General features: G+C 33.6%; 5 protein-coding genes and 1 pseudogene across 9 annotated transcripts in view; 2 read left to right on the plus strand and 4 right to left on the minus strand.

Moving 5' to 3' along the window:
• Positions 1 to 4,805, plus strand: part of LOC133305097 (novel plant SNARE 13-like) — an 11,544-nt gene extending 6,739 nt beyond the window's left edge. For both annotated transcript variants that reach the window (XM_061505226.1, XM_061505227.1), the window contains exons 6-10: positions 3,481 to 3,560; positions 3,639 to 3,695; positions 3,784 to 3,876; positions 3,965 to 4,039; positions 4,340 to 4,805. In XM_061505226.1, coding sequence (XP_061361210.1) covers positions 3,481 to 3,560; positions 3,639 to 3,695; positions 3,784 to 3,876; positions 3,965 to 4,039; positions 4,340 to 4,444 — 410 coding nt within the window. In that variant the 3' untranslated portion in view covers positions 4,445 to 4,805. The remainder of the gene's footprint in view (positions 1 to 3,480; positions 3,561 to 3,638; positions 3,696 to 3,783; positions 3,877 to 3,964; positions 4,040 to 4,339) is intronic.
• Positions 4,806 to 8,381: 3,576 nt separating this feature from the next.
• Positions 8,382 to 16,354, minus strand: LOC133305093 (uncharacterized; annotated as a pseudogene).
• Positions 16,355 to 36,055: 19,701 nt separating this feature from the next.
• On the minus strand, positions 36,056 to 38,481 carry LOC133305102 (uncharacterized). Of its 2 annotated transcripts, none has more exons than XM_061505236.1 (6): positions 38,359 to 38,481; positions 37,826 to 37,993; positions 37,392 to 37,460; positions 37,223 to 37,298; positions 37,086 to 37,150; positions 36,056 to 36,375 (listed from the first exon to the last, which is right to left on the minus strand). In XM_061505236.1, the coding sequence occupies exons 2-6, from the start codon at positions 37,979 to 37,981 to the stop codon at positions 36,295 to 36,297; spliced, it is 447 nt and encodes a 148-aa protein (XP_061361220.1). In that variant the 5' UTR covers positions 37,982 to 37,993; positions 38,359 to 38,481; the 3' UTR covers positions 36,056 to 36,294. The 2 variants fall into 2 exon arrangements, with proteins under 2 accessions (XP_061361220.1, XP_061361219.1); XM_061505235.1 differs by having other exon boundaries at positions 37,826 to 38,002.
• A 1,583-nt stretch (positions 38,482 to 40,064) lies between these two features.
• Positions 40,065 to 45,723, minus strand: LOC133305098 (probable sugar phosphate/phosphate translocator At1g48230). Of its 3 annotated transcripts, none has more exons than XM_061505230.1 (10): positions 45,653 to 45,723; positions 45,020 to 45,277; positions 44,793 to 44,900; positions 43,263 to 43,294; positions 43,125 to 43,175; positions 42,135 to 42,196; positions 41,798 to 42,059; positions 41,071 to 41,336; positions 40,904 to 40,998; positions 40,065 to 40,543 (listed from the first exon to the last, which is right to left on the minus strand). In XM_061505230.1, exons 2-10 carry the CDS (start codon positions 45,101 to 45,103, stop codon positions 40,355 to 40,357), a joined length of 1,149 nt encoding a protein of 382 aa, XP_061361214.1. In that variant the 5' UTR covers positions 45,104 to 45,277; positions 45,653 to 45,723; the 3' UTR covers positions 40,065 to 40,354. The 3 variants fall into 3 exon arrangements, with proteins under 3 accessions (XP_061361214.1, XP_061361213.1, XP_061361212.1); XM_061505229.1 differs by having other exon boundaries at positions 45,452 to 45,705; XM_061505228.1 differs by having other exon boundaries at positions 45,401 to 45,705.
• A 19,436-nt stretch (positions 45,724 to 65,159) lies between these two features.
• On the plus strand, positions 65,160 to 69,741 carry LOC133305104 (probable receptor-like protein kinase At5g18500). The gene is made up of 8 exons (XM_061505238.1): positions 65,160 to 65,186; positions 65,897 to 66,547; positions 66,698 to 66,802; positions 67,100 to 67,222; positions 67,333 to 67,503; positions 68,176 to 68,305; positions 68,548 to 68,760; positions 69,378 to 69,741. The coding sequence occupies exons 2-8, from the start codon at positions 65,901 to 65,903 to the stop codon at positions 69,513 to 69,515; spliced, it is 1,527 nt and encodes a 508-aa protein (XP_061361222.1). The 5' UTR covers positions 65,160 to 65,186; positions 65,897 to 65,900; the 3' UTR covers positions 69,516 to 69,741.
• Positions 69,742 to 71,200: 1,459 nt separating this feature from the next.
• Positions 71,201 to 71,791, minus strand: LOC133305103 (uncharacterized). Its single transcript, XM_061505237.1, has one exon. The coding sequence runs from the start codon at positions 71,784 to 71,786 to the stop codon at positions 71,304 to 71,306; it is 483 nt and encodes a 160-aa protein (XP_061361221.1). The 5' UTR covers positions 71,787 to 71,791; the 3' UTR covers positions 71,201 to 71,303.
• Between the last annotated feature and the right edge of the window lie 298 nt (positions 71,792 to 72,089).

Below are 72,089 nucleotides of genomic sequence, written 5' to 3' on the forward strand. Positions count from 1 at the left end.
AGGGTTGTGACTTCAACAAACAAAATGACAACTACCCATGATGAGAATGAGATTACATCATCAACATCAACATCAACAACACCTTTATCCCAAATTAATTGGGGTCGGTGGTAGATGAACCCACATGAAAGATACAAAACGGTTGAAAAAAAGTAAAAAAAATAAAAAATAATAAATAAATAAATAAATAAATAAATAAAAATACACAAATAAAATAATAAAATAAAATAAATAAATAAATAAATAAATAAAAATACACAAATAAAATAATAAAATAAAATAAAATGAAATAAAAATATATGTATATATAAATAAATAAAAGTAAAAAAGAAAGGGACAAGAAGAAGTGGGGGAAATGAAGGGGAAAAGGACTAAAAAAGGACCATCTGGAACATAGGAATAACAGCGAGTTTAACCCTCCACCATACTTATAGCTTTTCTCCATTCCTTTCTAAGACATACTGTCCGCCAATCTATATCCCACTCCATTAAATCTTGTTTTACTACTTTCCCCCAAGTAAGCTTCGGCCTACCTCTGCCTCTTTTTGTGTTTAGCTCTTGGTAACAAACTTCTATTCTTACAGGAGCATCCATAGGTCTTCTCATCACGTGCCCAAACCACCTCAATCTATGTTCTCTCATCTTCTCGGCTACCGGTACTACTCCGACCTTTCGTCGAATATCTTCATTTCTTATCTTATCCATCCTTGTGTACCCACACATCCACCTTAACATCCTCATCTCTGCTACTCCCATCTTATGCTCATGTTGCCTATGTGCTGGCCAGCATTCCGCTCCATGATGAGAATGAGATTACAAACCACCAAAATGGAGTTAGGATGTGTTGACAAAGAGACTGATACTGGAGGCAAGACTAATGGTGGCAAAGGTGACGTGTATAGTTCCGACTAAAAGGTCGATATCAACAGCCCACTACCTAAACACTATCAATTGGAGGAGAGGAGGGAAGATCTTGAATGAGGACAATGAGGTGAGTCAAACAACGCTAGCAGCTACCAAAACGGTGGTCGAATGTGCACTCACTTTTAAAAAATGGAACAACAACTTGACAGGTGTGGTGGCCCATGTTGGCATAAGGAAGCTCCGATGGAGGAATGGCTTGGTGGGTTGGATGATCAAAGGCCGTTGAACATGGTGTGATTGGGGGGTGGAGTTGCCGCGCACACAATGGCTGAATTACATCAGCAGTAATGCGAAGGAGAAAGAAATGGGAATATGTCTATGTGAGAGATGGCTTTGACAACTATATCTGGTCTTTGATTTTAATTTGAAATCGTGTTTCAGTAAAGTGTTGCCTTGTAATTCTTGGTAGACGGCGCTATGGAGCTTGCTTATACTATTGAGAGAGAGAAAATACACTGAAATTTGTGCATCCCAACTATGCCAAGAGACTCAATATTTCTGTAACGAATATAATAAATACCGAGAAACAATTTTTCTAATTGTATATTTACAGGGATTAGTGTTTTTTATGTTGTAGGAGATAATTTTATCTCCTACTCCTACACATGCAGAAAAGTGTGTGGGGCTCATATTTTTTTTTTTCTCTTTTCTCTTCACATGGCACTTTTATGTGTGTGTAGAAGATAATTTTATTTCCTACGACATGAGAAACATTAATCTCATATTTACATGATACATTGAATCTAAACATAATAGTACCCATTTCTAATACCCCCCCCCCCCAAAGTTGTGCCATATAGTTTATATGCATTGAGCTTGTTGCAAAGATAACTTATACGAGGACCTCTTAAAGATTTGGTGAAAACAATCTCCCGAAACTGAAGCTCCTTAAGTTGTTGCTTTAGTCGAACGAGTTCGCAAGTGGTGGATGTTGTGACTTGGTATTTTGCTTCAGCACTTGATCTTGTCATTATGTTTTGTTTATTACTTTTTGAGGATATTAAGTTGCCTCCAATGAGAGCACATAATACCTACATGTCGGAGAACCGGTCTAATCGGCGTATGAACATGTGACAATCTCATTATGTCCTTTATCTTGATAAGTGAGACCTTTTGTTAGAGCTCCATTAATGTATTAAAAGATACAGATCACAGCATCTCAATGGCTTACACACAAGGAATTTAAAAACGGACTAACTGCACTCATTACAAAGAGATGTCTAGGTGAGGGATTATGAGGTAGTTTAGTTTTTGGCCCAGTTTTTTTTCTATATCTTCCTAGGTCTAATAGCAGCTTTTCTTATTGACATTATGAGTATTAATAGGCTTTTCACTCAACAAACATGTTTTCTCAAGGATGTTCATAGCATACTTCATGTATGAGATTATCATCCCCTACTTGGATTGTGCCAAAAAAACAAAACTTCCAAGGTAATAATGGTACAACTTTGCATAAGTGTCTTGGTCAACTCAGGGCACAAAGAGATGATGTCAAAGCAAGCGGAATGAAGCAGGCTGTGACTTGACCAATGGTTGGATGCGCGCTCGTGTGCCAAAAAAGGGAATGGTGGCCTGACAGGCTGGGGCAGTATGTGGCAGCTTTGTAGGCAGTGCTTCTTGGTTTGCTGGGTGAGCTGAAGCTGCCAGGACGATAATGGGGTCAACTAGTGGAGTTGACACAAACAATGGCAGACTTACACCAATAGTGGTGCAGAGAAGAGAGTAAAGACTGCCAAAAATGTGAACACGGCAAGTTGGTGGCGAGGTGGGGTCCAAAGCACGAATGGCAGCGTAAAGGGTCCACTAGGTATGCATGGTTTTAGAGTTGCCTCTCTTTTAGGCTTTAGATACCATGTTGAGATAGGGAAAAGAGAAGCTTGTGCTAAAAACCGTATGTCTCGATTACAACATGGACTCTATTTATAACGAATATTATAAATACAAAGATACAATTTTCCTAATTACTATTTACATGATACACAGAACCTAGACTCTTACACTAAAACTAGACATAATAAAAGATGTTTCTAACAAATACAATTATCCTTCTGTTTTAAAATTAATTTGTTTGTTATTTATACTTGACAATTATAATAGTCTCACACTGGCCTCAAATTTTATACTGGTCAGCTTAACATGATATGTTACGAAAGCTTGATTATAAGAAAATAGGTATAAAGGTTATATACCTGATTCATCAGAAGTTCAACATCGCATGATATGTCATGAACTCTTGTTTATAGGCAAATAGATACATATACTGATTCAATGGAAGTTGTATCAATATCAATGAGACGATGGAACACTTCTCCATATGAGTTGGAATTTTTTTTTCTTTTTTTTTGTGTTGTGTGTTTTCTGTTACAACCAGTCTTCACCGACTCATCCAGCATCTATTTTGCATGCTAATTTTTTGAGTGTCTTACATCAGGCGTCATCTTTGTTGGTGCATGATAGTTGATAGTTGGGGTTGGGACTTCCTCGGGAGGTTTTATGCTTTTGTGTAGTTAATGACAGATTTATCTCACCAAAATGCTCATTCGGAATGTCCTATAGAAATGTCAAATCAAGAACTTATCAATGCTGGGACCAAGACAATGGATGAAACTGATCAGGCTATTGAAAGATCTAAGCAGGTGACTCACTTCTGAATTGAAATGGGTTGTACATCAATGTCCCTGTACCTTTGATCTTAACTTTTGATTGATACGTAGGTTGTACATCAAACAGTTGAAGTAGGCACCCAAACTGCTGCCACCTTGAAGGGCCAAGTAAGTTTATTTGCACCAAGTATACTTTAAAAAAGGAAGAGTCTATCTGTTCACACACTTGACATTTGTCTATTATCAAATGGTGCAGACTGAACAGATGGGCCGTATTGTTAATGAGCTTGATTCAATTCAGTTTTCAATTAAGAAAGCCTCCCAGCTTGTGAAGGAGATTGGTAGACAGGTTTCTTCATTTTTCATTGTGTCTACGCACTTTTTACTTTCCTTCAAGCCTCTGTCGTGAAACTGAAGTGTCTTTACCCCGTTATCAGGTAGCTACTGATAAGTGCATCATGCTTCTTCTGTTGCTTATCGTCTGCGGTGTAATTGCCATTATTGTCGTGAAGGTATTATCTTCATTCCATCATTTAATCCGATGAACTTATGGTGGATATCTTTCCCTCTCAAGTAGTAATCTAACATTTCTGCTCCAAAGAACAATTTTTACATGAAACATTTTGAGTAGTTTATCTTTATTTTTGTATTACTTTCTATAACACCGAAGAAAATGGTGGGGGAGGTGCATAATGATCTGTACAAGTAAATTGCCTATTGAAATGCTCATATTTAATTACTTTGCCAACTGATTATGTAGTGCACAATGCTGACGCTATGAGCCTGTTTTAACTGGAACTGATATTTTGCAGATTGTGAATCCCAACAACAAAAATATTAGGGATATTCCAGGATTGGCGCCTCCAGCTCCAACCAGGAGGCTTCTGTATTTAAGGAGTGGAGAACATTTTGATTAATTCTAGAAGAATTTTTCCCGTCCAAATCTTACCAACCTGATTCTTGGTTTTCTTGTATGATGGGAAAGTCAGAGGAATGCTATGTGGGGGCATCTTTTGGATCTCTTCAATTAATTTTAATTAAAAATTTTCTTGCCTGAGCTGTGCATATTCTGTTTGTCGTTCCATGTATATCACACGAGCGCCTTTTACTTTGTTTTGAGTGTCATATTTCTTTATGTAACATTTCAAAAATGTTGTAGGGCTAGAAAGAAAATAATACTATACTGTGAGATCTTTGGTGTACATGTCCCATTATAAGGAGATTTATGTTGTTTTTAATTTTTCTCTTTTTTATTTGTAATCTATGCATATAATTCAATCTGTGTCTGATGGATTGGTTTTGTAAATTATATTTATTCTAAATTGCACTTGCAGCTGCTCATATTATTGTCTATTTTTCTGCACCATGAAGCCCTAGATAGGGATGATTGTCTACTTGTTGATACTTCAGGCTTTTTTCCTCTCTTTTTTCCCCTTTACATCTTTGTTTTTTTATTTTATTTTATTAAAATCAGTAATATCACGGAGTATTTATACATCTTTAACGAGTGGGATTATATCGGAAGCTTGCGGTAGTCATAAAAGATGTTAGCTTCATCACTTTCTCTCTTTCTCTCTCTTAACCAACAACGGCAATGAAAATGAAAATGGGTCAATTTGACCACTATAGGTAGTTTAAATGAAAACTGCCTAATTAATGCTTTTTGTAAAAGTAATAATTGAATGCGATCAAAGTGGCACTTTGAATATGCGAGATAAGTCTCGCACTTCATTTATACAAAACCATATATGTCTAACGCGACAGTCTAACATTGCAATCATACGGGATCCATAACACTCGCATTATCATAATACTAGACTTGTTTTGTTTTATGGTGATGCGGGACTAGTAGGGTCCCATATAATTACCATGCGGGACTAGCGGACTGCCACTAGACAAGGGGTCGTGTATTAACGAGGTATGAGACTTGTCTTGTAGGCGGAGCCACGAAAAAAAAAATCAGATAGTGCCAAAAACAAAAAACTCAAGGCGTGAGAGCTGGCCACGGAGCCAGATAGCTAAGGTGATTTGGCAATAAATCTGGATGAAACAATTTATAGCTAATGCTATTTCAAACATTTATCACCAGACACTTTCACATTAAAAGATGCTGATAAGTGATAGCTTTTCCAGCAGCTCAACTCAAGATTATGGTTATTATTTGTTAGTTTATTATGCATATTAATGTCATACACACACATGGTTTGCAAGTACATATTGTTCCTTCAAATTTAAAGAACCAAAATTTAATATGAAAATGTAAAAAGAAGAATACTCTTTGTGTTAATATACCACAATTACCAAAGCTGAGATGTTATTGATTTAAGAGCTAATGGGCTGCAATTCTATTTTTCAAGCCCATCTATTAACATTTTCCAAAGCAAAGAGGGAAGAAATAAAGGAATAGAAAAATAAGAGGAAAAGAAGTGGGCTGAACTTTGGCAATGCAAGTCAGAAGCCCAGTTGAAGGAACAAAAAGAAAAGAAAAAGAAAGAAGTAAGAAAGAAAGCTAAGACAGCGTTGCACATTTTGGAAAACCAACTTCCAAGTAGTCGAACCCTAGCTCCTCACCATTCGAACCTCCCAATCAGTCCACCAAACCCACAAATCAAACCAGCCACACATAAAGAAGAATCTCTTTTTATTTTGCGAATCTGAGGCAGTTACGGGTTGATGGTGCGAAGCGAGTGTGGAGTGGAAAGGTGCACATGCTTTGATTGATCTCATCGTGTGAGAGGAGCCACGTGGAAGATGATCCAAGGGTTTTCAGAGCTATTGCATGCAGAGGAGATGATATAAAAGGAGTAAGGGACCTTCTGCTGTAAGGGGTCTTCTTCTTCTTCTCCATTTTTCTTTTTTTTTATTTTTTTATTTTCTGGTACTGTAAATAGATGCTACTTTGTTTTGATTAGAGCTTGTCAGCACAGTACCGAGGCTATTCTGGTGAATAGGACTCGGGCTGTGTTTTACGTTTTCTGCACTTTAGTTCGTCAGTAATTTTTCATTTTCATTTTGCTGTTTTTGTAGCTCAACCCTTATGGGTATGAGCTAAACTTTTTAAGGTTGGGTCTAGGTTACCCGAACCTCAATAATGGATGTTTGTTAATTACTTTTGTTAAACTTTGATTCTCAGTTGTTTAATGTCATGCCTAGTATTTAAATATTCTGTCTTTGAGGCCTGATGGTAGATGTTGTGTTAGGAAGTAGTCATCGAGAGGTGACTAATTCTGGAAATGAATTAAGCACGTGGACTTGATTGTGAGAGCATTCAAGGGTTGTCACTTAGGGATAAGGGCAGCCACCATGTAACTTTGGACTTGTGATTCAAGAGTCCTCACTTCATTTAGCACAGGGATGTGTGAATGAAAGTTGTGGATAAAATGATTTTAAGGGATTAAAATCAACAAGAAGTGATCCGTTAATTGGGAATTAATTTTTAGTAATCTGTAATTAACATTCATTCCATTGCTGTTGGGAAAGGTAACCGAAGCTCAACCTGAATTTTCAACCTATTTTTCACCAACTCAGATTTCTTTTCATTTGATTTCTAATACTTCAATTATAGTACTGTTTACTAATTTTTTTATATAAAAATATTTTCATATCAGACACTCAAATTGCTTTCCTTCCATTTTCCACCCTTTAGTTCAAGAAATCAATTCTGAAAATACTAAAAAAACAGAGTCATTGGTCAGTAATATTTTAACTTAGTCTTGTGATTACTTCATTTTTATTTTTACTCTTTTTAGATTAGATTCAGTTTTAGCAATTGCAAATTTTAGTTAAGTTAAAAATGCCAAAGATCCTTGTGTGGGAACAATATCAGGGTCTCAAAAACGCCATATATTACTTGTTGTCACGTATACTTGCGCGCTCACTTACATAACTGTCAGCAAGGCAACAATACACACACATGGTTTGCAAGTACATGTTGTTCCTTGAAATTTAAAGAACCAGACCCTTAGCAGCTCACACACATGTTAATTAATCCCCTAACATGGATATATTAGTTCAACAGACAATACAATACTCACTATATGATTTTATTTTTCCAATCAACCAAATTGAGAAGCTATTAATCAAACATAACAATAAAAGTGAGCTAAAAAATGAAAATTACCTCCTCTGAAACACGGATACGCGATTCTTGGAGAAATTTGCGTATCGGACACCGACACGTTCGGACACGCAATCAACTTTTTGGGACACGTTGACTAATGGGACACACGAATTTGACCGAATCCGACACGCGGTCAACGATGTGGACACGTTTTGATATTTTTTTTTTGTAAAAAAGAAATAAAATTACAATTAAAAAAAATATTTAATAAAAATTAAAAACTACATAAGGACGAGTTCAAACGCTGGTTTATTGAAGCTGTTCTTCTCTTCGTCGTCGGCTGCTGGTCTTCCCTTCTTTTTATTATTAGCCTCGTCGTCGGACCTCAGTACTGGCTCCGGTGCCGGAGGATTCAAGAAAACGAAAAACGTCCTTGCTGTCACTACTGTTGCTTCGCGGGTTCATCTCTCGCCGGAATCTCAACTGCTTCGAGAATCCCGTGGAGTTGCTCTACTTACACCTCTCGTTATGGGAAGCCTCAACCAGCTCTACCACCTCCAACGTCGACGATGTTGTTTTTCCATCCTTTAATTCCGAGGGAAAACTATTTCGCTTCTCGACGAAGAGCTTTGATGCTCTCCGGCAAGTATACCGATCGCACAAGTAATATAGAAAGTAAGTAGAGTATCGTCTCCACAGGGATTGTAAACCAAGTACTACAATAACCAGTCCCCTTAAGTTGGAAAACTCGATTTGTTGTTTGGAAAAATTGCGAATTGATTTTGAGTAACAATAAGAAATAAAAGTAAAGACTTGTTTTTGAATTTTTATTTAATAGAAATAAAACAATAACAATGAGAATTGATTTTAAAAATATGAGGAAAGCATTGTAGCTAGAGCGCACTCACCTTATGATCCCCACTTCTTACTTTGGATTGATTCACAATACTTATTCATATAATTACTCGGATAAATTATTATCTAAGAATATTTATTAGTTAACCCTCAATTCCTTGCAAGGTTAACCCTTTAATCCCCAATTGGAACCTCAATTCCTTGCAATGTTCCTCATGGTATTAAGCAATGAACGCAATAATTTAAGCATACGCAATTAAATACACATGTATTCCTAGCATGCATACCAATTGTTATCCTACCCCCTTTCAAGATCAAAACCCCAATATTCCTATCTAGGATTCTAACCCTCAAACCATTCTCAACTATCAGATTGATCAGTTCTAATAAAGAAAATAGAATTACGCACAAGGTAGAGACAAAGATAATTATATAAATGAGTAAAACTAAATCAATCCATCGTAACAAGGGTTCACATAGGCTCGTGACCCTAACTACAATAAAAGATTACTAGCCAAGCATAATCATGGCTAAAAATAATCCAATATTCAAAAGCATAAAATTAAGGAGAAAGGAGAAGAAGAACTTGATCCCAAGAATCCCCTCAGAGCTCTGCCGTCGTCTCTCTTCAGAAGAATCAATCTGAATTTTAGGGTTCTGTCAAGAGAACATATTTATAAACCTCTTTTCCTTCTTCCAAAAATACCCCCACGAAAACACGGTATTATTTTCCCGCAACCCGGTGCCAGTTGGCGCCGGTTTGGCGCCACTTCGCGCTGCGCTTCTGTGCAAAATTGCAAAGTCGGAACCGAGTCTTCGTAACATGGCGCCAGTTGGCGCCATCCTTCACCTTTTGGGCGCCACTTGGCGCCAATTTTCCTTTGCTTTGGGCGCCTAGTGGCGCCATAATTTCCTCCACTTGGGCGCCTGTTAGCGCCATGATTTTGCTGATGAATGTAGCGCCAGTTGGCGCCACTTTGGTGCCACTGAGCGCCACTCAAAATTCTTCGTTGCAAAGTTCGCAATCCAACGCGGGTCTGCGCCATTCGGGCGCTAGTTAGCGCCAATTCTCTGGCATTTGTACTATGCAACATGATGCCATATGGAACTTTTCTCTGTGTGGAGTCGCGTCAACAGACTTTTTATCATTTGTAATTTTCTTGCCTTTTACCTGTAAAAACACAATTAATAGGTGGGAAATATTATTGAAAAGAAAGAATCAATATAATTAGCAAATATGTGTTTAAGTTGCTCTTTTATGACTCAATTCTTATCAATTTTAACACAGAAAATCTCACTTGCCAGAGGCACATCAAGCTTCTTCAGCGTCGGTGGAAGAGGTGAAACGGCGTCGCTATTATGAAGGAAAGCAGGGAAGAAGGGTCAAATCTGGCCATTGTGGAAGATCTCATCAGCAAAGAAAAGAACGCTTCTTCATGTTGAAGATGGAGAGAAAATAAAAGGGAAATGGAAGAGGAAAAGATGGTGGTGATATTGATGTTAGTTTGGAGTGTAAAATGTTAACACAGATTTATTGAAGCTCTAGGTTTTTGGAAGTTGAAGAGAGAGAGATAGAGAGAGAGAGGTACCGTCGGTTTTTTATTTTAGAAATCAAAGGCCCCCGGTTAAAGTCAGGAAGGTTGTTCACTAGTTGGAGATCTATAGCATTTCCTAATCAACTAATAAAGATCACTAAACGTATTATTCAAATAAAATTTTGTTGTGGGAACATGCATGAATTTTCGCTAAAACTTTAATAATTAAAAGTAATTCAATTACATAATACAAAAAAAAATATTTTAATTGAACTGTGTGTAATCATAAGTAAAATAATTTTTCTATTTTCTACACTTTACACTCTTGGGATGTTCTACTTTTTTTTAATAATTATGTTATGAAATTTGAATATTTGATTAGTATATGAGTTATTATAAGTTGTTATATGTATTAAATGTAAACTATATTATATATATTAAAAATATTATTTAATATCAAAATGTATCCCAACGTGTCAAAATTTAGCATTTTTTAGAATTAACGTGTCGGGGTGTCGTGTCGTGTCCTGTATCCGTGTCCGTGCATCATTGATTACCTCAAAACTAAGTACCGACAGCATCTTTGCAGTAATTGAGGGTATACGACTTCTATAAGTGATGTAAGCATGTGACCTATTCTCCGAAGGCAATGAACCATCTAGTAAACTTCTATGTGATTGTGAAGTAGTGAACTCCCAGCAACATGTGACACTATGAGATTTTGCATTACTGGCAGAGATTTCCAAAGAAGACTGTGGTTTCTCAGAATTTGTTTTCTCTACATCCTTCATGGAATCTTTAATTTCTAGACATTTGAATGGAATTCGATAGCCATTTTCACTGCAGCGATATTTCCATCACCCTACAAACCCCAAAAAAACACTTGAATAGGAAAAATAAAGTAACGAGGCCTATGAATAATAACTAGGCAAACGACACATGTAGATTACAAAAAGAAGGACCCAAGCAAACATGTAACCAAGAGATTGTAAGTGAAATACTAAGTGTAGACTTCTTTTGGATGAGGATGAATGAAGATTATGAACTTGAATCCCATTTCATCTATAACGCCATTCTTCAGCTCTTGACGTCACATCAATATTTATGTTTGAAAGCAAGGCTTCATCAACAAATCTGTATAAACATACAAAATCTCCCCAAATCCCTTATGTTAAACTAGTCTCAAATCAACAAATAACTCATTAGTATATAACAGAGAAACTGGAGTCAGATCTGTGTATTCATTAGCTATTCATACACCTCATCAACCTTCAATCACACTTAGAAAGCTTGATAATCTAGGTAGATGCAAAATGTAATGACTACAGTTACACCGTTCAATTTTTTTTAGTACAATGTGCATATACTTTATACTTCAAACAGAAAGGTAACCAGAAAAGCTAAAAAAAATAAACAAAATAAAAAATCACATCCTCAACTTCAAACCTCTTTTCTATGTTGCACCGACACTGACACGGGACACGGAACATGACACAACATGCCGACACGTTAATTCTAAAAAATGTCATATTTCGACACGTTGGGACACATTTTGATATTAAATAATATTTTTAATATATATAATATAATTTATATTTAATACATATAACAACCCATAATAAGTCATATAACCAATAAAATATTCAAATTTCATAACATAAATATAAACAAAAATAATTTTTCGTACCTTGTTAATTTTTCATGTCAAATTTCATAATAAAAAAAATTGATTTATAATTTTTTTTTATGTTTAGTTAATAAAATAAAATTAAGACCTTAAAAAAAAGTGTCGGATGCGTGTTGAAAAAAGTTGACTGCGTATCGGAAAAACGTGTCGGAACGTTGACCGCGTGCCAAAACGTGTCGGAGCGTGTCGTGTCCGACACGCATTATTTGAAAAAAGTCGCGTGTCCGTGCTTTGTTGCCTCTTTTTATGAATAACTCCAACTATATTTCAGAACTAAAAAAAACACATGACATCTAGAATAAGATCAAACCCAAATTTGAGCACAAAACGAAAAGGGAACCTTCTCGGAATAGAGACAGGGGACAGAGGGACCAGAAGGAGCGCAATCAAAGGTAAGGTTTGTAACAGCCTGTTGTACACCGGTATTGTTAACATTAATTATGATATTAAACACAGTTACAATCACAGCAATTCATTTATAAAAATGCGAGTAAACTTTTTCCGTTTATTACGCGATCATTTAAAACCGTAAAAAGCGTAATAAATAAAAGTTGTGACCATAACTGTAACTCTTGCGGAATACTTGTTTAAACTATTTTTATATCTTATTTTACTCAATACAATACACTAAGGGGTTCCCATAAACCCACTTAGCCAATTTTCCAATCTTATGTTTTCTACCTATCCGAACATGGTTCGGTTATTATTTTTCTGCGGACACACCTCACAAGACCAGACCTTCATCATTAGCTATCTTTTTTTTCTTACTTAATTACCTTTCCAATGAGTCATCACACGAGTCATTTCGATCTCGTTTGCTCCGGATATCGCCGTTTGAAGTTGGACAAGCAAAACTGCCATCCAACCCCAAAACAGCTCTAAACATCCTTCACTCCACGAATTACTGCAGAAAAACCAATCACTCAAATTCTCTCAAATTTTTATACCATAAACTAGACACCTCAAGACTCAATTTTACATATCATACACTTAATTTGGCCAAGAAAAGAAGCGGGAATAAAATTCCCAAAAACTGCCAGAAACAGCCCCTGCACAGGTGCGTTCTGAACAATCCATTTTCATAGGCTTCTACAAGGCTTCGTGCAACCCATAATTTCCTCATATTTTAACACAGTGTAGGGAAAATCTCAATCTTTAAAATGGCATATGGCACGTCCCTATCGGACCTCTGTGGAGGGAGATATGTTCTCCCGAAATTTGCCTAAATTCTGGCAATTCTACAGAAAATTCGCCAGAGTTTCCTTTGTTTTTCCTAAAATCTCCAAATTTGCAAATGCTCTCTAGTGCCTCAAATGTACCTAATAACCAATGGGTGGCACATACAAGGACCAACAATGCCTTGGGGCACTTACAACCCAACTCAGTTTATATTTATTACATAGTTCATACCATATGGCTCACTTTATAATTCTTTAACTTGTTTCAATCACCAAAGTCCATTTACATGCAAATTCTCAACATACAATGAATCATAAACCTAAAATAGGCCTAAAGCCCTTCCATCATAATACATCATGTATCAATTGTACAATTACAACGTTTACCTTACATATTACAACTTATAACTTCAACTTTAAATTACAACTTGAAATATGAGCTTCAATTGACATATACAACTAACTAGACTTAGGTAAAATGACATGAACAAATATGACTATGAACCACCTTCTACATACATATGGAATGTTCATGCCCTAAGTCTAGCCTAAGCCACATGGCCATCAAAATTCAAAATAGTAAAAGTGCTCCGACTAATCATCCTACGGGCTTCTTGCCCGCCGCTCCGGTGCCACTGCTACCTCCTGAAATAAAGCCCCCAAGACGGGGTGCGATATACGAATATATCTCAGTAATCCAGAAGTTCTGGAGAAAACTCCTCTCAATGGCTCACTTCGATGCATATAAATAATATAAAATAACCACTTTTCAAAATGGGATAAAACAAGGGATTTAGAGAAACTGGGGAATATAGGAATACAAAATACGACGAAGCGGGAATGGTAGCTACCAATACCACGCATCGTCCTTGGCATATAAGCCTATGGGTCTCATCCAAGGCGTGTTCCTAGAACATCAACCAAGGTACCCCTCCCATCCGCATACACCCGAGACTTCCTAGTGTGCTCCTATCCGGATCACACACCACGACCCTGGGTCAACTGGAACTCCCTCTCGAAGACCTATCCAGTGGAAGTCCGAAACGCCCGAAGGCAAAAACTGTCTACTGTCCAGAGACTCGGTACGTTCTATGTACCAACACACATACTAAATGCATGATCATGTTATTCTACATTACTTACATACATTTCCTACCATCACCCTCAACGGGCATGGTGGAACACACAAGGGGATCAAGCCCCAGTACCAAGAGGTTACCTGTAAAAAGCTCAATTCCAAGCTTGCTTGAATTTCACGTATTTAATCCAATGTCTCTAAACTTGTTCTTCAACCTATGTACCATCAAATTACAAGTTATATCAATCCATGCCACCACACAAGTCAAAGACAATTACCCAATGTTTTCATGATTTAATACATATTAACACATCTTTCAAAACCACAAGTTAATACAAGTTTCCAAACTAACCATCTATATAGCATGTACTTGAATTTACTTGCTAAATGTAATCAAACACTTATGTGAATTTACTTTCATTCCTAGATCAATTAATCCTATAGTGGCCGAATTGCACCACTTAGAAACTCCAAGAATTTGACTTGTTTTCCTATTCATATACCTTAGTTAATTCCTTGTTTGATCACTAAGTAGTCTTATACAAATTATTACATAACTTTTTCATCAAAACTCTAACATAAACATAGTCTACATCCTAGACTTAATTAAGATTTCACACTTTATGTTTGGTTCAAATACTAGCCAATCATCATTAAATGTCATAAGGATCATTGTTTTACATGACCAATGAATTAAACACTTAATTTGCACAATTAATTCTAAAGGGCCGAAATACACACACTTTTTACAGCATCAACATCTTGTACCATTTTAATCACGAAAAATTCATCTTAACTCCGATTCCCCCAAATTTTTGATATGTTATAGTAGACACTTAAGGATTTAATTTGGCACAAACCACACTCCATTTGAAGTCCTGTAGCTTCAGATATGAATTTTTTAACATAACAGCTCCTATGTTGATCCTAAAAGGTCCATAAGGTTCTTTTGAAATTCCTATACTTCATTCTTTTTACAAACCAACTCTAAATCATATTACACTTACATTTCCACATACAAACTTGATTAAACACATCCTTTAACTATTTTATCACATGATGACCAATTTGCCTAGCTTAAGGTTTAATGAATTCTCTTTCAATTTTTCTATCACTTTAACCTTCATCAATGCATAGACTAACTTTTATTTCATATAGACATATTATCAAACACTTGGTGTGCATATTTTTACACACAAAATCTGAACCATATAGGGTTCATTAAACTCATCCCTTTTGATATTTCAATTCCTTTTTGTAGTAGAAAAAGTCAATCCATCACAAAAACTCATTAACCAACTTAACATTAATAAAACCACTTAAATTCATCATCAACCAACATTAAAATATCAACATAAACAACCCCAAATCCATAAAACCTAACATAAAGTTCATGGAATTAATCAAGGAAACTCAACGCCAATCAAGTCCCAAGACCCCAACGAGTGTTTCCCCTAAGCTTTGAAACAACTACAATGTCTCCTTCAAGCTCCCTTTCAAATTTTTGCAGATCTGTCCATGGTGGTTTTCTCCTCCAACAATGCTCCCCAAGTGCAAATGATGGTTGGTTTCACTTAGAATCGACCAAGGGAACAACTTTTGTGAGATAGCATTTTTTGATTTGAGGCTTCATGCTTCCATGGAGGTGAGGAGGGCGGCCCAAAATCTGCCGATGGGGGGTTGTTTGAGCGCACAAAAGGAAGGGAAAATGAGGGGAATAGGTGATGTGGCATGTCACTTAAGTGGGAGTGCGCCCCACAAGTGCCACCTCACTTAAACTCACTTAATTTCACCACTAACCTTCAATTAATTCATGAATTATTTAAAAAACCTAAAATTTAATATTCACCAAAGTCTTTTTATTATACTTGATCAGATGAATCCGGAGTTTTCCGGTCGTTCGGAGAAATTGCAGTTTTAAGCTGTTACGCGCGTCGTAGGCACGCTTCTCCAAACTTACTAATTTCCATCAATTTTCATCAGAAATCATATTTCCTAGTCCTATATATCATTTATAACTTATATCCAAAACCTAGACTCAAAACTCAATCGGCACGTTTTACGATGCAACTGTACCGTAATATTTTTACCCGGTAAAAACACTATTCACTGAATTTTCTGAAACTTGTCTAGCCACTCAATTTTTTGTTCTGAATCCATTTCCAGGGTTATTTTCATCATTTGAGACCTTCTACTCAATTTTTACCTTCCTAGGGTTACGTGTTTGGCTAATTATCGTTTTACCCTTCCTTTGTATTTTGACCTAATCTTCAAGATTTCCACTAATCCTTCCCTTTAATTCTTGTTTAATATATTAATATATGTTTTTAGAAATGTGAGGTGTTATAAGGTTGCTTCCTGAGGGTTTTTCTTTGAAACTCAAAGAGCTCTGCGCCCAAAACCAATGTCCATTCAATTGGATTATAACGTCCATTTATAACACTTCTCATTAGACGTCATTGCACTACGTTCATGCCTCGTTAAAACCTTGCTAGAAAACCCAATGGAAAAAAACTAGTGAATGAAAAAAAGTACATGACATGTGCTACCAAACCTTTCGTAAACTGTCTCATTAAAAATCTTTGGCCAAGAAAAACCCTTTGGAAAAAAATTTGGCAAAAGGAAAAAAGTGTACAGTAATAAACCTTCTGGTTTCCATCCTTCAGGGATTTAATAAAATTTTAGGATTCTATCTTTCAAGGATTCAATAAACCTTCAGGGCTCTATCCTTCAGAGATCTTCAAATAAATATCATCGCCAAGTGATCATGTAGTCACGACGTCTATTAAATGCATTTCAAGATGCATCCTAGTTGGCATACTAATCAAGTAATGGAACGTAATATAATTCATTATGGGAGAATAAACATCATAATTGATGTAGGGTCTATCCGAAAATTCTTGTTCTTTCTTAATTGCCTCTTTGATTCGTTCCAATTTGAATGCTTCGGGAATTCTTGAATGGTTTTGGGTTCTGGATCCAGATTATCTTTTAAGACAAGAGCTACTGAGAAGGCAATCGTGTAGCTAGCGACAAATAATATTATCATATTTTCTCCCTTATCAATACAATTTATTGCAACTTTTATGTCAATTTCAACCAAATCTTCATCATTTCCCATGACATTCATATTTGGTCGTTCCGTGTTCTTGGGATTGTTACAATTAGCAATTGCACTTATTTCAGCGGGTTCTCTTTCTTTAGGATTAACCTCTTCAGAAGGCGTGATGAATGACTTATTTTAATTTTTTGCGGATTTATGTCTTTCAATCCCTACACGTCATTTATGCTTCCGGTGTTGATTAGACTTTGACATATTTAGTCCCATTGGAATCTCCACTATAGGTGGTGCATTCTTTGTAGGAATATGGAACTTAGTCACTTCTTTATGATCATTAAATATTTATGTCATTTAACTTACTAAAGTTTGCAAGTTAATGATATTTTGAACTTCGAGTTCAATTATACTTGTACGTGGACCAAAATAATTCGTTTGGTTTTTCTCATTAAAATAATTTCCTGGGATTCACTAAACTTCTGGTTTTCTCCCCCTAATATCAGGAAATGTCCTTCATTATATATTTAATCAATGAATCATGTATTAAATAAGTCGCCCATCAGGGCTCCAAGTACTTGATTATGTATTGAGTCTCTAAAACTCACATAAATGTCAAACCTTCATATGACATAAGGATAGATATAACGCAACCAAAAAATGCGCACATGGAAAACATCAGGTTCACATCCACAGACAAGTTCAAGAGGAGAGTATGCTTAAAAGAATATGAGCTAGTGAACTTTAGGTTCATAATTATTGGGCATATAACTAGATGAATAATTCATCAAATTGATTCATCTAAACAAATAATCTGCTCTTCTAAAGCTATTGCAAGTATTGTTGTAGACATGCCCACAACCATATCCATGATTATGTAATTCTATTGCATTCACTTCAAGGATGACAAAGAACTAATTTTTATCATGTCATCAAATATGACCATAATTATTATCATGTCTAAAATTATAATTTGCAATATTCACTTCAGGGAATATTGTTTAACCCATTGACCAAAATTTACGAGACTATATTTTCTCGATATAACTAGAAACAGAAAAGAAATTGAATTTCTTGAATTAAAACAAGGACAAATGATTGTTGGTGAATATCTAGCAAAATTTAAGGAACTATCAAGATATTCAAATTATGTAGAAAACAACCCTAATGATGAATGGTCAATAACTAAGTTTGAATCTGGATTAAAATCTAAACTTAAATGTATGATAATAGGACATCAAATAAAAAACTTTCCTCGTTAATAAATAGGTTTCGAGAGATTGAGGCAAGCATGGTACAAGTTGAGGAGGAAAGAGAGAAAATCAGATGGACAAATCAAAAGAAGAACAATGAAAAGAACAAAGGATAATTTCCACAAGTTCAAAATTCGGGAAATAACTTTGTTAAAATGGAAAAACGAAGAAATGAAAGTCAAGTAAATTCTCATATTTCAGTTTGTCCAAAATGCAAGAAGAATCATACTGGAGAATGCCTAGCAGGACAAAGCATTCGTTTTAAATGTGGAAAGTTAGGGTATATGATAAGGCAATATCCTCAAAACAATGTCAGAATTCATCTACCCAACTTTTGCAAAAGGAAGAGTTTTTACCTTCAGTGACCAGGAAACGACTCAAGCTTCAAGCTTAGTTCAACGTACAGGTCTAAAACAAGATTCTCTTATAACTGTACTTTATGATTTTGGAACAACCCATTCTTTTATCTCTATCTCTTCTGCTGAAAAATTAAAATTACCAATTTTTGTTTTACCTTTTCATATAGAAGTTTCGATTCCTACTGGTGAAAAGATAACCATATTATAAGTCTGTAAAAATTGATCTCTCCAAATTAAAGAGAAGTTATTTGAGATAGATTTAGTATGTCTACCTATGATCAACATAGATGTAGTTCTTAGAATGTATTGGTTGTCTTCCAATTGTGTAGTCATTGATTGTTGTAATAAAAAGATAATTTTTTACGAAAGAACCAGAGTTTCCTAATGAATCCTTGTTGTTGTCCACCTCCCAACTTAGGAAAATTATGTTTGAAGGAGAACAACGATATGTTCTCTTTAATCTTTCAGATTCAAAGGTTAAACCTGATATAAATAGTGTTTTAGTGGTCTTTGAATACGCAGAGGTTTTTTCTGGATGATATTATGGGTTTACCCCCAACAAGAGAAATTGATTCTTTCATTATTTTGATACCTGGAGTAGATCCAATTTTTATTGCACTCTATAGGATGTCACCCTTAGAGCTTGTTGAACAAAAGAAACAACCAGAGGAATTTTTATCAAAACAGTTCATCAAACCAAGTGTGTCACCCTGGGAAGCACCAATATGCTTTGTTAAAAAAAAGATGGAAGTGCGAGAGTGTGTGTGGATTATAGACAACTGAATAAAGTTACCATTAAAAACAAATATCATTTACCTAGAATTGATGACCTTTTAGATCAGTTAAAAGGAGCCAAAGTGTTTTCTAAAATAGATTTAAAATCAGGTTATCATCAAATCAGGATTGAGACAAAAGATATTCCAAAGACAACTTTTAGAACTAGGTACATACACTATGAGTATCTAGTGATGATATTTGGATTAACAGATGTTCCAGCTGTATTTATGGATTATATTAATAGGATTTTTAGGCCTTGTTTGGATCAACTTGTAGTAGTGTTAATTGAAGATATCTTAATATATTCTAAAATCGAAGAAGAACATGAAAAGCATATGAGGATAGTTTTACACATTTTAAAAGATAAGCAATTGTATATTAAACTTAAAAAATGTGAATTTTGGATGAAGGAAGTTAAATGGGTCATGTAATATCTGAAGAAGGAGTGTCTGTTGATTCTAGTAAAATCGAGGTTATATTGCATTGAGAAAGGCCTAAAACTATCATTGAAGTAAGGAGTTTCCTAAGATTTGCAGGATATTATAGAAGATTTATTAAAAGATTTTCACAATTAGTATTACCTTTAACTAGGCTGACTAGAAAAGGAATTCCTTTTATTTGGACACAAGAGTGTGAAGATTGTTTTCAAGATTTGAAAAATAAATTAACATATGCACCAATTTTAACAATTCTCGATCCATTAAGAAAATTTGAGGTTTACAGTGATACATCTAAAAAGAGATTAGGATGTGTTTTAATACAACAAAGAAAAGTCATAGCTTATGCATCGGGACAATTAAGACCTTATAAGGAAAATTATCAATTCATCACTTGGAACTAGCTGCAATAGTTTTTGCACATAAAATATGGAGATATTATTTGTATGGATTCAAATTTGAAGTTTTCAATTATCATAAAATTTTTAAATATTTATTTGACCAAAAATAATTAAATACGAGGCAAAGAAGATGGATGTAATTTTTAAAAGAATGTGATTTTGAACTTAAATATCATCCAGGACAAGAAAATGTAGTAGTTGATATTTTGAGCAGAAAATCTCTTCATATGTAACAATTAATGATCAAAGAAATAGAGTTACTAGAAAAATTTATAGATATGAGATTATATGTGATTGTATTGCCTAGAAGTCTGGGAATTAGTGAAATAAGAATGGATAATGAGCTAATAGACAAAATTAGAAGAACTCAGCAGGAGGATTCAAGTTTAGAAAAATTTCTTAAACATAAAGGATTTACTAAAGGATAAGAAGAATTCGTGAAATTTCAAAGTTGAATTGTTATACCTAGGAAATAAAAATTGATGAAAGAGATATTAAATGAAGCACATAAAAGTAAATTCATTATTCCTCTGCTTTCACTAAAATGTATCAAGATCTAAAAAAGATGTTCCGATGGCCGAGAATGAAGAGAGATATTGCAGAATATGTTTCAAAGTGTCTAATTTGCCAAAAAGTAAAAATTGAACATCAAAAGCCTTCAAGATTACTACAACCACTAGATGTAACAGCCCGTTGTACACCGGTATTGTTAACATTAATCATGATATTAAGCGCAGTTACAATCACAGCAGTTCATTTATAAAAATGCGAATAAACTTTTTCCGATTATTACGCGAGCATTTAAAACATAAAAAGGCGTAATAATTAAAAGCTGTGACCGTAACTGTAAAATCTTGCGGAAGACTTATTTAAACTATTTTTATAACTCACATTACTTATTATAAGTTACTAAGGAGTTCTCATAAACTCACTTAGCCAAATTCCAAACTTTACGTTTTTACCTATTCGGACATGTTTCACTCTTAATTTTTCTGCGACCACATCGTTCGCAACCAAACCTTCTTCTTGGATTAGATCTTTGTCTTACTTAATTCCCTTTTTAATAAGCTATCATATGCTCAATTCGGAGCTCATTTTCTCCGGTTATCGCCGTTTGAAGTTGGATAAGCAAATAGCTAACCAACCCCAAAAACACCCCAAACCACTCACATTACTCGAATTACTGCACTCAATCCACTCATTCATTTGCTCTCAAATTTTTATCCTACAAACTAGACATCTCAAACTTCATTTTGATATATCACACGCTTAATTTGACTGAGAAACGAAGCGGGAATTAATTTCCCAAATCAGGTCCAGAACTGCCTCAGATGCAGTGGCACATGAGCAGTCCGCGTTTCTCTATTTTTTTCAGGCCGAATATCAACCCAGAATTTCCTCAAATTTTGACACAAGGTAGAGGACATCTCAACCTTCAAAATGGGGTATGGAACGTCCCTATTGGACCTCTATGGAGGGAGATATGCTCTCCCGAAGTTCGCCTAAAATCTGCCAATTCTACAGAAAATTCGCCAGAGTTTCTTTTGTTTTTCCAATAATCCCAAATTTGTAAAAGATCATTTAAGCCTCAAAGGTACCTAATAATCACATGATAATACAATAATAATCCAATGGGTGGCACACACAAGGACCAACAACGCCTTGGGGCACTTACAACTCAATCCAGTTTATAGTTATTACACAGTTTATACAATAGAGCTCACATTATATTTCTTACTTGTTTCAATCACATAGGTCCCATTCACATGTAGTTTCACAATATAAGCATGTAATCATAACTCTAACATAGGCCTAAAATTCTTCCATCTTAGTACATCATGCCTCTCTTACATTTACACATACACTTAAATATTACAACTTACAACTTCAACTTCAAATTGCCTTTTACAATATTACAACACCAATTACAAATTTAGACATAAATTTAAATGATACAAACTACTAGACCTAAGCATGCCAACATGAACAATATGCCAAATACTGAAAATGTTCCTCTGTCACCCTGCGGGCCTCTTGCCCGCTGTTCCAACGCCACAGGTACATCCAGAAATAAATGCCCCGAGACGAGATGAGATATACGAATATATCTCAGTAACCAAGAGGTTCTGGAGAAAACTCCACCCAATGGTTCACTTCGATGCATATCAATAGAATAAAACAACCACTTTGAAAACGGGATATAGCAAGGGATTTAGAGAAATGGGAAATATAAAGAAACAAACTACAACGATACGGGATGGTAACCCCAATTCCACGTACGCCCTGGGCATATATAAGCCTATGGGTATCATCCAAGGTGTGTTCACAGAAACCACAACCATGATGCCCAAACCAACCAAAACGCCAAAGACATTCCTAGTGTGCTCCTACCCGGATCACACACCATGACACACAGTCAACTGGAACTCCCTCCTGGAGACCTATCCAGCGGAAGTCCGAAACTGCCCGAAGGCTAATAAAACTGTCTACTGGCCAGAGACTCGGTACCGCAATACCCATAGCAATAATGCATGCATGCTCATGTGTTCTATACTATTCATACACACTTCCTACCGTTGCCATCAACTGGCAAGGTGGAACAGAAAAGGGGAACAGCCCCCAGTACCAAAAGGTTACCTCAATATGTTACTCCACTTAGCTCCACAGCAGCTTAGGTTCCAAGTTTGTTACTCAACAGAACGCCTACACATAGGACGTTCCCAATTACTCAAAACTCATACGAAAGCATGCAATTTACAACAATACAAGCATGATTCAACCACTTACCTCAATCCCACTTGGTCCAGGACCAAAGGCAATCCACCGACTCACGGTTCGGTGTTCAAATCGACGGACGACAACCTACAGTAACCATGTACGAATCGTCAGTACACGGCCATTCCATCAAAATACGAAAAACGTCAAATTTCACTCCTACACCTTGTAGGTTCGGCCTCTTAAGGCTTATTTCACAAATTATTTTTCTAGATTTTCTTTCTCATTTTATTATACTTCCACAGGTTGCCAAAAGGCCATACCAAGTGCCATTTTTCACTTTACGTCTTTTAAACAATGTTTTGCCTAATATTTTACTCTAGGATCCTTTATGGCAATTAACACCTTCAATCATTTTTCATTGATTCTACAACCTTTAAACCACCACACAACCCATCTAAGTACCATTCAGCACATCATACATCACTCAAATAATTTCCAACAACATCCATTCCTTAATTTCCCTTTAAAGGCCGAATTGCACATAATCCATTCCAAGGAATTTTCACCCAATTTTAACCATTCCACACCTCATACAATCCCATTATATCAACATATAATCATACAACAACTCACTAATACAATCCTAACACATTTTCAAAATTCAAAGTCATGACAACCTCAAAATTTTCTAAGTTACAAAACCATATTTTTCACCAATAATTTTCATGGCATTTGTAGCTCTAACACATCATTCTAAGACATTATCATGTAATACACATTTTCTATTTGAGCTCTCTAACATCACAAATCATCAAATTCCCCCTTAGGGTTCATGAATTCAATCCAAGGATTAAACCGTTAAAATGGTGAAGAAACTTACTCAAAAGCTTGGCACAAGACTCCTCCAAGCTATCCTAAACCATTGGAGCTCCAAACAACTCCATGAACATCATCTTTCTCCAAAATTTTGTGGCTGTAAATGGCCAATATCTCACCAAAGAGAGAGTTTCAAGGCTCAATAGTGGTACCAATGTGTTTAGAAGGTGATTTCCGTCAAGATTCAAGACAAAAATCGTTGGATTCGGTGGAGAAACGGCTAAGTTATGGATCAAAGAAAATTTTCATGAAAAATGGGGGGAGGAGGGCTGCTGGTCACGGGGAGGAAGAGAGGGAGGAGAGAGAAAATGTCATGAAAATGTGACTTTTAAGTCACTTAAGCCATAGGTGGGTCCCACACGCGATTTAACTTTAAATAAATCACTAATTTCAACCATAAATTCATGACCTACGTATTTTTCTTGTTCATGTCATATTTTTGTTTCCCAAAAATACTGATAAAATTTTCACGCTTATCGGTACAATTATACCGCAGTATTTTACACCGGAAAATCACTATTCATCAATTTTTCCCCAAAATGACTTAATTCCATCAAATTTTATCAAAATCATATTTCCTAACTCAACAAACCATTTATAACTCATATTTGAAACCTAGAGCTCAAAACTCAATCGGCATGTTTTACGGTGCAATCGTACCGCAGTATTTTTACCCGCGAAAAATACTATTCACTGATTTTTCTGAAACTTGCCTGTCCACTCAATTTTTCGTTCTGAATCCATTTCCAGGGTTATTTTTATCATCGGAGACCTTCATCTCAATTTTTATCTTCCTAGGGTTGCGTGTTGGCTAATTACCGTTTTGCCCTTTCTTTGTATTTTGGCCTTATATTCAGGATTTTCACTATCCTTCTCTTTAATTCTCATTTGATATTTTAAATATTAAATTTTAGAAATGTGAGGTGTTATACTAGACATACCCGAGTGGAAATGGGAAAGTGTAGCCACAGATTTTATGCTAGGTTTACCAAGAACCCTAAAAGGTTATGATGCAATTCGGGTAATCATTGTTTGGTTAATTGAATCTGCTCATTTTCTACCAATTAGAGTTCAATATTCCCTTGAGAGGTTAGCACAATTGTATGTAAAGGAAATCGTTAAACTTCATGGGGTACCTCTAAGTATTGTGTCAGATAAAGATCATAGATTTACTTCTAGATTTTGGGGATCGTTACAGCAAGCTTTTGGAACTAAACTGAGACTTAGTACATCTTATCACCCTCAAACTGATGGTCAAATAAAGAAAACCATTCAAACTTTAGATGATATGCTCAGAGCTTGTATTCTTGAACAAGGAGGTTGCTGGAATAGATATTTGTCATTAGTAGAATTTGTCTATTACAATAGTTTCCACTCAAGCATTAAAATGGCTCAATATGAGGCACTTTATGGAATAAAATGTAGATCTCCTATAAGTTGGTATGAAAAAGGAGAAAAACAATTGTTGGGATCGAAATTAGTCCAAAAAATCTCAAGACAAATTCAGATGATCAAAGAAAATCTTAAAAAGATAAAGCAAATAGAAAAGTTATTTTGATAATAAGCGAAAATCTTTGACTTTTGAAGAAGGAGAACATGTGTTTCTAAAACTTTTCCCTACCACAGGTGTAGGTAGAACACTTAGGGTTAGAAAATTAAGTCCTAGGTACATTGTTCCATTTTAAATACTCCAAAAAATTGGGGTAGTTGCTTACCAACTTGCTCTTCCATCTCATCTTTCCAAACTCCATAATATTTTTCAGCTTAGAAAATATATCCCAGATCCTTCTTATATCCTTTATCTAGACTCAGTACAAGTTAAAGAGAATATAACAATTAGAACCAGGCCGGTCAAATCCTTGATAAAAGTATGAAGTAGCCGAGGAATAAAATTATTTCGCCAGTTAAATTTCGCTGGGAAGGTTTAACACCACAAGAAGCCATGTGGGAAAAAAGATAAACTACGACAAAGTTATCGAGAACTCTTCTAAAAGGTGTATATAAATTTTTGGGACAAAATTAAATTTAGGGGAGGAAAAATATAACATCTAAATAAATAATAATAATAGTAATAATAATAATAATAAATCAAAATATATAATAACAGTAATGGTTATAATAAATAAATAGATTAATGGATATTAATATTATAAATTTTAAAGATAATATTTGGGATATGTAATTAAGAAGATATTAATATTATTTTTTATTTTAATAATAAAATAAAATAAAAATAATAATATGAAAGATGTATGTATATAATCAAATTGAAAGATTTGACTAGGTTTGTTAACTTCAAAATAATAATAATAATAATAATATCAAAGGAACGTGTAGCGCCTATATATATATATATAGTATAGTATCTTGAATGTAGCAAAAGTGAATAATATCTTATAATTGAAATCTAAGTAAAAGGAAAAGTAAATGAAATGGAATGGTGTTTTGTAGTAAAAATTCATCTAACCAAGTACCATGTAATGATGGCTTGGCAATATAATATTAATGAAAGGAATATTGGAATCTTAGAAAAATTTCATAAGATATCGTGGAAGTGAAGTGAGAAAGCATCTATAAATAGGTCTTAAGTTTTAAGATAAAAGACAAAGAGAGAGGCACGAAAAAGAGAATCGTAGGCGTGAAAGAAAGAGCTTATAGAAACTGAGTATTGATATAAGAAAAGGTAATGTTGGGAGTAAAAATCATTCTCATAGTTCCTTTTTCTTTTTTAACTATTTTATATTTACATAGTTTGGATAATTTTGTTATTTTATTATGTTCTTTTTCTAATTTTAAAAATATTTTAATTAGATTTATTCTCTATAATACCTAATGAATATTAACAAAATATGTAATTTTTAATTATATGATTCTAATGTGAACTTATCCACAAAGGTTTGAGTTCATATCGTAATATTGTAAATGACGTCTTATTTGACTTTGAGCTTGGCTACTTAAAATGTTTCATATTCAGAAACCATCAAAGGCTAGGCTTTAGCAGTTTCAATTAAATATTAGACATTATTTTCTGTGTTTATTATCTCTGTTATTATGTTCATAATATAAACATACTTGATAGAATGATATTTTTCGTTATTGCGACTGGACTAGTTATAATTAGAAAACCTCAACATTACTTTATTTTTATGCTAACTTGTTCAGAAAGGAATCATGCCAAGCATTTTCCTAACAGGAGACAGATGGTGGGTGATGTTCTATGCCGATGAAGAAAAATCTGAATTTTGTGTTATTATTGGAACACGATGAATGGCTGTTATATTTTACCTAGACTGGTAGAAACAGTTCCATTTAATACGGATGATTAATAGAACTAAAACTTGTATTCCTACTCTATGTAACAAATAAATAAGAGTATGAAGAAGTATGATCAAATATGTGAATAGTTTGTGTGTTGGTATCTATAATGAAACAGATGTACTCAGTGTATCCTTTTATGTATAATTAACTATGGTAATGACAGTTTTAGGTTCTTCCATAATTTGATTAGTGTGTAATTTTGTTTTACGTAGGATGTTACATTTGCTACTTCTGGAGCAGTAACCAACAAAATGGCTTTCAACTTCTTTTTAATGACATGAGATTCATCATTTTTTCCTTTATTTTATTTAGCAATATTCATTTCATTAGCCATATTTGTTTGGCTTCTTTCCTTTGTCATGATTTGACTCAAAGTAAGATTTTCTACCATCCCTTCAAGGGTTGTATCATTGTTTGCACTCATAGCCCTCAAAATGGTTAAAGTTTTTCATAAAGTTGGCATTTGCTTCAGGCAATGCTTTTTGACCAACAGGTTATAATTGTTTCATGCATGGTTAAAAGCTATTCAATAACCAATTAAAGCATTCAATAATTTATTCAATGAGAAGCATGTGAAAATAAATCTTAATTTATTCACACCTATGACAAAAATAATAATAATAAGGATAGATATTTCTCAAAAGTTTGATGTTTACAAAGGGAATATGAAATGCATGAAAGCTAAAATAGACATGAAAACATCAAAACTAAACTTAAATAGTGCAATTGAGAAAATTCTAAGCAGAATCCATAAATTGGTCTATATCAATGGAATTAAAATTTCTAAACTGATCGATGTCCAAAGGAATATTATCCATTGTGGGGCCTCCATTCACCACCATAGATTGACCAACGAAATTGTCTTTTTTTTCTTTTCATTTTTGTCCTTTTGATAGAGTTCAACTAGGTGCTTTGGAGTACGACAAGTACAAGATCAATGACCTATACCCCCACATCTATGACAAACATTATGAGCATAATTATTAGGCACTACTAGGCTTGCATTCTTTTATGGACCACTACAGGGGCCTTTTGAACTCTTATTTTTCTATAGCTGCGGTTCAATTTTGCGCCTTTTTTCCTTCCATTTTCCATGGTTCTTTTGTCCATGACGTTGTGTAGCATGTGCTTCTGGCATAGGTGTAGAACCAACAAGACAAGTGTTATGGTTGTGCATCAACAGCTGGTTGTGTTTTTCAGCCACAAGTAAAGCAGAGATAAGCTCATAATGCTTTGAATAATTTTTTGCCCTGTACTATTTTTGGAGTATAAGGTTTCTAGGATGGAAGGTAGATAATATATTTTTTTCGACATTTTAATCTTCATGATCTTCTAGCCTCAGAGACTCATTAGGGGCATAATTTGATGAATAACAAAATTATACTCCCTTTTGGATTTAAAATCCTAAAAGCACATATTGATCCATTCAAATCTAGGTTGGGGAAGGATAACATCTTGTTGATGGTCATAACGATCCTTCAAGGATTACCATAAAATTGCAAGGTCCTCTTCAGTTACATATTTTGCCTTTAGATCTTCAAGTAGATGGTGGCGAATAAAGATCAAAACTTTGGCCTTCTAGGCAAAAGTACAACTAGATTCATGGAGAATGGCCTCACTGAGATCTAGTGATGTTAGATTATCTTGACATTAAAAGCCCATCTTAGATAATTACTTCCGACAATAACTGACGTTGCAAACTCCCTCTTTGTAATATTTGACATGCTATATAAATAAATAAATAATTGTTAATATAGCATACCAACATACACTAAAATAAAATAGGACTATCGTGTTGAAATCAACAACTAAAAATAATAAAATATTTCGTAACAAAATTTTCCACCTTGAGCAACTTTTGAAAATTCTAACCAAATTGTGTGATAACGTGTTGTGAAAAGAGAGGTAAATAAATGGAATCAACTCAATAAAAGAAAATTACGAGATAGAGAAAAAGAGAATGAGGAGAACAAGTCAGAAATTATATTATTCAATGTATCAGAATAGATGTCATACCATCTCAATATATATAGATGAAGGTGAGGAGTAATACAAAATATCTTTTATTCATACTCTGTTATTACAATATTTAAACACACTAATAAAATAAGAGAAGAGAGTGTGTCATTTTAAAGAATACAAAATTTTGTCATCTTATCTTATGTGAGAAAAAGAGATAAATTATAGAGATGATATCCTTCTCAGCATATCAGCCATTTCACTGTTTACTTGTTGAAACTGTTCTATTGAATAAGGACATAAATACAAAGTTGACACAAAATAAGGAGAAAATGACACATTTTTTTTTTTTTGATAACAATGACACATTTTAAATGACAAAATATATCATTTAAAAGGATGTAGAATGACACAAAATAGCCATTTATAATACCCCACTATCTGTAATTTTGAGGTTCTCAAAACCCTAAATTGAGAATACCACCAATTGGATGGCTTGGAGGGGAGCGAACGTGGTGCTATCGAGAGCCAATAGGATAAAGACGAAGTTGCAGTCGGCGCTGGAACCCATCGTTTTGGAGGTCGACGACGTGTCGTACCAGCATGCCGGTCACGCTGCCATGAGGGATTCTTCCGACAAGGAGACTCATTTCAACGTCAAGATCGTTTCCCCCAAGTTCGACGGCCATAGCCTTGTGAAACGTCACCGCATGATCTACGACCTCCTCGCCGACGAGCTTCAATCTGGGTTGCACGCGCTCTCCATCGTGGCCAAGACGCCCCACGAAACAACCGCCGCCAAATGATAAGTTGCGGACTTGCCGTGTTAAAAAGTTCGAGCATTTTCGACTGTGAGTGTTCAAAGTTTGAATCTTGACTTTGTTTTCTAATGACCCATTTGAATTGGTTTGCCAAATTGGCTTGTTCTTGTGTTGGTTTTTGAATTTGTTGCTGTGGTTGAAGCTTGAGGCTTCAGTGTTGGTGTAATGTCTCGTTCTTAAATACTAGAAATTAGATATCAAAGTAAATAAAACCTTTTTTAGTGTAGATTGAAATTTATTAATATGTCTTAGTTGACTCCACTCACTTGTAAATTGCGCTATCTAGCATCTCTTAGCTCATGTATTTGTACTATAGATATTGCTCTAAGAATGGAACCTTAATCATCTTATGTGGCTTGTCTGATCCTAATTCTTTTGTATACGCGTACACTAAACACACACACTTATTGAAGTCTTGCTGGACTCTGCATTACTTGGCAGGACATACATCACTATTAGCAGGTCAACTTTCCATGACCAATCATATTCCTGATTTTACCTATGTTTTGTCTAGTTTTAGATTTAATTGAGGGTTTTTACTAACCATGATGTGTGAGCTTTAGATGAGTGGTGTGGATGTGAGGTGGTTGCCCATCACTTCTGTTCAGGGTGATTGAACAGGAAATGTCCAGCCCAAATGAATGGGACTGGTGTTTTTATCTACAGAACGATAGCAGAGGTATTTGATATGGGAAAGATTAGAACACTTAGGCCAACAGTTTGATATCAAGGGTGTCTGTGTGGACACCTGCAGAGTGAGGGGGAATTGGGTTTTCTGGGTGTACAATGCACAAGTAAGATCAATTGGGAGGTAGTGAATGTGTGTTTTCCAGGTTGTAGAGTCCCACTTATATGAGGTTACTGTCGCAGTTATGGAGGAAGTGATATATACCCAGAAGGTAATTCTGCAGGCGTCATGGTGTGATCATGGGTAGTGGAGTGCAGTTGTGAGTAGTGGAAGATGATCCCCGGATGGAGTGGATTGGAGGGACAGTTCTGGGTAACTGCTGCGCATTGGTGGGCAGCAAGATGGTGCCAGGCTGATTCTCGGTTATTGCGCTTGATCCTTGGGCCATAGTCTGCAGGCTGGGAATCCAAGCCCAGAACAACTTCAAATTTGTGATTGAAATATATATGTTATTGCCTTTGGTGATATTATCTGGTTGTCCTGTGTTGCTTATAATTTATTGTTTGTATGATACTTTGATTTTTTAAATAAATTATATAATTTATATTTATAATTGTCATATTTGGTTGCTGTATTTTGTATAATTTATATTTTTTTGTATTATACTTAAAAAAGTTATTATTTTTTATGATACTTTGATTTTGTTCTATCATTGGATGTGCATACATACATATCTCAGTTCTCTTATTGCAAAAAAATCTTGTATCCATTTGTTGAGTTCCTTAATCTTTTCAGTTTTGACGGTTTATTACTTAAGACTCCCACATTTAGACATGCATACATTAATAATAATGTCATACTACTTTGTTTCTCTGAGAAAATATCACACCTCTAGATTTATTTTTGTCATTAGTTTAAAATGTCAGAGGCCCCTGTATTGGCAAATGAGAAAAGCTTCTAATATTGAATTGCCTTTTAGATTTTTCGATGAGAGGGTGGCTTCACCCAAACAGGATGAGTTTCATTGGCTAGGGATGGTATTAGTAGTTTATGGCTTTTTTGCTTTAGATGCTGTAAATGAGTTTCCACTTTTCCATGAATGCCTTGTGCTTTTTTGTTGGTATTGAGTCTGAACTAAAGCTCCAATGATGAATTGACCAGATCCCATAAAACTTCTAATTCTATCGTTCCAATTTCTGAAGTTCAATTAGTGTTCCTTATTACGTGTTGAAAAAGGTGAATCTGAGGAGCTTCCGTCAGAAATCTTGATACCTTGTCACCATTTTTCCAAAAGAAGCAATTTTAAGAATTTTTTATTTATTTTTTCTTCTCTCTCTCTCACACACACAACACAAGAAACAAATAAAGAAAGATATCAGGAAGGTATTTTCCTCATGAGATGTTTCTGGATTAAGTCATTATAGTGATGTCAATATGAACAAATGGATGATGGAAAGCAATAACGGAGCGAGCTGCCCTCCTTCAAATTTATATAAAGCTTTAGTTGTGGCTGACTGGCTGTCATTTGTAGGGATCGTTCCCCTTCAAATTTTTAAAAGTTTTTGTTTGTGAATATCATTTTTGTTCTTTTGGTTACATGAATAGTTATAACTTACAAAGAATATTACATTTGAGATTTCGCTCCCTTCACAAAATTTTCTGGCTAAGCTGTGAATTGGTTATTCTTAAACGTTATAGTGAGGATATTTTAAATCAAAACATTTTGAAGTATGTTTGGTTCTGTTGCTACAATTCCTTGGTTAAATTGGTGCATGACACTGCTAGAATTTTGCTTTGAATCTTGAAACAAACTATTTTAGTTTGAACTGCTATTGCATATATCTATTTTTGTTTGCCTCTATGTTTTGAAAAATGTGACAGATGAACAAAATACATATCTCTCCGTTCACATAAAAACGAGATAAATTTCGTATTTTTTTTCTCTTGTCTTCATATGAATATTAGCTAAATGGTTTAATAAATAATTACTTTTCACTCCAAATTTGACAAGCTCTTAGCATGAAGTGCTTACCATGAAATTGAATTCTCAATTTAAGGTGAGAGAGAACAGCTAATATGTTGTTTACACTCATAAGTATATCATGCTTATTAAATCACTAATGTAGTTATGTCATTTTGATAAATCTCAAAATAACCAGTGATCATGCTTTCATTAGACATTCATCAAAAAAGAAATTTGACTTGAGTAAGGCGTAAAAGTGAACACATATCAGAGTGAATAAGCGACCTAGGTAAGCATTTTGCTTAGAACTAAACAAAATTTTATTTTTACTTAAGTAGAGTGCTATAATAGTTCATATATGATTAATTCTAAGCAGTAATTTTCAAGTTTTAACTGGTTTGAGGCCTTCTTCCTAATTCATCATTTATCACAACTAGGAGACTGATCATCCTAGCATTTAAAAGAAAAAAGTTTAACAAAAGCAAAAAAGTTTAAGATGAGATGAATATGTATTGACTGAAATATTAACAACTCTTCCCAGAAACGCTGGAACTTCAAAGCATTTGCTAATCAAAAATATGCTCATAACCTCATACTGTTCCGCACATCAAATCAAATTTGCATCTTTGATCATGTCACAGAATAAAACACTTGAGCGGACTTCTCGTTTTTGAAGTCTGTCAATTAATTAGACATGGTTTAAAAAATCTCTTGTTAATCTAAATGCCTCAATAGCTACGAACTTATATTTAAATTATAACAAAGAAAAATTATTCTCGCATTTGAAATATTTATATAATTTTCTTGCAATAAACTATTATACAGTGTCGAATTAATCGGGATATAAATTATAGTTATATAATGTGAGTAAAACCCATTGCACAAAATATCCAGCCCATCTGTACCAATCTTAATACAAAGCAATTGCTATTGTAGTTACTTCCCCTTTAAACTAAAACTACTATTACAAATTCCGAAGAAAAACCATAAACAACACAAATCAAATTTGCTAGATTTGACTTCGAGACTCCAAATTCCTCAATCAGCTTGTGTCCTTTTGTCACACTATAAAATATTAGACAATATTGAAGCTACAAGACAGTTGAATGAGTATGACTATTTATTAGTCAATGATAACTTTATATTATAACAATTATCACCTAAGATTTTAACCATAATATAAGCAAAACTATCACCATAAACAAAAGAAGCACTTAAGATTTTAGCCATTTCAAATCTTTATCTTTAAATTTAAATCTACAAAATCCATTCCCGTTAACCACAGTGACAACTATTATTCCCAAGTCCCAACTTTGATAATTCAACTCAGCTCTCTCCCAGCAGGTATGTCCTTTACGCATCAAACGCCATTTATTGGGGGAAGGCTCTTGTCATTTTTGACAAGATTAGGAAAGCAACTATGATTTATAAATCTTTCAATATATCCATGTGTTTGTACCTTCCAACTTATCTAAAACAAAGAAGATATGGCCATGTTAAATATATGGAAAATACTTTTCTTATGTTGTAGGAAAATAATTATTTCATGTTGTAGAAATAAAATTACAAGTGGAACTCACAGAGAAGAGGAGAGAGAAAAAAGAGTGGTAGGAGCTACTCTTTTTTGTGTGTGTAAGAAAATTGTTTCTCTCATGTAAAATGAGATAAATATAACCCTAAATATATACTCGCCAATACAAATACCAAAGAGTTTGTACCTTTCAACTTATCTAAAACAATTTCTAATTTTTCTTTTCTTAGTGTAGACACTAGATGAACAAAATTCCAAGGTGAACTGACAAAACAAAAATAACTTGATTTTCTCACAATGCATTTGGTTGGGGGTGGGGAGTATAATTTGATTTTTGATCTTTTTGCAGTCTTTTTAAGGGTGAATAGCCTCACCTCACTGGTAACAAAATAAAGAAGTTGGGTGCTACACAACGAAGAAGATGGCTGGGCACAAGAAGGTTTAACCATCATACACAGGAAGCATAATATTTGTGCAGCAGAAAAGACTTGAGAAGGAAAAAATTGCTAGCAGTAAACGGACTCCAATATGTATAGTGTACATGTTTTGTGTTGATGGTGTTATCTTTCCGTATTAACATAAACAAAATATTAGTATTTGTTGTTTTTTTTAGTTGTGGTTTTTTTTTAGGGTGCTGTCAACGAGGTGTGTGATGGTGTTATCTTTCGGTATATTACATAAACAAAATATTCGTAGTTGTGGTTTTTTTTTAGGGTGCTGTCAACGAGGTGACACACACATGTGCGTGAGACAAAATATCACTAATTTCAAGTGGTGAAGTATATATATTGGTGGTATTGGGCATGCAATGTAATTATAGTATGAATACTTCACCACTTGAAATTAGTGATATTTTGTTGTGAAACTTCTTTACATCTGTCTGATATACCAAATGCATACCATATGCTAAGATTTAATTTTTTTTTTTTTTTTTTTTTTTAGTACAAATGCGAAGATTCTTTGTGATCAAACCAACTACAAGTCCAAATGGCTCTAAACATCTGTCTGATATACCAAATGCATACCATATGCGAAGATTCTTTGTGATCAAACCAACTACAAGTCCAAATGGCTCTAAGCACATGTTCCAAACCAGTGATAAATTCAGCAAACATATGCAAATGGGGCTGACTTTGGTGAACCTCTATATGGGAGTGATTTACATAAAATAATAATAAAATTAAGGTTGGAGTCCCTTCTGTTAGGCATATACTTTCTCTGTTTATGCTATCTGAGGAATCAAATAATTAAATTCCTCAAACTCTTCACCCTTCGAACTATTGAAAATCGAGACACGAATCGACAAAACATAAAAAAGAAAGAAAGAGAGAAAATCGACGCCACTCGTTACAAGTCACTCGGTTTACAAAGGAATATAAATAAGATTTAGAAAATCCTAACAATAACTATTCATGGACTCAAGCCCAAACCACTAAGAAAAAGATAAATACAATGAGTCAGAGGTCCACAACAATATCAGGCCTCTACGGGCTTTCTACTGACTCCGCCAACAAGGATTTTCATCTGAATGTGAAGTATGAGCCATATCTAATATTAGAGCCCATGGCGGAGGACCACCACCAATTGACTAAGACTACACCACCATATCAAATGAGTCCAACACTATATCTCAACCCAAAATCTTAAGATATTGAGTTCATGAATCCTCCCACTTATATATATATTTCACTTAACCCATTACCAACCAATATAAGACTCATCTCACTTGAACATTCCAACACGAACCCCATTAACCTTTTAATGGTTTAGTTATCCAAGCTTATTGAGATCAGATAACAATGGATCCATTCTAGAAAAACACCCGAATTTTCACATGCTCAATTGTTTAAGACATGTTTTAACAGCTACTAAAAGGGCTTTCTTTTGGGTGGGTGTGGGGGGGGGGGGGGGGGGGGGGGGGGGGATTGATATCATAATGAAATATCATTAATTTAAATAATTCATATCATATTGAATAGCAGTTGTTCCCACAAGCTTTCCTTAAAGAAGAATGCTACAGGTTCAAGGAAAAATAGGCAAAGTTCAAAGCAGCATCATTATCATTACCAGCGAAAGGTTCTATAAAGCAACAACATATTAAATTATAATAATAAAAAAAACCAGCACACAAGAGTATTTCTAAGTTGTTAAAATTTGGAACATTTGTTGTGTCCAGTCACAAAACTTAAGTCTATAATAGCCACCATGGCTTCTAAATTGGGTGACAACATTGGGATAATGAATGTCTGGTATGTATTAAAAATCTCCCCAGCCTATGCTACAAAGATGTTGCTGCCAATCTTGACTTGGTATATCCCAGACTAATGAGTTTCTGTACCAATATTTTCTCAACTTCTATCTGCAATCCATGAAAGTTGCAAAAAGTAAAAAAATAAAAGTAAAATAAATATTGAATTTAAAATGATTGTAAATCATGCGTGAATAGCAATTTGAGAGAAAAAAAAAAAGGTAGTTTAGCGAGCAAGGCACCCCCTACTGTGGCATTTGGGTAGGGTCAGATAAACCTTACACCCCTTGAGCAAAGAGACAATTTAAAAGTTATAATAACTGGGAAAATTTTAAATTAACTATCAATTACAAGTGTTTGATTGTAATCTTCTGCCATATATAATGTAATGTCAAAAGCAGGTGCTGGGTATATTTGGCCGATTCTGAAAACTATGGCAGTAATGTACTGATAAGTGGGATAATAACTATTTAGAAGAGCTATAGTCAAATTTCTATATATTAGTAAATAATCAAATATTTGAATATACAAGAAATATATAATAATTATGTATTTAAACTTTCTGAAGAATTATACCTAAGTATATAGTTGGAACAAAAATATAAATTCTTATATAAGTTTCTGCAAGTATATTACTTCCTTGTTTTGAGATGTTGACTTAAATATAAATAGGAATATATGTTTTACAACAACATATTCTAGAAATAAAGCAAAAAAAAAAAAAAAAAAAAACTTCTAGCAGCAGAAAAACTATTTACAAGGAGCATAACTTCCCTGCACCAACTGCTAACATGCATGTGTGAGTGAGAGAGAAACCAGACCTCAAGCATGGGGCTATTTTTTGGAATATTGCAAGCCAAAATTATATTGAGACCAGTCTTCAACACTGAGAAACAAAGAACGTTAATTCATGAACCTGGGGAATAATATTTTAACTACCAAACATAATAACAGTTACCTAATCGATGACCAATGCCAGACCCAGTATTATCAGAAGCCCCTCCAAGTATGGAAGTAATGGATACCATATTGTTCTGTATTTACCACCACCACCACCACACATCACGATCCATATAAATAATCTTTAAACATACTCATTATGAGCTTAAAGGTATGAGAAAACTTACAGGACGAGTAGGAGCAGCTGCATACATGTGTCCCAATTTTGCAGAGTTGTAGCCAATCCATACATATATCTATGATAACCATTCATCTCAAAAGAATGTTGAGGGAAAAAAAAAGCAAAGTATTGCAAGATAATTGCTTCCATTATAGCAAAAAGTATTCCATAAAAATTTCATTCTTCCAAGCCAAAAGCAATCACTAAACTGAAAATAGAACTGACACCACTTTGTTTCAAAAGTAAACATCCATATTGGGGGAACATAGGTAGCAGTCTAAATTCTTCACCAATGTTTGTGATCTATATTCCTTTTTTTATCTCCTTGTTGATCTAAAGCCTAGTTTGCGAGTGACCCAATTGAAGAAACACCATACTTTTTTCTTTTCTTTTTTTGAATCCCTTGAAAACATAAAGAAGTGAGTTTGATGAGGGAAAAACCTGCTTGGGAAAGCGTATGATCTGAAAATGGATGCTAACATCGTTGACAAGTTCAGAAAAGCATGTAAGCTGCAACTGACCCTGTACATGTGCATGTGGATCATTCTCCTTCAATTTCAACTCTTCAACCTGCTTCTCCAATCCTTCAGAATCCATTATCACATAAAACTGCAAAACCTTAACCCCAAGATTCAACTAATAATTAATCTTGAACAGGTGAAAAAAGAACATAAAATGGGGCAATGGCCATAGAAAAAAAAAAGCATAATTGTTATACAAGTCTGCAAAACAAAATTCAGCACAGAAAAGAGAGTGCTCCACTTTATAATATTTGATTGAGTCAACTTTGATAAAACAAGACAAACAAGTAACAAGGAAAACATAAAAAAAACAAGAAACCCAACATTTTTCAATGTGAATAAAATGGTATGGATAAATAAAAAAATAAAAATAAAAAACCTCAAAACCCAATAAACCAAACAGGTGCCATGGTGAAGTAATGTGGATAAGTATATAAAAGATAAGAGCTTTACCTTATGGGTATGCTTATAGTTGCAGAGTGAAAACAGAGTACTCTTCGTCTTCCTTGTTGCCAGTCAAAGGTGCGTCTCAGCCGTCATGATCCCTGCCTTCTCCTTCTTCCATGTCGTTCTGATTTACCAATTTAAGAATTTAAGAAAGGGAAACAATTGCCTTTATAAGAGAGACACAGATAAAAAAAAATTATTTAAATTTTAAATTAAAAAAAATTACACAATTTCTCAATTTCTCGAACATAAATTAAATGAGAAACACCAAGCTTTTTAAGTAATGCTTCCGTTTGTTTTTTGGGTTTGGTGTTTGTCATTTTTTTTATTTTATTTTATTTTTTTGATAACAGGTGTTTGTCATTTTAAATGACATAAGTTATGTCATTTTAGGAGAGAGATAGACACAGAAAAATAAAAATCATGGAAGAGATAAAGTAGGTGGTTTTTTTTAATTTAAAATTCAAATTTTCTGTGTCTGTATCTCTCTTAACATGAGATAACTTTCTGTCATTTAAAATCACAAAATTTTTTTCCTTTTTTTTATTTACACTTTATTACAACCACATCAAGCCCAATACTAGAAGCCCATGCTTTCCTGGACTTTGAACCCAAATTATAAGAACATAAAAGAAAAAAAAAAAGAGTAAAATAAAAATATGTGCATTACTATAGTCTATAGGGTCTTATTGACTATAATATTTTCAGAGCTACTATAACATACTATATGGGTTTGAATCTCGTGCTTCTTTTTAACATGGTACTTCATTGATAGATCTACCACAAATAATTAAGTTGATCATTTTCTCTTTTTTGTTTTATGAATTTTATCATTTAAATTCTGACAATGGGCGGTTTTAATTTTTCATATGGCGTGGTGACGTAAAAAAAATGGAATTCATATTCATAAGTTAAGTCCTGAAATTTAATGAAAATAAAATGGAATATTTCAAATAGTTATTACAATTAATAGAATAATGAGAAAAGTTCACCAATACCCCTGTGGTTTGCTTCAGAATCATTTATGCCCCTGTGATTTTTTTCTATCACATATGCCCCTGTGCTTTGTAAAAAATAAGAAACCACAGGGGTATATGTGATAAAAAACATATCCTTTTACAAACCACAGGGACATATGTGATAAGAAAAAAACCACAGAGGCATAAGTGATTCTGAAGTAAACCACATGGGCATTGGTGAACTTTTTTCTAGAATAATTAATTAGGATACCAAAAAAAAATAGAATAATTAACTATCCATTATCCTTAATTTTGAATATTTAACTGTGTCGCAATTACAGCTAATTACTTTGTAATTAAAACAAAATAAGCTATTTCCTACAAGGACAGAAATCTCATGGCTATTCATGGGCGTACTAAAACAAGCTGTTTTTCATACATTGTTTGGTGCACAACTTTCCTTTATTCTTTTTTTTTTCTTCTTTAAATTACTAATTTTACAAATAAAATGACAATTTAAAATCTTGTTCATTCTACCGAAGTATCAACAAATAAATGGTTGCCACGGTTAGAATGACTTCTTCAAACACCATTGTAATGTAATTATTACAAATACGAAAAATAGCTTCTCAAAAACCAAATCATAATTAAAGAAATAATCCAAATAGTGCCTAATTTCAGTAACTAATCATAAAACATTATCAAAACAAATGTACCAATTTCATCCAATCATGAATAATTTTAAAATTTAGATTGAAGCAAAAACTAAAACTACTCATATTCCGAAGTTGCATTCAGTTTGGACCTGATTATATAAGGCCATTTAGTCCTCCACCTCTGATCAAACACCGGGATTCAGAAACGTAAATCAGAGATGATGCATTCTACAAAGGAAAGTAATTACAAAGAACAAGCATATGATTTCATTATAAAACCTAATGTCTAAAAAGAATAAGAGGAATAGGGTGCATTTGACTCAGCCTTCCTCTTTCTAGTTCTTTTTTCCAAAAGGGTACTCTAAAATGAATCTTGTATTTGGGTTTTCATTTTCCTGTTGCATGGTTGGTTATCTGCGTACGTCCAATATGAGATAACCTTGATGATGGAATTAGTGGTGCTTCTTCATCAATGTTCATATCAGAGGCTGTTCCATTACCTCCACTGCTTCCCTCATTGTCATTATTGTTATCTGGCACATAAATATCAGAAGACTTCTTCTCGAATTTCCAGTCCTGTATGCAATACAAGAATTTCCTTAGGAGGTCAATGGATATTTTAATGAGACTATAGAAAGAAACTACATCGAAATGATCTTTTCTCAAACAAATGTTTCACACTTTTTCTCTCTAACCAATTATTATTGACTTGGAAAACCTTGTGCACATGGCTTCCCGACTTGCAAGGGTACAGGTGCGGGTTGATTGTACATAGCCTTACTCTAGCATTTTTTCAAAGAGGCTGTTTTTGATACCCGAATTTGTGACCTTCTGGTCACAAGAAGCAATCTTACTGGTGTTCTAAGGCTCGCCCTCTAACCAATTATTATTGACAATACTAATACAAATGTTGAAGAAGAATAAAGGAGATTAGACCTTTGTGATCCGATCTGGAATACTTTCAGCAGGCAATTGAGAGGCACGGACATCCTTAACCTTTATGTAATTGTACATAACAACTCCACAGAGTGCTGCAGGAAAAATATGAAATGATGAGAGGGAAGGAGGGAGATTGAAAAGCATCTGATTCAAACAAAACTTACCAATAGCATAGCCTATTATATTCAGCCCAGTAATTGCAGATTCTGGAAATATAACAGTTGAAAGAGCTATTAATATCCAGTCTTTAAGCACACCGGCAACCCGGATGGTTACAGCACCAGTTCTACCAATAACTAAGAAAATGGAGAAATTCAAGGCTAGAGCACATATTGCATTGGAAAAGAAGATCCAAAAATTGAACTGAATCTGTGAAACTTCCATCACAGGCTTCTCCAATAGGTACCAAGGCACAAAGAGAAACACAAAACTGCATATAACAAAAAGCAAAGTTAGCAGTTCACATGGCATGCAAGGTTTGCAGATATACATGCATTCATACTCCCAATAACATCACCCATTCGTTTAACCTAAGACGTTGGGCAATAAACTAAATTTATGACATAAATTGCTTAGTTAGAGAGAGGGGGGGGGGGGGGGGGGGGGGGGAATACAAGAATGTGCTGCCCATTACTCACACATGTGCATGACAGTTACATTGCCCAAAACTTGTGCAATTTACATATTGTATATTAAATAGCAGATAGAGAGAAAAGCATTTACATATGAATAGAAGTTATTACCCAAGTCCAGAAGATCATGAACCAATTGGATGCTATTCGTAACAGATATACTGTCAAATTTTCTGGTTGGGTTTAGTATGTATGACAACAGTGCAGAAACCAATGATTTGTCTAACAGAAACCTACTTGAAAATATTAATAGAAATACCTGCAGGGAGCTATGTAATATAAGCTCGTAATAGGATTTAAAGTCAATCCCTTCTTCTGTAGAAGAACTTGTGTTAATACCAGTCTTAAAGCTTCTGCAAAGATGCCCGTGACCTGGTAAACTGTACCAACTATATTAAAATGTATTTCCCCGTAGGAGGAAATGACAACTCCAACACTGACCAGCACCATGTTCAAGAACACATCACACCTTGCTTTGTCAATGCCGCACGCAACAGCCATAGTGAAAGTTGCCACTGGCACTGAAATATCAAGTTTTGGAATTTAGGAAACAGCTCAGATACTAAGAGAAACATGTGAAGTTCATAAAAACATACTCAGAGCTTTGAGCATCTGGATAAAAGCCACGGAGATGTGCAAGTAGGCAGTGTTACCAAACCTGTAGCAACAAAAGACATATTGCTCATATAAATAATTGTTTCTTCAGAAGTATTAACATTAGTAGGCGCATGTGAAAACAGGATGAGTAACATACACAATAAAATAAAATAGTGCTTACTTCCAAAGTGATCTTTCAATCATAGTATCATACAAAGGAGTTACCATAATTTCGTAGAAACATCAAACTTTTAACAATCTAAATGACAGAAACTGAACAAATTCCAAATATTGGTAGGTCGTAATGGATAGTTTATGTGCAATGGTATTATAATAGCTGGAGGCCAAGAATTATAGTAGCCTGCAGAAAGCTAGCCAATAATCAGTTTTAAGGTCTCTGACTGACCTTTCATTGAGTATGGAATGCATAGTAATTCTAGGCACCAAATGATGATCGTGATTATACTAGATTCTCTGACCGAGGTTTGAACATTGAACATCATACTTGCGATCCATCTTACAGGTTTGCATAGTCAATGCTGGAATAGCAACTCCCCACTCATATAAACATTAATATGGTCTAATGAGAAAACTTTTGACCAGACTGAAAGTATTAGAACTATACTTAAATGGGGTTACACGAGCAAACTTCCAGCAATCAAGCTTAAGATGATTCATACTTCATCAATGCTCAATCTAGCACATACAAATTGAATGAACCACACTTGACTGAGCAAATTTTTAGATGCTTTTAATTCAATAATGAGAGGTTTCAAACTTCACTAAATCCTACTTGAACATGTCTAAACCAGGTTTATTTTTCACCTCTCAGAACTAGAGAGTAAAAAGGGACATCAACGGTCCAATACTTGTCAAATTAAACAAAGTTAGGAAACACATACACAAGGGACATCTCCCATTAACAAATCTGAGAATCATGTTTATCTCAAATCAGAAAATTTTCAGTTTTCCCATGTTGTCGTGCTTACCATAGACTTGATGCAAAGAAAGCACTTATCGGTACCACGCAAGTTGCATATCTGGCACAGAAAGAACAAAGTTTCAGAAAGAAGCTTGACAAAGGACAAGTAAAGTTCAAGAAGGATTCAAATCAGAGGCAAACTCACATTTCAAATGTCATTTTGACAGGAGACACAACCTGCAATAACATAACAAAGGAATATTGGTGAAGGTAACAACCAAATAATCAGATAATCAAATTTAATCAAGCAAGGGTGGTAGAAAAAAGTTCAAGCATAGAGGGTAGGTTTTACATATGGTATGAAGTGTATAAAATCTCAGCAAAAGTAAAAACTAAGCACAGAAGCACACATATGCAAAAGAAAAAAATCAGAAAGAAAGTCAAATGAACTAGACAGCAATTCATAACATTCTCCTCTGTAAATACTATGCATTTGTTTTCTATTGCTTGACATAAGTTGCATATAACATCATAGAAAATGTCATCTAAAGAAATAATCCAACACCAATACCAAATTGCACTTAATGTCAAAACTGACAAGTCTGTAATATTCTCTTCTCTTCTGGACCATATGTTATATGTGCTTGCTGAAATAACTTGAGGCAGCATGCATTTATGGAAATAAAAGATCATCCAAGCTAACTTATATTCAATATGTTACGAATGTTGTTAATGGAAAGAAAGAGAGATTGATAAGTTTCTCTTTCATGCAGTGAGGCCAAGGAACTTAGTTAACAACATAGCATATATTCTAAGAATCTTTGGATTGCAAATTTGCAGTAAAAAAGTTGACAAACATGAGCAAGCTCAACTTCAAGAATTGTTACTTAAATAATGTTATCTACTAGTATAATTTATTTAGGGTCTTCCATCCTCGCATAGTGAGTCCAAAACGAAGAAATCAGGCTGCTGTGGTTTGATGGCCAATGCAAAGCTCAGTGAGATCTTACAAATTGATATTGAGAATCAGGATCTCAGTTTGAATTGAGCTTTCCTACTTACAATCTCAGGTTGCTAATGTAAAGTGAGCTAGCACTAAATTCTCAACTCTACTACTCATGCTCAGAATAAATGTGATAATATATTCAATTTTCTGAAATAACTCCATTTTAGTTTTCCATAAAAAAAAAATCTGGAAAAATGACGGGGGGGTATGACCCATTATTTTCCATTCCCAACACACTGGTTTATTTACATTAGAAAGGAAATGCAACCAAGACCAAAGCCTACATTTGTGCACGGTAATACCAATTATACAACTAAGGATGCAATCTAACATCTTTGCTGCCAAAATAAACACTCAGCACGTGCCCTGTACCAATATATTGAAGATTAGAGGCAATGACACATTGACAATGAAAGGACAAAGGACAGCTAAATGTGACTAATCTGTTACAAAAATTAAATCCAGTGTGATGAGTATCACTGAAGGATTCCAATGTATAATGTTAAATCCTCCAACACAACCATCGCTCTCATCTTACACATGGGAATAGTACTAGTAACTAAACAAAAGTCAAGACTCGACATGCCAACTTGACAAGACCTAATTCATTGGAGATATACAAGTCTAAGTCAGTCCAAGAATCCGCAATAGCAATCATAAAAGAGAAGAAATCAGAAAACAAAAAAAATGAGCATTTTCCAAAGAACTAAGCAGAACAAGATGGCTTACCTTAAAGACCCGGACAAGGCAAAATGCCACGGCCCCAGAAAATCCCATATGAATCATGGTGAGCGTTATAGGAAGGGGAAAGTTAAAGTATTTTGGAGACAGAACCCACTGCACAAAACGAAAAAAACAAAAAAACAAAAAAATTCATTAACCATTCTTAGTCACAAACATTGTAAAGAAAACCCAAATCCAGAGAGGACCAAGAAATGTGGTATGTAGCTACCAACCTTGTTGTACAATATGACTCCAGAAGAAAGCAAGATGTAGATAAACAAGTAGACATAAGTGAGAAAAAGAGTTTTGCTGATCATTTTTGTGTTTGGGTTTCAACAAATGAACCCCACCAATTAAGAAAAAAGCTTCAGCAGCCTATAACATCTTCCAAACGCAACTTAGCAACAAACCCAAAAGAGAATAAACTGTTCAGAAGCAGTGGGGTTCCTCTCCCCAAACAAAGTTGCCACCTTTGCAATTAAGGGTAAACACTGCAAAATAAAAACAGCAATTATAACAATAATAATCGAATCAAAACAAAGGGAAGAACAAAAAAAAAAAAAAAAGCCCAAAAATAAAGCAAGTGAAGAAGATGCAGAAAACAGAGATTGTACAAAGAAGGAGTGTGGATCTGATCTGTGGCGCGAAAGAGAGAAATGGGGTACCCCCGAAGAAGACAAAATCCGAGGAGGTACCCACAAAAGTGTAGATGGATTGCAACTAAGGTTCTGAATCTGGGGAAAACAGAGAGACGGAGAGAAAGAGATCACACAGAGAGAGAGAAAGTGAAGAGAGAGAGAGAGAGGTTGGTGAAGTTGTCTGAATCGATAAATGAGATGTGTTTAGGAATGGCAGAGGAAAGTTACCACTTTCGAACAACTCATTAATGGGAGCTTCTTCGTATCATGTGCCCTCTCTGTCTCTCTCTGTTACTATTTCTGTTTATTTTGTTTCGGTGTTTTTTCCTTTTCTAAATAAGTAAGTATATTTTATTATAATCTTATTAAATTTGATTACATTTTGTCAACTTTTTTTATTTTTAACTGTATATCGTTACTTAAAATTCATATATGTGTGTAAGTAATAAGCAATTAGGTAAGTTATCATCTCACCGGCCTTTGATTTTGGAATGAGAAAGTTTTTCTTCATTAATTTTTCTTTTATGCAGAAATGGAAATTCATATGCAGTTGATTTTGGGTGAATTTATGTGAATAAATTGATATTCCATTTATGTATGGATTTAAAATCTTTGTTTTCCTTTTTAGTGGGATACTGACTCATTTCTGATGATTATTATCTAGTTCCAGTTTGTTTGTGGTCCTGAGGTTTTCTTTTATGCGCAAACAAAGGAAATATTTATTTCCTGTAAGAAAATGTGTAATGTGTGACAATTTTTTTTTAGATATTCCTATATAAGATTTTTTTGAGTCCGTTATAAACTTAATTTCGAGTCAAGATTTAATTACAATTGAAGCTGGTCATCCCTTTAGAAGCAAATGCTTTTAGTACTCCCGCTATGCTGAATACTTAATATATTGTTTATTAGAATTGACGAAAAGTAACACTTTTACACTACAGTCATATTTATAATTTCTTTCATATCCCATATTTTTTCTTATTAACAAAGGAGTATGTAATTCACTTGTACCGAAAATAAGCTCAGTTACTCAACATGTGTTATCAACTACACTCGTTAGGTTGTGACAATCTTATTAGAGGCCTATGCATAAAAGAAGGAGTGAATATTTTCATGTTAAAAATTTATATGATCATGTAAAAAATTTATATCTATGGCTCTCTTCATATGCACTAAATAGATGGGGTTCATTAATGAAGAAATAAATATATACAAAAATTTCACATGATCAAATCATATAAAATTTTAACATGATATCTATTCCATAAAAGAAATACTTTTCTTTTGGTAAATTGAATGAAAAACTCTTAAATAAATTTGATTTATAAAATAATTTGTACACTTAACGGATAAAAAGTAATTAATTTGATATTTTTTTCATATGGAGACTATGTTTCCATTTTGTAATGTGCAAAGTGTGAACTGCATTTTTCTCTGAGAAAAATAAAATTAGTTCATGAAAATAGGAATAAAGAATCTCTACAGTTATAAATCGAATTTAAACGTTGCCCCATTAGTTAATGTAGTGTGTTAGAGTTGATGAACTAAAATTAGGTTATAGCTAGATGTTAGTTGCTGAAGAAGAGAAATTATGCAGTAGAGTTGATAAAATGTTAGCCAAATAGGTTTGAATTGCACATCTGATTCTCACGTTTCAAATGTTACTTAGAGAAATAGACTCATAAGAATAAATGACGGTGACATGAAAGAACTGTGGTATGTGCATATACTTGGCTCTATCTGGTGGTTGGCTATTCCTGCAGCATAATGACATGCTAGCACTTCTTTAAGTGACATTTGGTACGCGGTATTTTTTGGGATTTCTGAAAAATTAAATTTTTTTAAATTTTTATTTTCGAATATCATGTAAACTGAATGTAAAATTTATATTTTTAAAAATTGAGATTTTCAGCTAAAAAAAAATTTCTCATCTACCAAACGCTCCCTAAATTATTTCCTAGCCTTAGCATTAAATTAAGGGTAACAGTTTTCTATATCCAATTTATTTTTTTCATGTGGAGTCCATTGTCGAGGAGAGAAAAATAAAAATAAAATAAGATCTATCTTGAATTTATATATATAGAAGATGGTTTATTTCTTATGTAACATTAGAATAATAAAGTCATCAAATTAATATCAAGAAATGGTTAAGTACTTTTTTTTATATTTTTTTTTGGTTACATTTTTTTTTTAGATATATATTGTTTTGCAATTCAACTCAAGTGTGATAAAGGTCAAAAGGCTCTTAAAATTACTTTTCCAAGGATCGAAATTTCAACCTTAGACTTCAAATAACCACTTCTAACTACTGCAGCAACCCACATCGGTGCATATCTCTTGATCTATATCAACTAAACAACTACTCTCAATATAACTTTTATGGGAAATATTAGTCTCCTTTTACATGAGGTAACTTATCTCATTTTCTCTCACTTCGATTTTCGCATTTCACTTTTTTCTTTTTTTTCCTTTTTCTTGTAATGGTGGGACCCACTCATTTTCTCTCTACCACATAAGATAACTATCTTATGTGGAAGGAGATTAATAAAACCCAACTTTTATTAATATTGAATTCACTACTAATGACATGAATTCCAAAATTGTACCATCAACATCATATTTTAATAAACATCAAATCAGTATATATGATATTAAACACTAATGTGTCAAAACATTTGTATCTTGATTATACTATGAATTTATTTTTTGAAATCATTAAAAAATGGTACACAACTTTGTGCATGTACGGAATTTTCCTCTCATTTCTTTCTCTTTTTTTTAAATCATATATGACATGTAGGTCTTATGAAAACAACGCATATCAAGATGGAGGTGAAATGACCTTATGAGATTTTGTCTTGGTTTCACGCAGTATAGATCCAATACCATGGCCCATGGGTCTTACTTATCATATTGGTCTCATACAACATCAAGATACATTTATGTTTTGGGTCCCAAATAAACAAGAATTTTTTGATTCATTTGATCATAAGAATAATTAATATGGATTTCAAAAACATCAAATTACCATTTAACCTAGTTTTCAATAAACAAAAGAATCAACCAAGGGAACTCCATCTAAGAGAAATTCTTACAATATCCTAGTGGGGAACATTGGTTGAATTTTAATTTTACTATGGTTGAAGCTTGACGGGAATTTTTATAATAATAATTACTTTTCAGAAAAAAGAGAGGCCATAGCCTCTAAATTTTTCGAAAACATCATAAAATATTAAAAAATAATATATATATATATATATATATATGGGTCAGAATCATTTTACACCAGTGTAAGTTACACTCTTAATCTTGTCCGTTGATCCCACTTATATCCAATGGTTCTAATTTTTTAGTAATGTGAGCCATTGGATACAAGTGGATCAATGATCAAGATTGAGTGTAAGACTTCTAACTCTTACACCGGTGTAAGAATATCTTGCCCCTATATATATATATATATATATATATATATATATATATATAGGAATTTACATTTCTGCAGCTGTTGTACTTGTAGCAATCAAATACTTGTCATATCTATACTTGAAAGCATTAAATGCAGGAAATCATAATCATACAAAGATGAAAGCATTAAATATGAGAAATCATCCCATACACTTGTCGTTGCTGTATGTAAAGCGGCTGCAGAAATTATTTTACCATATATATAACCGCTAACATTAGTAACATATTATATAGTTCTTCAAAATCTTAGTCCAACCAGTAATGTTTTCCTTCACGAGTGCTATCACTATTATGCCTGGCGTTGCCATAATAACTTCAAATAAAGAGTAAAATTCATCCAAAGCTAAAATGGTAGAAAATAGCTCAATTGGTAATACAAATTTAGTAGATGAGAAGAGAATTTGGGTTTGATTCCCACCAAATACATTTTTAGAGAAGAAAAATTGAAGCTTGTAGAAATATCCGAAGACCGACTTGCCTCAAAGAAACAGTTAAGATTGGTGTATATATATATATATATATATATATATATATATATATATAGTTTTATAAGAGTTATGTTGTAGGAAAGATGATTGTGTTATGTTACAGAGATTCGTTTTGCGTGCCAGAGTTTTTTTTTTTTAAAACATGTGGGCTCCACAAAATGTTGTGTGTGTAGGAAATTTTTTGTGGTCATGTTAAATGATAGAATGGAAACCATATATATAAGATAGAAAATGAAGAAAAGGCATGGAATACATGCGCATATGTTAACCATTTATCCGGTTAACATTGGAGGCTATTGGGCTTACAAGGCCTACCCAAAACTGATCCATGGGCTTTTTCTTATCCACTAAGATTGTTTTCGAATTGAATTGGCCCAGCCCGTTTTTTCTGGTATACTTGACAGAATATATAGCTCTTATATTTTTTCTAGAAAAAATAAATAAATAATTGAAGGTAGAAAACCAATTATTTCTACGTTATTATTATTATATCAATGCTTACATAGATTATTTATCAAAAATACGAAATTTATTATTTTTGGCTGTGAATTGCGCATTTGATTATAGTAATAACACATTAAGTTTGTAAATTGTGGAACTTGAAAGTAATGCCTGACAAAGAATAACTTTAAGTTGGTTATTGAAGGATATTAAAAAGTTTATAGATTCCCTACATAGAAGAATGCTGGTAACTTTTTTTTTTTTTGTTAGATTTGTGTTTGTTGTATTTTTTTTCATTACCACCAAAGTTGAAAATAAAGGGGGAGAAAATCCTGAAATATAAGGATGTTTTTTTTTTTGGAATAAATAACAATCATGTTACAGAAAGAAAGATTCATGTCATGTAACACTACCAACAAAACAAAATTATTGAATACTCTCTTTCAATTTCTTCATTATTATTTAACTTGTCATTTTTTGTTGCAGGAAAAATTTTTTCTTGCAAGACGAAACCAAAACCCTTTTCATTCCAATATTTAATCAATAAAAAAGAAAAATATTTTTCTTATGTTATAAGAAAGAAATTATCTCATGTTGTAGAAATAAAATTATAAGTAAGACTCACAGGTACGAGAAAAGAGAAAAAAAATGATAGAACCCACTCCTCTTTTGTGTGTGTAGGAATATTGTTTATCTCATGTAACCAGAAACAAAAAAACTGAAGACAACTAGCTAGATATCTGGCATTATAGAACTTCTAAGACACTTCCAATCTACATAAGCTCAGATTTGTATAGTACCAGTAAAACGTTCTGCTATTTATTTTCATTTTTTCAAGTTATTATTATTATTATGATCCTCCACTTTCAATTAAGTTGATGAAGCTTGAATAACCTACCGACAAGTTTCGCGTTTAATATATATTACGGAAATATATATGTTATGTAATATGATAGTGAACAAATTTTCTAATGACTCATTGATAAGTGTGTAGATATTTCTTTTATTTTTTATTTTTCTTTTTAAAATATGTTTGTGCAGAAAAAAAGTTTATTATTACATTCCATGACATATATATTCCCCTATATATTATACTTTGACCAAAATAACTTACTTTTAACATATATTATAAGAAAAAACTAAAACGCGCATGCAGATATCTTTTGTTTTGTTGTTGTTTTTGTTTTAATTGATTTTGAAATCTTCACAAATGGAAGCAACAAGTGGGACCAATGACAATTAGACATCTCCAGTATTCTTATTGATTTTTTTTTTAAATTTCTTCACTGGTTTATTAATTTTTGAATTAATTCAATTTGAGCCAAGCAGAATTATAAGACAATAAAATTCTTCTCAATAAATTTTTAACACAATTACATATCAAAACTCAAACTCAATAACCTTTTTTAAGCTATAATAATCCCATGTCAATTAATTCACATAATTTTAGAGTTATTTTTATTGAATTTCTAAGATATCTCTAATATGCGCAAACCCACTTTTGGTAGGTGATTTTAGTCAAAATCATAACAAATACCTACTACCTTTACAATTGAAATAAAATAAAATAAATACAAAAAAACTACATTATTTAAGGTACATATGTAAAAGGGAAAATTATAAATAAACCTGAACCAGAGGCAACTTCTGAATAACTAATAAAAAAACGCATTTAGACTCTAGGGATCTCATAAATCTGCATACAGAAACACACACGTTTATAATCACAATTAATATTAAATAGATGAATGAAACTATGTTGATGCTACCAGCTAACTACTCTATATAATTATAACCTCAATAGACAAAGCAATTTCAACAACTAGTAGCACAAATACACCATCCATAAGCAGCAGCAAACCAGAATGTTATTGTTGCGTGTGTCCTTGCTGACACGAGCTAATTATCAAAATTGCAAGTGTCTCAAACAACGCAGCCACATTCAGATTTTGATATCCCACCATCCAGAAATTCCAGCCTAATGGTTCACATGATTAATGGAGAATCTCTAGTAATAGAACTGAGATAAGGGCACACCATGGCTGAGTTATTTCTAGGAAAGCTTCCATAGGACCTCACTTCCCATCACCTTAAGATTCTTGTCCATGGACTAAGAACAAATATTTTATTGAATGAGTCCCATGATGGGCACTTTTTAATTGATAGCAAATCTTTGCTGGTAGACCATCTAATTCAATTATATGGTTGTTCTTTCTCTACAATTTTTAGTCTCATTTTGAATTTTATTAATGGATTTGCTTTGAAGGTTTGTGACTAGGTCTAATCTAATGTTGGAGAATTTTCCTTTTATTATTATTATTATTTTTAAGCATGTATTGTGTTGGTGTACAAATTTGTTGAACATTAAGCATATTAACTTTAAGATGGGTCCCAATAACAGTTGTGCAATGGAAATTTAGGACATGGAGGACCCTTTAAGAGGGTCAAGACTCTCAAGACAAGCCAAGAGATATGAATTGAAGGGTACTTTTCTTTTTGCATTGGTAAAAATGATTCTGAATTGTATTAAAGAAGTGGAAGAATCGTGCACACACCTCTTATTTATTTCTTTGCTTACCAAAGTACAAAGCTTACTTCTTTTTGAACCTAACTTCTGACGAAATCTAACCATAGAAGGCATATGTGGTTGACAGGTTGACTATCTCATTTTACTTCCTTGTAAAAATCTACCTGAGAATTGTCGGCAAGGTTCAGGATTTGTTTATTTTATCTGTGAGAATATGCTGTGACCAATGTCTCCTTGTTTGGTTACCAAGATAAATTGTAGGAAATAAAATAAAGAAAAGCTATCTTATGCTCTAAGAATTTATTGTAAGGCTTTTAATTATGTTCCTTTGCTAAATTTGTTATTATTAGGTATCAACTATTTGATTATATTGAAAACGTGAAGAATCAAATTTATTATGTTTTTACTAGAAAAGGTAAAGTTTAGCTATAACTTTTATTTTTTTAAATGAATAAACTTATTTTGAATGGAATGTGTCATTCCTATAATACTAAATATAAATCTCCCATTAATGCATCGGTTATTTTTTTAAAATCCCTTCCTTATTTATTTTTAAATTCATACAAAGTTAAATTAATAATTTTTTGCTTATATTTATATATAATTTAGCAACTCTTTCCGTGTATTAAAAAAATGCTTTTATATATTACGTACATTTAATAAAGTTCATTTTTCATTTAAGAGCCAACTATTTGTAACATATATAGCTGAGATTCGTTTTCACATCAAGAAAAAAGAACACAGCGTGAGAGAAGGAATACATAAAATAGTTATAGAACTAAGGGTTTTATATATATCATGTTGTAGGAAACTTACAATGTCATGTTACTCTCACAAAGAGTGATGGCCCCATCTTGTTTTATTTTTTCTTCTTTCGTTTTAAGTGGGACCCACATCAAATGTATTAGAGTAACATGACACTACAAGTTTCCTACAACATGACATATATAAAACCCTAGAACTAATTATCATCTCGCCACTTGATCTTTGTTTAAGGTAGAGTAAATTAAATGCTCCTTTTATCTTTGTATAACATATTTCTTAATTACTTTTAGCCTTTTATAATTAATTATTGATGAGATATATATAATCTTATTTCAATTTAGTCATGCTTTGCACTCTTAATATTTTTGTTTTTGAAACTAAGAACTTATTATATCTCAATCAATACTTATTATGATAAAAAAAAGGTGTATGCAATTGGTGACCATTTATACAAGTAATTAATGGGATACACATTGCATTCTTTAGAATTTGAGCTTGCAAAATATATTACAGTGCTGCCAATCATTTGATTGTATGATTGCAATACCGAAAGGATGAGAACACAGAGTCGTGCAGCCAAGTAACACAAATAATTGAGTATTGTTCTATCAGCATATTAGGCAATGCAATTATATATATATGCTTATTAATTAGTGGTAGTCCTTAATTAATTAACATTCTTAATGGCCAGCTAAGCTACCTTTATGGAATGTGTCTGGTCAAAGAAGACTGTTGCAGTGTTGCTTAATTAATTATTAATCAGTTACTAAAGAAGAAGTATTTCCCATCTGAACAAATAATTTTGGAATTGTTTCGCAGCTTCTATATATAAAGTTTCAGCTTTCTTTTCATTGATATATGTTATATATATAGAGAAGTAAAGAAAAAAAAAACATAAACCCCTAACTAAACAGAAAAGACAAGAAAAACTCAAAAAAGTACTTGCTTGTATCGTGGATTTATAGTAGTTTAGTTTCTAATTAAACAAAAGATTATTGCTTTATATGATAATTAAACAGAACAATATTGGTGGCAACGTTAATGGAAGACGCAAAAGTTACTTCCACTGATATAGAAGCATTTGCCAATTTTCTCTAATATATATCCTGAGATTCTTCAAGTTAAGAACTTTATAGAGCAAAAGCTGTGCTATGGCAGGATATTTATCACCCAGTATTCTTTGTCTTCTTTAATTTTTCTTTTGATAGGGCCCATTTAAATTGATGCAAAAAGCACAGCATGATGAGCAGCAAAGTATGAATCATATTTAAAACAAAAATTGAAGGAAAGATAAACAAAAAAATTAGTGTTCAAAGTTGCCAAAAATGTGAGATGTGATCTGCAACTAGCTCATAAGTAATTATACTTTGCAAGTCATACCTCCTGTTAAACGAACAATTCAAAGGCATATGTGTTTTTTCTTCAAAACCAAAATTTTACAAGATGCAAATTTTAACGTACTGATCTAATTCATAAAGTAAAAGAAAACACAAAAATATTGCATTAAATCTTATTATGAAGTGATTTTACCTCATATAATTTTGTGAGTGTTATTGAAGATAGTGGGTGATATTACATCACTAAGAAGTTTGAACCCATGTATAAGACAGAAGAGATAATGATCAGAAATATCATACACAATGCAATTATGAAAAATTAGAACAGACTTACTTGATGTCAGTCAGTTTAATGGAACAAACAGATGAATTTATGCAGTGTGAGAAATTAAATCCGAACCCACAGAACGTGTTTCTTTAAGATAATTTGTTCCCTCACTGATGCCAAAGGATTGATGGACAAAAGTCTCCCAGGATAGAACGGATTTTGTCTAAGGAGTGGTGCCATTACCGGTCAACAGCCAAACAAACACAACAATTGTCAGAGGAAAGTACACTGGAAATCGGAAAGAAGAATGCAAACCAGAAGAAGGAAAAATACCGACAGAGTAACAGTGCATAAAAACCGGATGATTTTTCTAAGGGGGTCAAGGTCTATTTATAGATACTGACCGGTCACGATGAACCGCTATGACTGACGGTTGGTGACCGGTTCGGTGAACAGATACAACCGGTGATCGGTTCGGTGAACAGGTACAACTGGTGACCGGTTCGCGAAAGGTAAGAACCGGTTCAGTTCAAAATGTTCAAAAATCGGCGGGTAGAAACATTTGGGTTTGGAAAAAATTGGAGGGAACCAACGGATAGTCACAGGGGTATTTTGGACAAAAAATTAACACACACGAACCGATCAGGACTGACGGGCGGCGGCGGCGCACGCGCGTGTGTGGTGGACCTAAGCCCACCTAGCTCCTCCCCCTCCACAAAATATGTAGTGACCCAAGGGCCAATTTAGGAGTGTGAGGTGGGAGCTTATAAACTCTCTCACCTCCTACTAGTTGTCTAATGTGAGACTTCTTAAACCCACACACCTCTTCAACTTCCTTTTTATCTTTTCTTCCTTAACCCACTTCTTATTCATAATCAATAGATTGTCTTCACAATTTATGTAAATTCCAACAGTGAGTGCATCTCAAATTTTTTTGTTGTGTTCTTTTCAACTGCGCTTGCCAATATTGAATCTGTCATTGAACAAATTGACAACAATATTGTCATCTATATATTTTTACTTTTTTAATTGCAGTTAATTTTCCTTCCTTAGAATCATCTAATCTTCAACTTCCATATGGAGAAGTTACCCTAGTTGAACTTCTCAATCTCAAATTTTGTTACCATAGTGTTGACAATACTTTGTTTATTAATTGTATTGGATTATATTATTTCACCGGGAATACTGTCATAGATATATAAACAATACTATATGTACAAACAATATCATATACTCGAACAAATCCAATATATGTTAATAATATTGTAAAAGTATACAACTCACATATGATTAGTAACCATAAACAATACCGCAACATGAACAATAATTAGTAATCAATAAGCTCTGAGACACACAGTTGGGTACTTGAGTGTCTTGTAGCTAAAATAAAATTGATGAAAAAAAAGAAACTACACAAGAAATTTAACAAGGAAGACCATCAACTAATAAGGGAAAAATCACGAGTAAGAGTATAAATTATTTCACTAGGTGAAAGAAATTATAACCACTCTAACTGCAAGGATATAACAATATCATTTTCTCATGAGTTAGGAGAATATACCTCATTATTAGAAAATACTCAGAAGACATTTTATATATTTTTCTCTCTAAGTTTGGGATGCATAGAATAGAGGGAAATTAACTCTATCTATAGGCGGAAGGATTTACGTGATTTCGCGTTGTTTTGTGTTCCTTACATGTATGGATAGTTTAATTCAGTGTTTTAAAATCCGGATTGGACTGGTCTGGTCGACCTGTGTTTTAGTAACCCGGTGCCCTCACCGGTTCAAGATGTCCATTGGATCGACCATGCACTTAAACCAATTTCGACCAGTTGACTTGGCCGAGTCTCAGTAACTCGCCGGGTCATATGAAACCTGGTTTTATAAAAAAAACGAACCTAACAAAAATACGAAAAATGAAAAAGAAAGGGAAACAATTGTGTGGGTGAGTAAGGTACCTGTAGGGAAGTAAGTAGACCCTCTCGTCTGCGAATTCGTGATCATCCTCTTGGAGGAAGCGACAGTGAGGATGAAGTTGATAGATGGGAAGCAAAGTCATCGGCAAAGTAATTGGCGTTATTGACGAAGAGGCTATTCATGGCGAGAAAGGGTAGGGTTGGGAGAGTAAGAATCGAGTAAGGGACTTGCAGAGATGGAGAGTGGAGAGAGAAACAAGAGCAAGAAAGCGGGTCAGTTTGCGGAACAAGGAGGAGAAACAGAGCTTCTCAGAAAAACAGGTCATAGCCCCTTCTCCCTCCCCTTTAATTCCTTTTAGGGTCAAACTTATAACGTTTTGAAACACACAACACAACTCAAATTTTGGCCTATTTTGATATTGTGAAGATATGCTCTTAAAATTTTAATTAAAGAATACTTTTATTGATTTTTGTTAAGATTTTGTTAACATATGCCCCCAGTACATATTTTAATTATATTATAAGTAATATATTTATATATTTTTTATATGTATATCCGAGTCAACCGGTTGAACCAATGACATATCGGTCGAACCAATAACCCAGTACCTCGACCGAATCGATGACCAGTCCGGTTTTAAAACACTTGTTTAATTTCAATTTTTCTGAAATGAATAATGCAAAGTTTTGATTTTAGCCACCAAAGTGGCTTTATGTTGTCTTTGTTGGAATTTGTATAAACAATCTATTGGTCAAGAATAAGAAGTGGGTTAAGGAAGAAAAGAAAAGAGGGAAGTTGAAGGGGTGTGTGGATTTTAAGAAGTCCCACATTGGACAACTAGTAAAAGGTGAGAGTGTTTATAAGCTCCCACCTCACACTCCTAAATTCTCCCTTGGGGCACTACACTTTTGTGGAGGAGAGAGAAGCTAGGTGGCCTTTGGTACACCACACACACGCGCTCACGCCGCTGCCATCCGTCCGGCCAGCTCGGATCGGTTCGGTTCGTATGTGTGTGTGTGTGAAATAAAAATAATTTTTTTATTAAATTTTTTTATTAATTTTTTGTCCAAAATACCCCGTCTCGCCGGTTTTTTAAACTTTTTGAACCGAACCGGTTTTTACCTTTCGGTTCAAACCATGCTTTCATTCATAATTGGACCGAACTGGTCACCTGTTGTACCCGTTCGCGGCCGTCAGTCACTGTGGTTCGCCGCCGACGGCTATATAGAGACACTGACCCCTTGAGAAATTTCATCCAATTTTATGCACTGATACTCTGCCGGATTTTTTCCATCCGATTTTGCATTTTCCTTTCATAGTTCCGGTGTAATCCCTTTGACAACTTGTTGTGTTTGTTCGGGCTGTTGACTGGTAGTGCCACCATTCTTCAGACACAATATGTTCTATCTTGGGAGACAAGTGTCCGTCAATCTTTGGCATCCGTGAGGGGGCAAATTGTCCTAAGGAGACACTTTCTGTGGACTTGGATTTCTTACACTATCCTGCATACATTGATCATTCTGTTCCATTATCTGACATACTGTAAGTCTGTTCTAATTTTCTTATTGCAACGTGTTTGATAATTATGATTACTAATCTCATCTGTTCTATACACGAGTTCAAACCTCTTAGTGATTTTTAATATCACCCACTGTCTTCTAAATAACAGTCTTGAATTACACCATATATGTTATTTGAAATAATACTATCTTCTGTATAACACATAAAATAAGAGGCAGAGTTATGAATGGATGATAAAAAAAGATATTTTAAAACATATATATATATATATATATATATATATATATATATATATATATAATACTTTACAAGTACAAATTGACATCCCATATGTAAGGTTATAGTTTACATGTGTGGAAATCCATTACAAAAATTATCCCTTAAGGAATGAGAAGATGGTTCACTTGATCCTGCCTATAGAAGATTGGATGAAGATAAACCTGGAAAGATCTATGAATAGATATAGTTTGATGGAAAGCATTTATACAAGACTAATCGAGCTGATCAAGTTATCGTGGGGATCCATTCTTTTGTCTCGTTCAATCATCTTTTAGTCAAGAATCACTACTAGAAAAAACTTGTAGAGTGACGGAATTGTTATGGAAATTCCGTCACTGTACAAGTTTTTTCTAGTAGTGAATAACGAAGTATTATTAATTATTTGGTAACTAAAAGTAGTTTTGCGGTCAGAGAGTCTTCCTCCATAAACTCTAAGATAGATCCATGAACTTTTCATGATCTTTTACTATACATAGATTCTCGAGTTCTTTGGAAGTCATCCAAGTCCCACTAGTGTTGTGGATAACTAATCCCTTATAGGGAGTGATGAATTCTTTCAGTTTGTTTATCTACACTCATGTCCTCATATCATACTTGTAAGTACATTGTTTTCCCCATTTCTTAGACGAATAGAATTGAACCCCAAAGTATGACATTCGGACATAGTGTATGATAAAACCATCAAGTTTGAGGATGTTCTACTCTACTAATCAATAAGAGACATTACATTCCCAATAATACTTCTATAATTTCCCTATGGAGTCTATTTGTTGGTCAATTTAGTGTAGCTTAATCTATTACGAATCCACCCACATCATAGGTTAAAGCATCTCATACCTTACATCTTAACCTAGTATCGTGCTAGTCTAATTTGAGACAACTAATGCCTTTTATTGGTGACTCTAGACTAGAAACAATTATATAGAATAACATATAATGAGCTTGAATCCTCGTATCATGATCTCATTATAAATCCTCAAAATACACTCGTACTATTCTAATGGCCTTTATCTATTTACACATTAAAGAAAGACAAATAATATGAAATAGATAAAGTGTGCTTTAAATGAATAAACATCAAATATCACAAAATGCTTAGTAATACATAAAATGTCATCTGACTCTAGATTGTCTTTAAGATACCTACTCATACTAACATGTTCATGTCCCTCGCACCTATAGAGAGGGTAATATAGTGGCAAACTAACTCACTTGCATTCATATATGACTGGGATACTTGAAATTTCTTGCATGCTCCAATGGTTTGTGGTAGCCTTCTTCGAAGAGACTTGACAGACCTTGGTTTACCTCGACTTTGTATTAGTTAATTTTTTGGTCTGTTTCTTCTTACATGTTTTTTAAAAGAACTCTAATTTTTAAAAAATTTCTCTGTAAAAACTTATAGAAAATATTCATGACCATTTCTTCATTTTTTTCACTATCTATTCAATTATTAATATTTCAATTTTCTTATGTAAGTTTATATAAGTTAATATTATTAAATTTTTTTGATAGTACATTTTTGTTAATTTTGTTCTTGGAGAGTTACCCCAAAAATATCAGCCATTCTAATTGATGGCAATTCACAACGAAAAAGTTGCTTTGGGGAGGTCAAAGAGATGAAAGTATCATATTAGACATTTGAACTGTTTAGAGAGGAGATTAGATTTATTTTATGGAGTATTTCAATATAATAGTGCTCTTAAATGCAGTGGGCAAGTCACTGTAAATATCTCAAGCGAAGGTTGAGAGAGAGGGATGGTGAAAGGGGCATGATGACTCTGAATTTCAATAGAGTAGCAACTTATGTAATAGACCTAGAGTCCTCATTTATATATATAATTACTCTAATAAAAGAAAAATAAACATACAGAAATATTCATGAGATGACACAATTGTTTTGACACCAACAATGGTGTACTTGAAATCTTGGCTAACAATAAAGCCAATGGTTTTCATGTAAAATTTATACATAGGGGTGTATATAATGTGAATATTGTTCCTATAGCAATTTTTTTTTTTATCTATTTATGATTTTTCATTATCAATAAAATTTTTTATGAATCATATAATTTTTGTTTTAGGCTACGTATGACTTATGTTAATTTGAAGATATTTAGCTAATATAAATTAATAATATAAAAACAAATGTATTGAATGAGGTCATACACTTTAGAGTGAATTGTACTCTTAAATAAATGTCTTTAATTAACTAAATAAATATAACACTGTCGTGCTAAAATTGAAGAGCGTGATGAAACCAAAGTTATTAAAATTAGACGTACTCCCTAATAAAGAATATACACATGCAACATTAAACATTAAATCACATCCATTATTACAATACCTTTAATTTAACATATTTAATTTGGGTTTAATATTTCTCATATTATAGTAGATGAATTTTATCTGTAATGCAAAAAAAAAGATGAATTTTATCTTTTACATACACGTAAAAATATGTAGAGCTCATATAAGCTAATATGAGAAGAAGAGAATGAAAAAAAAAATATAAACCTAACATGTTTTTATGTGTGTGTAGGAAAAAAATTCATCTTCTACAACATAAAAAAAGTTAAAGCATGCAATTTAACTAATGAATCATTGATTAAAGACGGAATTGAAGACCAACCCGAGTTTATAGAATAACATTTGGATTATACTATTTGGCAGAAACAAAAATGTTGCTGGTTTTTGAATTATTCGGTGATAAATATATATCTCATTGAATGATTGAATTCAATGAGCTCACATACTAGTTACAAATGGAGAAGTCATTCTCATTCAATATAATTATTTGACTAAATATCTTTTTTGGTCCTCAGCAAATTTCATGATGCCTGTTTTAGTCCCTAGCAAATAAAAAGATTCATTGTGGTCCCTAAGAAATTCAAAATGGACCCATTTAGTTGAAATCGTGGTCCCTCACAAATTCAAAAAAGACCGGACTAATATGGGTCTTTTTTGAATTTGTGAGGGACCACGATGAGACTTTTTATTTGCTAGGGACTAAAGCGGATATCGTGAAATTTGCTGAAGACCAAAAATGATATTTACTCTAATTATTTTATTACCCTTAAATTCACGTAGCTGAAACGCGAAGCAATGTGCATCCTTTTATACCTTAGGGGAGTTTGATAGAGGAGATATTGTTTTTATTAGGAAAATACAATTATTAGTAATATGATAAGAAAGTGAGTTTGGTAGGAAAGTTAAAAAAAGGTTGTTTGGTTGGTAAAAATTTTATCAGAAAAATTGAATTAAATTTTATGAGTCTTTGTTTGGTTGAAGGTGAAATAATAATGGGTAAATGTATTGAAATACCGAAAATAACCCTTGATATTTTAGAGATGTAGACATGTGTACTTAGAAGAGTGTAATATGGTAACACTCTTCATTCACCTTTTTGCATTTTAGCTATTTTTTTAGAAGGGTTTTATTAATCTCATGTTGATGGAGATAAGTTATCTCATATCATAGAGATAAACTTGTGGGCTCCACCACCTGAAAAATAAAAAGAAAAGAAAAGAAAAAGGTGGCACAGTTATCAAATGGTGTGTAGGAGAGAAATTTATCACATATAACATAAGAGTAATTTTTCCCTTTCTAGAAATACCACATCCTAAGTGGTAAAATTTTACCATGATTTGTTTTTGATTTTGCACATGCTCATCAAAAGATAGAAAAAAGAGAAGCATGACTAATTTTTTTTAATGTTTCTACCAAACTAAACAATCATAAAATGTCACTTGAAGATGGATGGGAACCAAATCAAAAAACCTGAAGCAAAAGCCCCAATTGAGATTGCAAGGTACCCATCTTGCTGAGTCACATGTAAGTACTGTTTGGGTGGATATGTGGCAGTGAAAACTGAAAAGTGTTCATTTGAACACAGCTTGCTAAAGCACTTAACTTGGACCAGAATAATTTTTCTTTAAGAAGTAAAATGGGACCACTGAAGCAAAACACAATACCTGACTTGTGTTTCATATGTACGTATGCAACCTTATGCCTTTCACATCAATCATTGCCTCACACAGTGTAGTAGTATAGCCTTAAGTTAAAAATGTCTAAGGATGACACGCATTTATTTGACTGCAAATGTGATACTTTTCTTTCACTTTCACTCATTCACATGTTGCTCTTCTTCCACAAGATAGTGATTCCTCTACAATATATTAGTGACACCATGTTGTGGAGGGCCTTTTATCATCCCTCTACAATATATTATTGGTTATGTAGTTAAGTGCTTTTCCCTCTCCTATTAATAATGTTTGGACACGGTTTCTAGGCTTCACTCTTCATCAATATCCATAGGTGAGATTAATCTTCCATACCAAAGACATAATTGAATAATTAAAATAGACTGGGGGTATTGTGGACTGTAAGAAAATTGATATGGTGTCCAGTCAGTTTCTTTGACTATCCAGCTAGCCTACTGGATAGGTTAATAGCTAAATCTCATTAGATAAATATATAAAAATTAAATTTAGTAATTTACTCTCTTTTTTAGTAGGTATATACTTTTTTAATTTATGCAATTCAATGATGTGAAATATTTTAAAAGAATAATGCTTTGAGAATATATCTTAATGTACATCACAGTTCAATGAGACAATAGGATGAGAACGGAAATATATAAGAAAATATGGTAGAATTAATTATAATTATATATATATATATATATATATATATATATATATGGGGCAGGATATTCTTACACTGGTGTAAGAGTTAGAAGTCTTACACTCAATCTTGACCATTGATCCACTTGTATCCAGTGGCTCACATTACTAAAAAATATGAACTCTTAGATGTAAATGGTATCAGTGGACAAGATTAAGAGTGTAACTTACACTGGTGTAAAATGATCCTAATCCTATATATATATATAATTATACATGGAAAAATATTTTTCCAATCATATGAGATAAAGTTTACTTATCTTTTGCAATATGATTTTTTTTTCAAAATATCTTAATTTTTTTCCTAAATATCAAAATGTTATTTTAGAATTACAGGATATACAGACGTGATAGAAAAAATATGACTTCGTTGTTCAATATGAGTGTTTTTTTTTTCAGTCTATTCAAATTATCACACTTAATTTTAAATTTATAATACTTTTTTTTTATAAATTTATAGAGAAATACATTTCTGATATTGAATAAAACACATAAAAAAGAGTGAGATTCATTAAAAAAAAAAAAGAGAAAACAAAAAAATGAATCTTACTTACTTTTTTATATATATGTGAAACAATTTGTCTCGTTAAAAAATGAGAAGTATATTTTCCAAATTTATATCTTAATAACTTCGCTTATATATTACTTATTTTTCACATATATATTATTTTATTTTGAATCAGCACTTTTGAATATCTTCAAGATCACACTGATTACTTGTCTCGTGTAAGGAAAATATCAAGAGTTATATTAGTATTTGTACATCCTCATTTCTTCAAATTGATGTTTGATTATAAAATGACAACAAAATTGAAGTCTTTTGTTTGGAAAATCATTTTCTTTCACATTCTTTAATTTGATTTCACATGTGAGACATGCCATTTAAACTTTTCCGGTTATATGTCATGGGTGTGAAGAAGTCTCAAGAATAATAAATAATTATGTTGGACATAAAATTCTTTACATTCTTTTCTTGTTAATTAAGGATTGATGCTTTCTTATAGATAAACTGTTAACAAATCATTTATTTATTAAACAATGTATTTAGTAAAAAAATAAAGAGACTTATTAATCACATATTATTGAAGATATCTTATGTTATATCATAAAGATAAATATACGAGTCCTTTTTATTTTATTTTTGTTTTTTTAATAAAGATGAGTTCCACATATTTATTTTTAATGATATAAAATAAGGAGGAAAATTATATGTACAAAACTTTTTTTTTACAATCATATCTTAACATCGTTGATTTCTGCCAATTAACTGTTATGATTTTCGCAAATTAAATTCATTAATTAATTATTAATTTCCAATAAATGATAACTGTTGATTGGCGGAAATCAACATTGTTAAGATATGATTGTAAGAAGTTATAAAAAAAAAGTAATAAGTATAACCTTCCTCTAAAATAAGATATCTCCAATGAGATCAAATTTTTTTTTTTCAAAAATGAATAATATAAACAGTTAAAATATAATAAAGAAGAAGAAGGGTAAACAGAAAAGGGAAGAGACGAAGAGGATGAAAGATATTGAATACTAAAAAGAGGAGGGTGTGGGGATGGAAGAAATTTAAGGAAACAGCAAAGAAAGTTTCTATTTTGATGCCTTCTCTTTTACTGTATGCAATGTGAGTCATGTCACTTCCCATCACCTACCACTGATAATTCCATGCCTTCTTATTAGCCCCACCATTTACTTCTCCTCAGAATTTCATGTGCCTCTTGTGCTCTCCAATTCCCTCCAACTGCACATCAGGGCCAGCTCAGTGCCTTTTCTGTCACATCCTCTCTTTCTGTTGCTTACTGAGGAGGGGGGAAGGGAAGTGTGTTTGTGAGGATTTCAGAAGTTCCTTTTCAGATTGAAAACAGATACCCATTTGAGCTGTTGAGAAAACCCAGAATGCAAAATCTCACATTGGTAAGATTTTCACAATGGGTTTGAACTTGGGGTGTTCCAATGCCTTCACATCCAATAGGTTTTTGGGAGCGTAAGAGATCTAGTCTTTAAGTTGCTTCAGGGTCTGAAAAGAAGAAATCTGTCAAGGATTTGGGTTGTGAAAAGGTATTAGCTGTCCAAATAATTGTTTCCTTTTTTCAGATAATGTAATTTTATTTTTTTTAATCTCTGCTATGTTGCTGGTAAAAATCAAGGAGATGTTAACAAATGATGGTCTTTTTATTCTTTTTCACATTGATCGTCTAGCAACTTGGCTCAATCATTTTGGGTTGGCTAAATTTGAAATTTTATTGGAATTATTTTTACTGTGTACAAAAAGAAGTCAAGTGTTACATAAAATTCAATTTTCTTTGTTTTTACATAAAAATCAATTTTCTTTGTTTTTATGCTCTTTTGGCCTCTTACGATTTTCTATTTTCCATTAAGTTTGAAGTCAATTTTTTACGCTTTTGCATTCACAAGTCTGGTTCACATGTGCTTGACTTGTTAGGATGTGAATACTAGACCAAAATGCGGTTTTGATTTCAGGGAAATGAACTTCTGTTGGTATGTAACCAGCCTTTGTTTTTTTCAGTTACTTCTGTATTTAACAAAGGTAATTTTGTTTGTAACTGAAATTTGGGATGGCTGGGTATGTGATTAACTTTCTCAAACCTGGTGCAGGATGTGAGGAATCCAGTTGAAGAGTTGAATGTCATAACTCATAACAATAGATAGTTTAGTCAAATGATTAATTTTGCAACTTGATTTGTTGTATGCATCAGAGTGCCTTCTTTTATTTTAACACTGACTTTTGCAAATTTATTTGGCAGCAGCAAAATGGCTTCTGATCTGAATTCTGGTTTGTCGAAGAAGACGTTTGTTTTTGGATTGAAAGTATGGGTATTAATGGGAATAATAGTTGGTTTGTTCATTATAATCATTCTTGTGGTGCTATCAATTTGTCTTACCTTGAGAAAGAAGTCCAGAAGAGTCAATGGGAAGCTTTCACTTAGCCATATGCTATCTGTTTCAGAAGAGATCAAAGAAATAAGAGTTGATCAAGTTTCAGCAAATAATCATCCGCAAAACGGTGCTTTTATTAGTCTGAATGACAAATTTGGTGACAGAGAGTCTGAAAAGGTTTTCATCCAAACAAAGAATGGGGATAATAGTTCTCAATCTGGCTCATTTAATCATTTAGAGAAAGATGCTAATGGCTCTCAATCAGGTGAAGAAGGCGGTGTTAAGAACTTTTCTGCTTACCGGTCTTCTTCGCATCCTATAACTGCGCCATCGCCTTTGTCTGGCCTGCCTGAGTTCTCTCACCTTGGCTGGGGACATTGGTTTACATTGAGGGACCTGGAACTTGCAACAAACAGGTTTTCAAAAGACAATGTTATTGGTGAAGGTGGATATGGAATTGTGTATCGAGGTCAGCTAATCAATGGGAGTCCTGTGGCCGTTAAGAAGCTCCTCAATAATTTGTATGTTGTCCTTAGCTTGTTAAGTTGCATTGACAACTTTATTTTTATTTTAAATTTTAAACTAGGTTTCTAATGTCTTGTTTTATGTTTTATTAGGATGTCTACAAATGATGCTAGTTTATCTAATAACTGTTGATACTCATCATGCAGAGGACAAGCTGAAAAGGAATTTAGGGTGGAAGTTGAGGCTATCGGTCATGTGCGGCATAAGAACTTGGTTAGACTTTTGGGCTATTGCATTGAGGGAACTCACAGGTAACAAATTGTTTAGTGTTCGCACTTTATGTGTGTGTTTGATTGTTTGTGTCTCTACTTCTTGATTTGATCATACTGACAGCTTAAAGTCTTGTGGTTTATGTCTCCATTATTATCATCAACTTAAAACTCTGTTAACTGCTTGAAAAATTAAGTCCAAAAGTATTTTTAGCATGGAATTTCTTGGTGAAGGATGTATATGGCTTTATATCACTATTGCATTTGCTTACCAATCTTTAAGTACTGGTCTGTATTATTTTCTGATTTCACTCTTATGGAACCTGCTATTAATTTCAGGTTATTGGTTTATGAGTATGTTAACAATGGGAATTTAGAGCAGTGGCTTCACGGAGCCATGCGGCAGCATGGCTTTCTTACTTGGGATGCTCGAATAAAAATTCTCCTTGGAACAGCTAAAGCGTATGCTCATTTTTTTCCTGAAAAAAAAAAAAAAAAACTAATTTACTAGTTGTCCGAATATATTTTTTTGGGTGAGTTTCGTTTTGATCTAAGATTATTATATCTTGTAGGCTGGCTTACTTGCATGAGGCAATTGAGCCAAAAGTTGTGCATCGAGATATTAAGTCAAGCAATATTCTAATTGATGATGAGTTTAATGCCAAAATATCTGACTTTGGGCTGGCTAAGTTGCTGGGCGCTGGAAAAAGTCATATCACAACTAGAGTAATGGGTACTTTTGGGTAAGCTTCTTGTTTACTAATTTAGGACTTGTTTGTTTTCTGTTTAAGAATTAGTTTTCTTTATAAATGGTCACCTAGTTAGGCACCGTGAGGTATACATGTTTTGTATTTTTTATTTTTTAAACTGCGAATTGAGATGTTATTTAATTAATCCTTTAAGCTTAATTTTCTTCAGTGATCTCATGCCCATAGTCCAGTCATGATTACAATTTACAATATATGCAATATCAAAAATAAATAACAAGTGGTTCTTTTTATCTCAGCAATTTATGATGAGTCTGCCAAAACATAGCAGATATTCATTTGCACACAAAAATTGAGAGTTGGCCTCATAATTCCTTAAGACTAATAATATATGCAGAGAAATCATAGCTGTCTCAAGTTGGCTTCTTCTTTTCATGCTTGCATTGCATTTTTCAGATATGTGGCTCCAGAGTATGCCAATTCTGGCTTACTAAACGAAAAGAATGTTCAAATGATTCATTTTGCTTAAAATATTTATGATAAATTGTCACCTCTAAATTTTAATTTGACCATGTCATAGCAGACATTCATTTGCTCTCCAAAATTGACAAAGTTGACCTTTTTGTTCTTTAGACATAATTTTATAGAAATTGAAACTGCCTTTAGCTTGCTCATTCTTATTTTCATGCTTGCATTGCAATTTTCCAGATATGTAGCTCCAGAATATGCCAATTCTGGCTTGCTAAGCGAGAAGAGTGATGTTTACAGCTTTGGGGTATTGCTCCTTGAAGCAATCACAGGAAGAGACCCAGTGGATTATAGCCGACCAGCAGCTGAGGTGTGTCATTGGTTTTTTGTAAAGATTATAACGAATCTGATGTACTTGTATTTATGTATATTCATTCTCTTTAGTAGTCTATGCCTTAATTTGAATTATGAACTTTTTAAGAATGGAATACATAGAAAATCTCTCTTGGGGTACACGACAAACTATATTAATTTCATAATTTTCATTCTATTCCTACAGTTTTGACTCATTATAGTCTTTAGACTTTCTTTAATACTATGGAGTGGTTGTAGGTGAATTTGGTTGACTGGCTCAAGATGATGGTAGGGTGTAGGCGCTCAGAAGAGGTGGTGGACCCCAACATTGAGACTAGGCCATCAACAAGTGCCCTTAAACGATCCCTTTTAACTGCTTTGAGGTGTGTTGATCCAGATGCTGAAAAAAGACCAAAGATGAGCCAAGTTGTCCGCATGCTTGAATCAGAGGAATATCCTATACCTCGAGAGGTTTGACTTCTGATTCTTATATCTTAACATCACAATGTGTTACCAATTTAGCATGGCATTGCTTTTGTTAAATAACATTTGGTTGGCACAATGGTTTGTGTTGTCACCATGTGATTTGAAAGTCACAAGTTCAATTCATGTTATTGGCCTTTTTCTAAATGCAAGGTAGCACTGGTTATTATAGACTAACACAATGAGTCTACCCTTTCATGGACCTTGCATATAGCGAGAGTACTTTTTTATCGATTATTCAACTAGTCCAGTTCAAGCACTGTTTAGACCCATATATATGGGGGTGATCTCCTAAGACTATCTAGATTGTCCTTTTTTTAACATACGATTCCTTGCAACAACATTTAAAAAGGTAAAACAAAAGGCAGGGAAGAGAAAGGGAGTGGCAAAAACTACATTTGCAGCATTCCTTGAAAGTAACTTATTCCATTTGAAAATTTACATTTGGTGGTGTTTGGAAATGTGATGTTTCAAGCCATCAGGAGTGGGTTAGTGGTAAGGGGTTTGTGAGATTTGCATGAGGTTATTATTGATTGGAACCTCAATGTCATGATTGTGTAAAAAAAAAATGTTATGTTTCTCAAACGTTGAGGGTGACATTTCAGGATCGAAGACGCCGACTGAGTCAGGCAGGGAACATAGAGGTGGAGGCCCAGAGGGAGACTTCTGATACAGATAAGAGTGACAATCCAGATTATAAGCCCAACCCCAAATCCAATGGCAGAAGGAACCAACACATGTAGTATTTCCAGGATAAGGAACATAACTGAACTGGCAAATTTTGCAATCTTTTGAGCTTCTGTGAAAGTTCTGATGCCTGCCACATTTTACATCAAAGACTTGGAGCAGGAACCAGTTACTTTTGGATGGTTTATTGTATACCCTTCTATTGTTATAGCTTAGCTATAGATGTTAGAAAATGTAGATTATTGTTTACGAATATGGGATTGAAAAACTCCCTTGCAATATTGGTGGTGTGTGTACAGTTCATTACTATTCCTTCTTTTTCTCTGTTCATTTGTTTCATTGTCATCAAGGAACTGCCCTTGCTTTCTACAATACAACCACTTTTGTTACCAAATTAAGCAGTAGAACTGCTTCACATCCCAGGGAAAAATATTAACGATTTTTAATACTAGAAATCATTAATATTAAAAATCATTTATTCTTTTTTAACTTATTTGCATCCAAAAAATACATTGAAAAATGTTTTTGAACACTTATTATTAAAAGTAAGTGCTTATTTTAAAAAATAAGCCAATCCAAACTCCTCCTAAACTTTAGAAGTTCAATATTTGCTGCTACAGGAGCAAGCTATTTAACCAGCAACTCTGGAATTGTCTTGGATAAGTGGTAGGTAAGCAGTGATCCCTCAATGTTAACTTCTACCAAATAAGGCGTGGCAACAAGCCCTTCAATTGTATCTTTAAGCCACTCGGATTTCGGGTTGTTTGCCACTTTTCCTCCACAACAGTAATAGCAGCCGTGATGTACACAAGTTCATAAATTTATAAGATTAATTTTTTTTTTTTAGTAGATAAAGTTGTGGCAGGAGAAACACCTGTATGTAACTCACCAGGGCCAGGGCAGACCTGTTCAACCTCTATAAAGATTTACGCCAGGGACAGTGGAAAGAAAGCTCGCTTTACAGTTTATCCACCAATATGAGCCTCAAAACAGCAAGAGGAAATCAAACCTACGCCTTTTTGGGATATGGGTCGACTACTTAGCCACCTGTGCCCCCGCATGTTGGCTAAGATTAATTATTTCAATTAGAAATGTAAGTAGAATAAACATTATCCTATGTTAGAAGTGTTGTATACTTTGAAGCATCTCATGTGGAGCATTATTCGAAACATTGTCTGTTGCATATAAGTCATATTTTGAATAATGAACATCAGCAATCTTTGGAACATAATCATAAAAAATGATTGTGTTGCTGGATTTGATGTAACAAACGACAAGTTGAGGTTCTTCTTTTTCATGTTGATATTGGTACCCCAAAAGCAACTTTCATTTTCTGCTCATGACAAAACTGGACTGAGACCCGCTTTACACCTCACATTTAAATAAACAATATATTTAATTCTTTTATTAATAAAGTCAACTATATATTGATTGATATTGAATAATTTAATATTTATTTTACATATATATTTTTAATTTATGCAAGACTTGGATTAATTTTAAGATTTTTTTTTTTTTTTTGTACGACATCAGTGATACAGATCTTCAAACGAAACAACAGACATGGAATTATTCTGAGCGAAACAATGTTCAAGAAAAGGTGTCAAATATTGAACAAAAGCCAACCAATAATTCAAGTGAACAAAGTGTGTATGCATAATAAATTAATATCATCAAATTAATAGGGCACATATAGTAAACACATACTCTTAGTTGATAAATTTTAATAATCAAAGATCTCAGTCAGTAGGTCCATGTATTATTCATAAACAAATCTTCAAGTAAACGGAGCTAGAAAGCTAGACCTTCAAAGCAAAATGAAGATGTGTTCTATGATATAGTTGTCAACAACTTTCTTTGATCTCCTTATCCTGAAGCTGAAGGTACTTCTCCTTTTCCTCAATGGTCATGAAGGCAGTGACAGGAAAGGACTTACCAATCCCCATAGGAGTTTTGAAGAATATCTTCTTTCCCTTAGGACCATCAATGCTCATCTCAGTTACTGGCACCCAAAGAAACATTTGCTTGCTCTTAATGCCACTCATCTTCTTCATCTTGAACTTCTCCACATATGCAGTAACCTCCACTGCATAACTCACCAAGGTCTTGGTACCCTCAAAGAAATGCTCGCTTGGGGACTTTTGCTTCGTCCACACGAACCCAGTTTCTCTAACTCTGCCACACTCCACAAGGTCTTGCAATGGAAGGACCCCTTTGGGGAAACCAAGCTCTTCTAAGAGCTCTATGGAGTGACGGTAGCATTCTTCAGAGCCATGCACTATCTCTGCCCCTGCACGCTCGTTTACCAGTGTGCTGCTGCTTGCCATTTCAAGAAAACAGAATATGTTAATTTGGGACATATCATAATGTAATATATAGCCTCCAAAAAATTAGGGTCTTCATTAGAAGGAAAGTTGGTGATGCTTACTTGGGAGTTGAGCAATCTGGGCTAGTTTGAATGTGGTGGTTCAACCAATTTCGATTACCATTATATGCAAGCACGTGTAAGATAAATCATGTAACATGAGATAACCCGAGACATATAGCTCCTCTATAAAAAAAATCAACGGTTGTGAAAAATGTGTCAAGATAGAGAACGAAGAAATGATAATCATTGATTTATTTATAAA

The sequence above is a fragment of the Gastrolobium bilobum genome, unplaced genomic scaffold (assembly GCF_033153095.1).
Source record: "Gastrolobium bilobum isolate Gb01-03AN ecotype WA unplaced genomic scaffold, APGP_CSIRO_Gbil_v1 utg38165, whole genome shotgun sequence".
Taxonomy (NCBI): domain Eukaryota; kingdom Viridiplantae; phylum Streptophyta; class Magnoliopsida; order Fabales; family Fabaceae; genus Gastrolobium; species Gastrolobium bilobum.

Bases quoted from the DNA above. Each gene is read 5' to 3' on its own strand.
- LOC133305103 (XM_061505237.1), bottom strand. From the start codon at position 71,786: ATGGCAAGCAGCAGCACACTGGTAAACGAGCGTGCAGGGGCAGAGATA.
- LOC133305102 (XM_061505236.1), bottom strand. From the start codon at position 37,981: ATGGATTCTGAAGGATTGGAGAAGCAGGTTGAAGAGTTGAAATTGAAG. The intron at 37,299-37,391 runs GTAAGTTTTCTC...TGGTAAATACAG, and splicing joins CAGCTGCTCCTACTCGTCCT to AACAATATGGTATCCATTAC. The intron at 36,376-37,085 runs GTCTGGTTTCTC...CATGGATTGCAG, and splicing joins AAAATAGCCCCATGCTTGAG to ATAGAAGTTGAGAAAATATT.
- LOC133305098 (XM_061505230.1), bottom strand. From the start codon at position 45,103: ATGATCAGCAAAACTCTTTTTCTCACTTATGTCTACTTGTTTATCTAC. The intron at 42,197-43,124 runs GTAAGCACGACA...TTGTTGCTACAG, and splicing joins TTCTTTGCATCAAGTCTATG to GTTTGGTAACACTGCCTACT. The intron at 40,999-41,070 runs GTAAGTTTTGTT...TTTTTCCTGCAG, and splicing joins TATAATAGGCTATGCTATTG to CACTCTGTGGAGTTGTTATG.
- LOC133305104 (XM_061505238.1), top strand. From the start codon at position 65,901: ATGGCTTCTGATCTGAATTCTGGTTTGTCGAAGAAGACGTTTGTTTTT. The intron at 66,548-66,697 runs GTATGTTGTCCT...CTCATCATGCAG, and splicing joins AAGAAGCTCCTCAATAATTT to AGGACAAGCTGAAAAGGAAT. The intron at 67,504-68,175 runs GTAAGCTTCTTG...GCAATTTTCCAG, and splicing joins AGAGTAATGGGTACTTTTGG to ATATGTAGCTCCAGAATATG.